Below are 65,908 nucleotides of genomic sequence, written 5' to 3' on the forward strand. Positions count from 1 at the left end.
ATATTAAGATCTTATGTTCTTTTTAAATGTATTTTATATTATTCTCAGTCAATTTATTCTTGCTTTTAAGCTCCAAGTATTTAGTTTTAAAATTTATATAACCTGAACTCTATTATTAAATATAAAAAAATTATAGTGATGTAAATTATTTTTTCATTTTTTAAATTTTTAACAATGGAATGATCAATTTATATATAAAAAATATATTTAAAAAATAAGTCTCTTAACTATTATTTAGAATGTAGTATTCAAATCAATTAAAAAAAGAAAAATTCTACATAACTCTACTTTTAGAATTTGTTCAGCTCTTTGATAGTCTTCTAGTGTTCATGTCCTTCATGCACATCTCACCATATTGTTTCTAAAATCGATAACATTAAATGATGCATGGGTATGTTAAGTTTAATAAAAATCAGTTAATATTAAATTATTGCTAGAATAACTAATTAAATATAGATTTTTTATTTTAAATTAAATCGTAAGAATAAAATGATTTAATTTTATTTTTAAGAAAATTATAAAAACATATAAATCAAGATTAAGATTATCGTTTAATTATAATAAATACATGATAGAAAAATTGTAAACTAAAGTGAATAAATATCCAAAAATAATTTCTACAAAAAAGTAACAAATTTATAGAAGAATATAAATATCTAAAATTATATATTAAATAAAATTTAAAATTATACATAACCAACTAAATTTATCTACAAACAACATTTATGATTGTATTTTTTGCCTTGAATTTTTTTTTTTTGGTGACATCTTTTGCCTTGAATGATTATTCTAAACTAATACCCTTAATCTTGATTTTGATTTTTACTTTTGAAAGAGCAACATAAAGTTGTCCTTGTAAAAATATACTTGGACAAATATAGACCCATATGTTTAACCCCTAAAGCTTGTTAATAGTCATTGTCTCATAGATAATAACACACACCGTCAGGAAGGAAGAGCCATTTTCTACTATTAAGATCACCTAATATTGTAATGGCACTGTCACCAACTTCATATACTACATAATACCACAAAAGTAATGTAAAATTATAAATATACACTAATAGAGCAGCAGTCAAAATAATAAGGATAATAAAAATAATATAATTATGGACATTTAAAAGAGCACAGAATATTATATATTATATAAGCAAGTTTTTTGAAAACTTCATAACTTAATCATTTAAGAAATATGAATAGCTATTTTTTTTAGAAAACAGGATGCACATTACACGCAATGTAAAATAGTTGATCTCTAAACTCTCATTATGGAGAATAATAGGTTCACATAAATGAAAGAGTCTAAGAAAGAACTATCTTAATTCAATAGGAACAGATGCTTTCAAAAGAAAAATTAAAAAAATGATTTAAATGCATATATTTGCCAAACATAAATTTTTTAAGATAAGAGACAATTCACTATCTCAACAAAAATTAGTTGGAAAAGATATAGCTTATGTAGTTAGAGCGTGAATATACAATAATAAAAGCTAAAGCAACAAAAAATAAAAAGCTTCATGATTTTTTTAAAAAAAAATTAAATAAATATGCACTCCAAACTATAAATATTTAAACTTTGCACCAGCCAGATCCACCTCATCCAACTAAAATATAACAATTGAAAGAAGAATATCAAATACTAATGTTGCGAAGCAATTGATACATACCATTAATATAAAAGGAAACCAATTGGAGAATAAAGTGTACAAAATCCATTATCAGGTGTCAGAAATTCACAATTATGATTTCAACTATAGAATAAATTGATAAATGACTTAGTGGATAAAAAAATATATGGGAGAGAGAGTTTAATTTTTCTGAATCTAAAGTCATTAGGAATTATGGTGCAGAATTTTCTGTAATAAATAAAGAACTCAATTAAACAATGGCAACCCAATATTTTAAAGCAAAATTATATCCCTCAAAAAAAAAAAATTAAGTCATAATATATAGGCAAATAAGTACCCAACTCTTTAAAAAGCAAGTAAGCAGGAGAAGGCACATCAATGAAAAAAAAAAGCATTGAACACTAAGTACAAAGAAAAAAAAAGAGCATAGAACATTAAGTACAACGAAGTATTGAATCTTCTTAATCACGTAATTGCTCAAGGAATTTTCTATCAAATTTATCAGTCACATAAGCAAGTTTTTTGAGTACTTCATAGCCTTAAATCATTTAAGAAATATAAATAGTTATTTTTCTAGAAAATAGGATGCACAATGCACGCAATACAAAATAGTTGATCTCTAAACTCTCATCATGTAGAATAATAGATTCTCATAAATGAAAGAGTCTAAGAAAGAACTATCTTAATTCTATAGAAACAGAGGCTTTCGAAAAAAAAATTGTAAAAATAGTTTAAATGCATATATTTGCCAAACATATAAATTTTTCAAGATAAAGAGACAAATTCACCATCTCAACAAATCATAAATATTCACTCCAAACCATAAATATTCAAACTTTGTGCCAGTCAAATCCACCTCATCGAACTAAAACATAACCACTGAAAGAAGAATATCAAATACTAATGTTGCGAAGCAATTAATACATACCATTAATCTAAAAAGGAAACAAACCAGAACAAACTCACCCACAAATAAAATAGTGGCCCCATTTGTGATTCTTCAAATTTTATTAATAAACTGAATGGTAATGGATCTGTTAATTTATTAATAAGTTCAAGTATGTCCTGTTTCATGCATCTGCTCTCAAGTGAGGAAAAAGAAACTAAAGACAGTCAAATTCTGTGTTTTATTTGTTCTTCGTTCTGTTTTCTTTTCCTCTTTAAAAAGTAGAATCTTACTTATATATGAATGAGATATCAAAAGATTTTCTTCATGCACACTAAAGAAAGCAAATTTTCTTCTTTTTTTTCCTTGATAATCTAGAATGATCTACGGTTCCTTCATGAGGACATTTAAAGTCTTGGTATCATGCTTACTAACCAAATCAGATATAAAATATTTAGACAGGCATAATTAAAATGAATAATTAATTATAACAATAGAACATACACAAAGTGACACTGATAAATCACTATTTCATGGTTTATCTTGTGCTCAATTGAGTGATTTTTATCAACTCTTTGCCCACTTATTCATACTATTCGCATGTTTTACGTTTTTCTTCCCGATTTTGTGCTATGATTGAGAACATGCTTCTTTGGCCTTTAAATTACTAACTTTAATCCTCTCTTATTATTATTCGATGCCGTGATATGTGTGTTAAGTGATTTCAGAGATTACAGGGCAGGAATGGCTCAGAGGATGGAAAGAAAGCATGCAAAAGTGGAAGGAATACAAGAAGTTGAAGAAATTGCTAAGCTGTCCAGCCTGACCTCTTCGCACTCAAACAGTCATAACTTGAGCTACAGAGATCCAAATGAGATGGTTCTAGTTGAGTTGGAAAGCTAATGTCCGGGGCTTCACAACGATATATAATTTGCCATAGCTACCTCGAAGTCAGGCGACACAAACGCGTGGATCACGCTGACGCATGACCTGGCAGAAACGCAATCCACGCAAACGCATGGACGACGCTTCCGCGTCACTTTCCCGCGACCTTTATGTACCAAAATACGCTGGGGGCGATTTTTGGGCTGTTTTTGACCCAGTTTTTTGTCCCATAAAACACAGATTAGAGGGTATAAAGTGAGGGAATGCATCCATTCATGAAGAGGTCTTCCATTATTCACTTTTCATAATTTAGATGTAGTTTTTAGAGAGAGAGGTTCTCTCCTCTCTCTTAGGTTTTAGGATTATGATTTCTCTTACTTTTAGGATTTCATCTTTCTCAATTTCCAGGTTTAATGTTCTTTTTATTTATTTTCTCAAATTGGTTTATGAACTCTTATTGTTTAGATTGGTTTTCTATTTAATATATTTTGAGGTATTTCAGATTTGACTTTGTTTTGCTTTATTTATATGGATACTTTTAATTTAATTTAGATATTTTCTTTCTTTTGGCTTTGGTTAAGTAATTGGTAACACTTGAGTTGTCAAACTCAGCAGTGATTGAAATTGGCAGATTACTAATTGATTTGGATCGCTCTAAAGCTAGTCTTCCCACAGGGATTGACTTGGACTTGAGGATCAAGCTAATTAGTCTACTTGACTTAACTAAGTGGGATTAAAACCCAATTCTTATCACATCTGATAAGGATAACTGGGATAGAAATTCTAATTCTCATACCTTGCCAAGAGTTTTATTATTATTAATTTATTTTTCCTGTCATTTAAATTACCTGTTCCTTATTTTAAAAAAACCTCCAATTTACAAAACTCATAACCAATAATAAGAACACCTCCCTGCAATTTCTTGAGAAGACGACCCGAGGTTTAAATACTTCGGTTATCAATTTATTTAGGGGTTTGTTACTTGTGACAACCAAAACGTTTATACGAAAGGGATTCCTTGCCGGTTTAGAAGCTATACTTGCAATGAGGATTTATTTTGTGAAAATTATAGACCGCGCAGGAATTTCGTTCGTCAAAATGGCGCCGTTGCCGGGGAATTGCAAACGTGTGCCTTATTATTGGTCATTGTAAATATTTTTCTTTTGCTTGTTTATTTGTTTCTTTTTATTTTTCTTTTTAATTTTTATTAGCTACTATGAGTTCTCACCCCTATCGCTTTGAGTTTGGTTCCAATATTGTTGCAAGGAATGGAAATTATAACAGGAACGTGCATCAAGGTCAAAACAATCAGAGATGGAAGGAGCCACGAGGATCTGATCAACCCTTTTGGCAACAACACCTTCCACAGTACCACAGACAAAGACCATCCCACAATGCATGCCAAGACAATAGTTATGGTGGACCTTTTCGTGACAACCAACCTCCACCAAATTACTATGGTCAAGAGCCATTCCAGGGAGCGTATCAAGATGATGGATATGGTGGATCCCCTTGTAGTTACCAACAAGGCCCACCACATGATTATGAACCGCCTCCTCAACATACCTTTGGACCACCATACTCACAAGCCCCCTCCTACCAAACACCATCACATGATTCTAACCCTTATCCACTATACCAACCACCCTATGAGCCATATGAGCCACACATAGATCCACCCAAATTCCAACCCAATTACTCCCCAGAACCACCACCTCAATATTCACCATCTCCATATCCTTATTAAAAAAAAACCACCTCCGTATTATGAGCCCTCTCTCCCAACCAATGAACCCTCATATCCACTCCAATCTCCAATGGATGACACCCTTCGTGTTCTTCTTCAAGGGTAAGCGAAGATGCAAAGGGATGTACTGGAACTCGCGACTGCCTTAACCAAGGTAGTAAATAAATTAGCTTCCCAATATCTGAGCACTCAAAGTACTCCCATGGCTACATGTGGAGAATCAAAAGAAGAGCGTAGCATAAAGGAGACACTAGAAACTTCAGTGGATAATGAGGAACATGGCTTTGTATTGAAACAAGTGGAGGGAGCCATAATAGTTGCAGAGGAAGAAGTGGTTGAAGATTTAGGAGATGCTGAACCTCCATGGGAATCTAAGATTGTAGAGTATCCCTCCAATAAGATTGAAATTAATGTCAAGAAGGCCAGTGCACAACCTCCATGGCATATTCCTTATGAAGACTTGGATGGGATAGATCAAGAAGTAAGATCCCTTGGTGATGAGAATCATGCATCAAGTCCTCCTGGTGATAAATCTACATCCGTAAACGAACCCCTTGAGTATGAAGACTCTTCTCTTATTGAGTCCACAATTGATGTGGAAGTAGAAGTCCTTCAAAAAGGATGGACGGGAGTTGAGTACGCTTTGTCAAGAACGTTGGAGAATTCTCCACCTATGTTGTCGTCTACTCCTTCACTTGAGTGGGTAAAACTTATCTCTGCTCGTTTTCATATCCCACTTGAGTACGGTATTCTTGAAACGGACGGCCAACTCAGGAAGCTTTTGTGGCATGAAGCATAAGAGGAGACTGTTTAGTGGTTGGAGTTGCAAATTCAGGCTCATCAAGGTTGATATTTCAAGAGTTAGATATAAGGACCCGACTGGTGATAATTTGGTTAGATCTAAAAGAAGAGTTTAGTACTCCGTAAAGAATTCAGATTACTTACCACCCGGATGGATTCATGATGATCAACTTGAAGACGGGTGTAGAAACAAGATTTGGGATCCCGGAATACATGAGGATCAAATTTGGGAGCTCAAAGCTTGTGAAAAACTCCATCAAAGCTTGGGAACTTTACTTGGAATAGATAGAGCTTTATGAAAATCCAAGCATTGGTGGAAGTTTCAGGATGCGTTCAAGCACAAGCCGCCATGACAAGGAGCTCACCAAATGTCCAACTTAAGGACTTTAACTAAAAGTGCTACATGGGAGACAACCCACCATGTTATGATCGCTCCTTTTCCAATTATAATTTTATTTAGTTTTGTTTGTTTTTGGATTTTATTTTATTTCATTGAACCTGAAATAATTCATAACATCTGCATACTGCATTCTGTATTTTGCATAAAAAAAAATCGCACGCGACGCGTAAGCGTCCCTGACGCGTCCGCGTCCCTGACGCGTCCGCGTCACAGGTGCATTAGGAAGAAAAGAAAAGTGAACATAGAGTCACGCGAAAGCATGGCTGGAGGCGTGCCTTAGGCACAAATATGATCACGCGACCGCATCGCTGACGCATCCGCGTCGTTTGCGAAATAGCCTCCCCACGCGTCCGCGTCACCCACGCTAACGCGTGGCCCTGTAAAATCGACGTAAAGAAGTGTATGGCAGAGAGTTATGATGGAGCTGGGCTGGAATGATGCTAGAAGCACCAGTTCTATCACGCGAACGCGTGCTCCACGCATCTGCGTCGTTTTTAAAATATGGCCATTCACGCGATCGCGTCAACCACGCTACCGTGTCACCCATATTTTTGGCAAAATGCATTTCAAACAGAGAGTTGCGCGACCGCGAGGCTGCCCTCGCGCTAATGGCACCAATCACTCCACGCGAACGCGTGACCCACGCGTCCGTCTCACTCATAGAAGTGCTATCCGCGCGAACGCGTGTTACACGCTTGCGTCGCCTGTGCCGCACAACTTATCCAGATCAGCGCCAATTATCTTATCTTTTCTTTTCTAATCCTAATTTCTTCTATCTTTTCTTCTTTCTTCTTCCTTTTCTTACTTTCTTCTTCTTCATCTCTTCAACTTCTCATCCCTTTTCACTTCCATTCTATTTCATTTAACTTATTTACATACTTTCATTCATTGCATTATTTTCCTTGGTGTTAGAAATTTATTTGGGTCATTATTTTCTATATTTTTGTGGATTATTAAAGAAATTGTTTGACAATTATATATTGCCTTTTAAAGGGTTGCTTGCATGTTCAATTTAATACTTTCAATAGCTTATTTACCATGCTTGCTATGTGTTTGTGAAAAAGCCCGTATGGCATTGTGCACTATTTTTCGATTTCTTTCTATCTACTACTCTAAATGTTTGTTTTTCACAAAACCCTTTTTATATTTTATTACTTAAATATAATTATTATTACAAACATGTTGTTAGTTTGAAAGACTTGATAATCTAACTTGGACATTGAATGTTTGATCTATGCTACTCATGCCTTTGCCAGCATGCCAATAAACATCTTGCATTTAATTGTCATTACATGCACTTGCTATATTTCCATTGATGAACTTTTCACATGTAGTTATGACCATGTGTTAACGTCATTCTTTTTTATTGTGCATTGATTACCACCTTTCCCGCTCTCTTCCTTGCTCTAACCCTTAGCTTTAAAAGTTACTTTCTTTTTCCCTTTTCAGGATGGCCACCAAGAAGGGTAAAGAGAAAGCTACTCCCAAATCCGGCAAGGAAAGGAACAAAAAGAGCCCCAACTGAGGAACCACAACCCCATCCACTTGCACATCTTAGCATGCACCGAGGACGGTGCAATCTTTAAGTGTGGGGAGGTCGATACCGACTTCCAGGGGTTAGTTACCTTCTTTTCAACACCAATACTCTATTTTCTTTATTTGTTCATTATTGCATTTGCATATATGATTGTATATTTGTTTGATTTTATGCATTTAGTTACTACTTGGTTGAAGTAATATTTTCTTTTTCAAGAAATTTTTATAGTATTTCACTAATTTAAATTGAAAAAAATTTGTGTTAAACTTGTTTGGAAGTTGTATTTGGAACATGAATTATAGCTAAGAACACACAACCTGTGAGATTTCGAGCTTATTTATATGGTTACATTATTTAACCATAAATATTTTATTCTTGTGTATTTCCTTCTCTATAATTGTAATCTTTACTTTGTTCCACTCTATATGTCCATTATTTAGTGTATTTACATGCTTGCATATGATTGAGGCCATTACTTATTTTCACTCACTTATCCCAAATAAGCCTACCCTTTTATGTCACCCTTGTTAGCCACTTTGAGCTTTTTAACCCCCATCTATTCCATAACCACATTACTAGCCTTAAGCAGAAAAACAAAATAAAAATTTCAAGTTGAATCCTTGGTTAGCTTAAGATAGATATTGTGTATAATTTAAGTATGGGGAATTTTATGGGAACATGGGATGATAGAAAAAAAAAGGGGGAATTAAATTGAATAAGTTATTTGAAAATTTAGGAAGCATGCTCATGTGAAATCAAAATAATTAAATTACCATGTGCACTGAAAAAAATTTATTAAGTAATTAAATAAGGAGATACAAAAAAATATATATATATATATATATATGAATTACCCCAAATACAAAATAAAAAGGATCAATGCACATGGGACAAAATTCAAAAATAAGTTTGATACATGAGCATGTAATACAAAAGTGGAAAAAATTTGGGTAGCTAGGTAAAGCATTTTAATTTATATATAGTATGTATATGTTAGGTGAGATTTTAGACTAATCAAGGATTCACTTTGTTAGCTCACTTAGCCTTATATATATATATATATATATATATATATATATATATATATCCTTACATTTACCTCAGCCCCATTACAACCCTGAAAAGACCTCATGATGTTTGTATTGGTATACTAAATATTTGTTGATTGGTTAGATGAAGAACAAGGTTGAGAGAGCATGACTAGGGAAGAGTAGAGTGATTGACCCTAGATACTTGAGAGTTAGAGTGATATACACTACCAGTAAGGGTTCAGTGCTTAATTCTATGTTCCCTGCTTTCATGAGCTATCTTCTTACAAGTTTACTTATCTTTTATGGTATAATTTGAATTAGTGGAATTTGATTCACATTTGTCTTGGAGGACTTATTTACTTTTAACCAAGTAGGTAGAAACATTTTGCATGTAGTTGCATTCACATAGATAGGTTGCATTGCATGCTCTCTATCATTCCTCTTCACTTCTTTCTAGCTTCTTTTGAACTTAGCATGAGAACATGCTAATGTTTAAGTCTGGGGAGGTTGATAAACCACTATTTCAGGTTTATCTTGTGCTCAATTGAGTAGTTTTTATCAACTCTTTATCCACTTATTCATACTGTTTGCATGTTTTACATTTTCCTTCCCGATTTTGTACTATGATTGAGAACATGCTTATTTGGCCTTTAAATTACTAACTTTAATCCTCTCTTATTATCATTCGATGTCGTGATATATGTGTTAAGTGATTTCAGAGATTACAGGGCAGGAATGGCTCAGAGGATGGAAAGAAAGCATGCAAAAGTGGAAGGAATACAAGAAGTTGAAGAAATTGCTAAGCTGTCCAGCCTGACCTCTTTGCACTCAAATGGTCATAACTTGAGCAACAGAGGTCCAAATGAGATGGTTTCAGTTGCGTTGGAAAGCTAACGTCTGGGGCTTCGCAATGATATATAATTTGCCATAACTGCCTCGAATCCAGGTGATGCAAACGCTTAGACGACGCTTCTGCATCACTTTTTCACGACCTGTATGTACCAGAATACGCTAGGGGCGATTTCTGGGCTATTTTTGACCCAGTTTTCGGCCCAGAAAATACAAATTAGAGGCTATAAAGTGAAAAAATATATCTATTCATGAAGAGGTCTTCCATTATTCACTTTTCATGATTTAGATGTAGTTTTTAGAGAGAGAGATTATCTCCTCTCTCTTAGGTTTTAGGATTAGGATTTTTCTTACTTTTAGGATTTCATTTTTCTCAATTTTCAGGTTTAATGTTCTTTTTATTTATTTTCTCAAATTGGTTTATGAACTCTTATTATTTAGATTAGTTTTCTATTTAATATATTTTGAGGTATTTCAGATTTGACTTTATTTTGCTTTATTTATATGGATACTTTTAATTTAATTTAGATATTTTCTTCCTTTTGGCTTTGGTTAAGTAATTGGTAACACTTGAGTTGTCAAACTCAGTACTCAGTAGTGATTGAAATTGGCAGATTACTAATTGATTTGGATCGCTCTAAAGCTAGTCTTCCCACAAGGATTGACTTGGACTTGAGGATCAAGCTAATTAGTCCACTTGACTTAACTAAGTGGGATTAAAACCCAATTCTCATCACATCTGATAAGGATAACTGGGATAGAAATTCTAATTCTCATACCTTGCCAAGAGTTTTATTATTATTAATTTATTTTTCCTGTCATTTAAATTACATGTTCCTTATTTTAAAAAAATCCCCAATTTACAAATTTAAAACTCATAACCAATAATAAGAACACCTCCCTGCAATTCCTTGAGAAGACGATCCGAGGTTTAAATACTTAGGTTATCAATTTATTTAGGGGTTTGTTACTTGTGACAACCAAAACATTTGTACGAAAGGGATTCCTTGCCGATTTAGAAGCTATACTTGCAACGAGAATTTATTTTGTGAAAATTCTAGACCGCACAGGAATTTCGTTCGTCAGACACCACTAAGAAATCTTATGAAAACTTACTTGTTTATTCAAATTAATGCAGATATAGGTTTAATGTTCATTCTCATCAATCCTTGTGAATGCAGAAAGGAACTTATCAACACCATTAAATTTACTATTAAGCGATGTGCTCAAAATACTTCACATCAAAATAGAACCCAATCTCATACTAATGCCTAAGAAAAAGATAACAAAAGAAAAATGGAGTTTCAAAATGAGGAGTGTTAAGAATCTTAGTCTATAATATATTGGAAAAATAAGATTATAGTGAAGTTATATGAAATGAAAATCAAGATTTTAAAATATGCTTAAAAAATATATTGAAAAATATAATAGTAATGTCACTCTCAAATTAAAACAACATAAAACTACTATTAAAAAAATAAAAATAGAAAATAAACGCAATAATCCATCAATCAAATGCCAACTCTAAAAAGAAAGGAAGAAGACCGAAACAAAAGGAATTGCAACAAAGAAAGCAATAGAGTAAGGGATGCATAAAACTGTATATATTCACCTGTTATTAATAAAGAAAGCAGTAGAATCAGGGATTGTAAGAAGTTAGAGTACTACAAATCTAAATGGGAGCTTGGAGATCCCATAAATTTGGCTGTTGCAAGAAAATGTGCCAGATCCTGGACTCCAAGAGTTCCACCTTCTTTTTTGCCTAGAAAAAAAATTAAAGAAAGAAGCTAAAAGTCTTAGCATGAAAAGCATGAAGATACATATTTATCACCTTGACCACCTTCTTTTAGAGAGGAACCAATAATGAGTGTTATTTATGTAAGAATATCAATGAAATAAGATTATTTATTATTTATTATAATTTTTTTATAATTAGTCGTCACTTAATAGTTAATAGTAAATTCTCAATATTTATGTATATGATAGTATAGTAAAACAGAACAACAGAACAACCATAAGCAATATTAGAAACAATAAATAATATAAAATCAATAGAAAGGTAGTTAAAGAACATATCTTTAAAAAATAAATAGATAAATGTCTGAATTATATGTATATTATAGCAGCAGCCATCCACAAAATGGAAAGATGATGGTTCCATTGCTCTTTAGCAATTTGAAAGAAGAAACTGGTGGTTTATTCTTGGTAACTTAAGGTAAAGCTTCTTGATCATAGCTTGAATCCTGCTGAAATACCTAAATGACAAAAGAACAAACCAAAAAAATACCGAATAAACCAACAAAAATCCCATAAGTAAATGACAACTATCAATAGATTAATTGGGAAAATGAATTACCACTTATTTGTGATTTCTTCTAATAGTTTTCTTAGTGAAATTCTTCACACACATGGATCTTGTCTTCATATTGCACTATCGAGAAGCCTTTGTAGCTTTGCTATCTGGTAACGTGCCCATTTCTATTGTTAGTAAGTTCTGGTTGTTAGAAATCAGATCTCAAATAATTTTAGTAAAATCAACATATCAAAAAGGAACTATAAATGAAACATTAAGCAAAAATATCTACCAAAATTCATAGAGAACCATGACCTCCACTATATGTGTGCTTGTACATCATGGGGTGAACCTGAAAAAAGAAAATAATACACAATAAGAACATTTAAAAGAGAAAAACTGCAGAATTCAAACCCACCAATAATCGCTATTGCTAACACATGACTCACACGACACTAAATGAGAAACCTCTTGTCTAGTAGATCCAATCATTTCAAAGGATTCTAAATCCCAAAATTTTAATGTACTGTCTACTGACCCTATAATACAATTTATGATATTCAAAAGCTTAAGAATAAACATTGAGCCTTTCAATCTTTTAGCCATCAAGTCACAATTAAGTTAACCAAAATTAGAGAAAAAAAATATATGTATAAATGCCAAGTCCACACAAATACATATTATGCTTAGTATGAAAAAGTTAATTTGCGAGTAGTCCATATATTTGCACTTTCTACGTTGGTGATATATTTTGGGGGCTGCATTGAAATAAAAAAATAAATTAGCTTCTTATTTAATTAGATCCTTATATAGAGAAGAGAATTTGCTATATCTAATAAAATATTTAGATAGTACATGTACTAAGATTGACATTAGTAAAATAATTAAAAAGTGAATTGAAATTTACACCTTGAATTATGTACTTTTGCTGGTAGTAGATTTAGATACTGAAGGCACCCAGAGAAAGTTTTCCTAAAAGAAAAAGAATGAACTAAAATAAGAAAACATACTCAAATGAATTTAAGTCTTCATCTCTATTATCATTAATACTACATAAATTGATGTTCAATGCTTGGTTAATATATAAGTTGACTACATGTATAGAGTGCATCCCATGTTTATCCTTAAACTCTAAGAAAACATAAAATTTGAATAAAAAATCTATGTAAATATAGACTGTCATCTTTTAAAATAAATAAAATTTAATTAGATGGTAAATGAAGAATACCATCATGTTTATACTTTGAAAACAACGGATCCAAGTTACTCCCCCACTTTGCACCCCAAACCAATTTATTTAAAAAAAATCATGATGGCTAAGATCACAAAATTTATTTCAATTGCAAGGAGTATAACAATGTAACGAAGAGATCAAAATGAAGAGATCCTTCTTACATATTTCCATTGCTCACTCCTAAATACCGAAGCAATCTCCGTATTTTTGCTGCATGCTCTACTGTTTCAATACCGGTTTTTATATAAGGCTTGAAAACTATCTCACGCAAAGGTGCCCTGCTCTATTTAGATCCACCATTCAACCTATTATGAAAACACCAGAAACTTCAACACTATTTTATCATAGATACAGGTAGTTGAGCATATTATGTGTGATCTAACAATGAAATAACTAAAGGTAGTTGAGTGATTGTCCAAATATAGATGTGTTTAAAAAATATGTAACTCAGTACAATAGATGCACAACAAATAAAAACAACATATTAATTATTAAGCACTAACGTTAGAAATAACTAAAGTTCCAAAAAGGAAGAAAAAAGGATTGCCTATAAGTAATTTTAACAGTGAGTAAAATCAAGACATTACCAAATTTCATGATCAAAACTCAAAAGGGAGATACCAAACCATGTTTCACAAACAATAGCCGATTTGATTTTGTTGTCGAATACTGTGCTCCCAGTATTAGAGAGCGAGAGCAAGAATGATGAGAAGAAAAAATTGGAAAACATAATTTGTGCGGATAATGAAAATGAACATATACAAATGATTTTTTTTTCAGACTAATTTTCAATTCAAAATTTAAATTTTCAAACAATAAAATTTGAAGATTAAGCAAATAATAATCATTTACATAATTTATCTAATTAATTAATTAAAACAAAAAATAACAACCATGCAAATCTATTCTGAACGCCGATTAGATCTCACAGCTCTGTTCTGGTCTTCACTGCTGTGCTCTCATTACATGTGCTCCTTATGGCCGCGACTCAATACTTTCCAGCTATATGATTTCTTCCGCCACTTCCTCCTTCGTATCCATCACCACACATCGATGATTACCACAAACTCCATCGCACCCACTGCGACCACCACGCCATACCATCGTCCACCACCATAGCAATCGGCTCCTCATCCACCGCCGTAACCCTACCACCACCGCTGGCGTTGCTCCACAGCGACGATTCCCCTGAAGGTTAGAGCCATCAGGTATAATGACATCCTCTTCCTTGGTGAGTACATAAACTTTATAACCTCCATCTCCAACTTAGATTAGGAATATGAAGAAGAAACGAATGGAAAAAGGGAAGAAAAAAAGAGGAGGAACGGATGATGAAGGAGAAGAATCGAAGAAGAAGAGGGGGAAGAGAGAAGAAAGGAAACAGAGGATGGAAAACGCAGATGATGGGAAATTGGGAATGAATCCCCTTTTTAATTGATTTTGAATTCGAAATTTAAAATTTCAGGGAGTGTGTACATATAAAAAAAGCTGTAAAGGATGATAAGAAAAGTAGGCACGATGTTCAGAAAAATAGTAAAATGAGGATGATTTGATCATGGGTGTTATTGTAATAATGACGATATATAAAAAATTTGAAAAAAGCTAGAGGATGCCAGGTAGAAATTCCACTACTGAATAAACCTTCTTTTTAAAGGATTGTTATAGGATTGGTTTGATTTTCAAATTATTCGATACTAAAAAGGTTGAGGAGAGTTTGATAAATGGTTTGGTCGGGTCCCGGAAAGGGTAAACATGATGAATTATAAGAGAATGATGTGAAAGCAAATGAATACATGTTGCTATGGCTATAAAGAACAAATGTAAGGAAATGATGATGATAAATGATGAGATTTGGGAATGACTGTGTGTGGCCAAAATGGTCAATATGGCAAGTTAAGGACGGAAGTTCCCTCTCTTGTCGTGATGCAGATGTGGGGAAGGTAGAAAGGCACTCTCCTTCGTATTGTTTCCCCCACATTCTTCTCTGGTTGCAAGGTAGAAAGGCACACTCATTCGATGTGGAAAGACACTCTCCTTCGTGAAACCTCTAGGAGAAGGTGAAAAGGCACTCTCCTTCGTTTATGATCCTCCTGGAGATGTGCAACCTAGATACCAGTGTCTGGGTTAGCTACTAGATGTGTTAGGTTCTGGCAAAATAACCGACACGTGAGCTCACGGCCAGTAGGATAGACATTCATCATATGTATTTTGTTTGTTTGTTTGTTTGCTTGCTATGCTTAATTGGGATTGCCTAACTGAATATAATTTGATAATTGTGATAATTGCTACTTGCACTACTTGTCTCCTACCTATGCTTGCAATTGCCTATTTGTCTGTGTTTGTAAATTCACTGGAGATGGAGGAACAGAGAAAAGGTGGACAGGTTGAGTGTTAAGTTAGAATTTAAGTTGAGTTTAGAATTCCCTAGACACCTATCCCCTATTACAGTTTCTGTTTAGTAATTTTAAGCTTTATAATCTGAGTGTTGGCATTCTAGGACTGCCTCTGGCAGTCCCAGGACCTTATATATTATGTGCGTGGCACCTTTACCATACTGAGAACCTCCGGTTCTCATCCTATACTGTGTTGCTGTTTTCAGATGCAGGACGAGCGGCACCTCGGTAGGCGTCTGAAGTTTCTGCGGCGAAGTGGTTTACTTTGGGGTCTCCTTTTGTTACTTTGATGTATATATATATGTATAGTTTCTCCACTTGTATGTAAGAACACTTGTTTATGTACCTCTTAGAGGTTTTATGGAGAACTAGGGTTTTGAACATGCTCTTTTGGGTTATTATTATGTATATATATGTACGTATATGTTCTCCGGCCAGCCTTGGCTTCACAGGCTGAGTTTGGAACTTGTTATTTTGTACTATTGGTCCTCTACTCGTATCATCTGTATATATATGTTGTTGAACTTTAGTTTTCTTCTCACGCAAGTAACCACGTTTTTTGAGGGTTGCACTTTTTGATTTTGCGATTTATTTTTTTGACCTTTCAAGGCTCCTAGTATATTATCTCTTTTTCATTATTATTATTATTATTATTATTATTATTATTATTATTATTATTATTATTATTATTATATATTTTATTTTTAGAGGTCGTAATACCTTGCCGCCTCAGCTTTATGACTTAAGCATAAGACTCTGTGCGGTAGGGGTATCAGAGCAGTTCGTTCCTATAGAGCCTGAGGATGGACTGATTGTGCTTTTGGGCATTCTCTGTGTATTTGTCTATGTGCTATTAGGATATCTAACTGATATATGTGGCATAAACGTTCATGAGAATGCATTTGGGACTTAAAGCACTGGACTTGCGATATTGAGACTGATCAACTTGATATCACTTGTTTGGTGTGTATAGGGACCAGATGTCGACTCGCGGACGCGGACGCGGGCGAGGTAGAGGCAGAATAGGCAATGCTATGCCTGAAGCGTCAGGGAATACTCCTAACCCTGTAGACTTCATGGCCGCTTTAGGTAATATGGCTGCAGCAATGCAAGCAACCGCCGAAGCCCTGGGAAACCAAATCAATAATGGGAATAATGGCAATAACGGCGATAATGGCCCTATGACGCTTTCTTCCTTCCTGAAGGTTCATCCTCCGACCTTCAGAGGAACTTTAAACCTTACCGATGCGGATAACTGGATACAAGCTATTGAGCGAGCATTACAGGCTCAGCAGGTTTCTGAAGAACAGTGGGTTGAGTTTGGAACCTACCAGCTGCATGGTGAGGCTCAGCATTGGTGGCAGGGCATGAGGCGTATTCTGCAGCCTAATGGGGTTGTAATTTCTTGGGAATTGTTCTGAACAGAGTTTTATAAGAAGTACTTTCCCAGTTCAGTCAGAAATGCTAAGGAACTTGAACAGCTTCACTGAAACAAGGTTAAATGACTGTTACTGAGTACACAAGCATATTTGAGGAATTGTGCCGCTTTTCACGGATTTGTCAGGGAGCTCCTGAGGATTTTATTGAGTGGAAGTGTATCAAGTATGAGGGAGGCCTTCAGAGCAATATTCTGAGCTTCGTTGCACCTATGGAGATCCGGGTATTTTCTGAACTTGTGAACAAGAGTCGAATAGTTGAGGAATGTGTGAGGAACGCAGCCGTGGCAAAGAATGATAATTGAGAGTCCCACCGAAGAGATTACCATCAGGACTTGGCACTAAGGAGTCAAGAATTCAAGAGGATTGAGAACTACCAACCCAATAGGCAGCATAAAAACAAGCAAGGTCTGTGTTACTGATGCAGATCACCCGAGCGTCTAGTTAAGGACTGTCCTAACCCACGTGGTGGAAACTCATGATACAGATCGATCACAATCACCAAGTTAAGGTAATTGCAATTATTGAATTTTAGGAGCAATGTAATATTCTAGGATACCATGATTACTCATAGCCTAAGATAGGGAAGAAAGACTTAACAGTGAAATGACAAACCTAGTATAGGACTTAGAACAAAACTAAATCATTTCAAGTAGGGTATTATCGTCAAAGCTTGCAGAGCTTAGTGAAGTTTTGGTTGGCGTTGGACGAATAATCAAGACACTTAGAGATAAGAATTCTCAGTGTGGAGTACCAATAATGTCAGAAGAAGAGGAATAGAGCGGATTCAACCTTTAGTTGTTAATTGATTGCACCACCAGTGAAAACATTATTATAACCGAGTTGAAAAGAGTACTGGAAAGGAGAATCTAAGTGTTTCTTTGCTAGGAGGTGCACCGTGTGAATGAAATATCAGGATACGATGGAAGCCTTCGAGCCATGGAAAGGAGATTGATCTTTTTGCCAATACTTGTATTGCTTAAGCCTAACGAACTATTTAGGGAATGGCTACGATGTATTATTGGAATACTTAAGATGCGTGCTGATGCTACACCCTAGGCAAGAAGTTCCTAAGGGATTCTTGGACGTTAATTTCAAAGGAGAAAATGTTAGATGAGTTAGAGTTCTAAGTTGGAGAATGAGAGTGTGGAGTGGAAGTGTCAGAGTAGATCCATTACCAGTTTACAACGTGGTATCGATGAGATACAGGACGCGTAACGAGACAATAAGGAGCCGCCAAAGATGTCAAATGTCCGGTAAACAAAGGCGAATTAAGAAGAGATTTATATACCCAATGCCGAAATAGAGATCGTAGAGTCAAGGACTTAGGGAGCATAACAATGCTGATAAGGAGCTGCTAAGAGTATCAAAGCCTGTCGAATTAAGTAGATACCAAGAGAGAGTTATGTGTTGAAATCGGAAGTTGAAACAAGAAACTAGTATCTGAAGCTTACAAGAGAGGATTTTTGAATTGGCCCTGAACTTAATAAAACGTATCGCGAATGCAAGAAGATATTTCGAGCAGCCAGAAGTGAAGAACGAAGTGACAAAGTCCATTTTGCCTATTGGAGCAAATTACTTAGTGGGGATATCAACGAGACAATACATTAGGGAGAAAGTGAGACGTCACAGCATGCTAAACACCTTTAAATTAATCGAAAACTAGAGCATCGAACATCTTAGTTCCTGAATTTGATAGCCAAGACAACGAAGAAAAAGTTACGTAAATCTGAGTTAGAATTCTTATTATGAAAGCCGACAAAAGAGTTAAGCAGATCTAAGAAGAAGACTTCTCAAGCGGGAAGGAAAAGGACACCCGTCTCTCAAGATTACTTTAACGACTAGAATCGGATGAACAATCAAAAACAAGAAAGATAAAACCCGCTAAGTTAGCCCATTTCAATTTCGGAGAGTATTGATGGTTAGAGGTGTGCCAGATAGATTCCTGCTGTAGCTTTCAAACCTATTCGACGTACTCCATATCTCGTAACTTCTGAAACACGCTTCTAAAACAAATTCATGTCTTACAACCTAAGCCGGTTTAAATGAAAGGAGATAGACGTTTCGAGTAACGAGGTCAACTTTAAGAAACACCGAGTATGCTGAAGGACTACCCACACCTCTTGTCAGATGACAGAATCTGAATTTTGAGGGCAAAATTCCTAATTATGTGGGTAGGATGTAAACCCCGCTAAAATGAGCAAATAATTAGTCAATAAATCGAATTTTAATTAGAAAAATTAAAAATGTAGATCTAATATTAAAATAAGATATAACTCTTCAAAACGAGAATTTTGATACTAATTTCGAAAAATTTGGCCCAAAATTAGACCGGATGGACCGAACCGGTTGAACCAGGGCCAAACCGGGCCTGTGGGTCCAACCGGACCCATTATTTAAAAAAAGCAGAAGCTCCTTCTCCCTCATTCAGCAACAACACCAACAAATAGATTGGGATGGGAGAGCTCACCTAAACCCTCATCAAACCCTTTGATCCACCATAACTTTTTCATTCGAGCTTCGATCGCCGCACCGTTTGCGGCAACGCGTCCAGCGCGTCGAGCTCTACATTTCTATCAGATCAGTTTCACTGGTAAGTCTCAATTTCGTCTCAGATTCTCTTCTCCCTTTCTCTTTGTGAAATTGAACCTTATAGTGGGATTTTGCCAATTCGGTGTTTTAGGTTCAATTTAGCTTACGGAGCTTATCGGGTTTGAGTTCCTATGCGTGTGGATACGGTAAGGATCACCTAAACCTTAATCCAATTTTGATTTTAGTATGTGAAATCTGAATTTGAGATACATGATGTGTGAGCATTTTTCCTATCTTTTGCTAGTGAATTTGTATTTAATTTGTTGAGTTTAATTAAGAATTAATTATCTTTTAGCCACTATGGATGCTACTTTGAGTCTTGTGCAATTCTGTTATTTTAGGTAGTATTTTTTGGATTTGATGGAGCTTCCGCAGAAACAGAGAAGAAGGCTATATAGGGCAGGAATGGCCTAGAGGATGGAGAGGAAGCTTGCACAAATGGAATCAGCACAAGAATTAAAGGAGATGACAGCGAGGAGCGACGCGTGCGCGTGCCTGACGCGTGCGCGTGATTTGGAGCTTTCCATGGCGATGCGTGCGCGTACCTGATGCGTACGCGTGAAAAGCGAAGTTGCTCAGTGACGCGTGCGCATACCTGACGCGTACGCGTGACACGCGAAGAAGACCATCGACGCGTACGCGTGACATGCGCCACATGTAGAAAACGCAGACAACGCTGATTTATTAATTCTAATTTAAAACTGTATTTTTAATTTAAAATAGGAAAAGATATTATTTTAGTTTTAGAGAATAGATTTGAAATTAATTAGGATTAGATATAAAAGAAAAAAGGTTGTGGAGAGTTTGATAAATGGTTTGGTCGGGACCCGGAAAGGGTAAACGTGATGAATTATAAGAGAATGATGTGAAAGCTAAATGAATACATGTTGCTATGGCTATAAAGAACGAATGTAAGGAAATGATGATGATAAATGATGAGATTTGGGAATGACTGTGTGTGGCCAAAATGGTCGATATGGCAAGTTGAGGACGGAAGTTCCCTCTCTTGTCGTGATGCAGATGTGGGGAAGGTGGAAAGGCACTCTCCTTCGTATTGTTTTTCCCACATTCTTCTCTGGTTTCAAGGTGAAAAGGCACACTCTTTCGATGTAGAAAGGTACTCTCCTTCGTAAAACCTCTAGGAGAAGGTGGAAAAGGCACTCTCCTTCGTTTATGATCCTCCTGGAGATGCGCAACCTAGAGACCAATGTCTGAGTTAGCTACTAGATGTGTTGGGTTCTGGCAAAGTAACCGACACGTGAGCTCACGGCCAGTAGGATAGACATTCATCATATGCATTTTATTTTTTTGTTTATTTGCTATGCTTAATTGGGATTGCCTAACTGAATATAATTTGATAATTGTGATAATTGCTACTTGCACTACTTGTCTCCTACCTGTGCTTGCAATTGCCTGTTTGTCTGTGTTTGTAAATTCACTGGAGATGGAGGAACGGAGGAAAGGTGGACAGGTTGAGTGTTAAGTTAGAATTTAAGTTGAGTTTAGAATTCCCTAGACACCTATCCCCTATTACGGTTTCTGTTTAGTAATTTTAAGCTTTATAATCTGAGTGTCGGCGTTCTAGGACTACCTCTGGCATTCCCAGGACCTTATATATTATGTGCATGGCACCTTTACCATGCTGAGAACCTCTGGTTCTCATCCCATACTGTGTTGCTGTTTTCAGATGCAGGACGAGCGGCACCTCGGTAGGCATCTGAAGTTTCTGCGGTGAAGTGGTTTACTTTGGGGTCTCCTTTTGTTACTTTAATGTATATATATGTATAGTTTCTCCACTTGTATGTAAGAACACTTTGTTTATGTACCTCTTAGAGGTTTTATGGAGAACTAGGGTTTTGAACATGCTCTTTTGGGTTATTATTATGTATATATATGTACGTATATGTTCTCCGGCCAGCCTTGGCTTCGCAGGCTGAGTTTGGAACTTGTTATTTTGTACTATTGGCCCTTTACTCGTGTCATCTGTATATATATGTTGTTGAACTTTAGTTTTCTTCTCACGCAAGTAACCACGTTTTCTGAGGGTTGCGCTTTTTGATTTTGCGATTTGTTTTTCCGACCTTTCAAGGCTCTTAGTATATTATCTCTTTTTCATTATTATTATTATTATTTTATTTTTAGAGGTCGTAATACCTTGCCGCCTCAACTTTATGACTTAATTATAAGACTCTATGCGGAGGGTGTTATAACTAAAATCATTTTTAGATGTGAAATTACCAAAAGAGTAAAGATTAGATTAAATTTTTAATATTATTATTTTAACAATTTTGATATTACATAATTTTAAATTATAATATGTTATTATATAAAATATTATCTTAAATATTGTATACATATTATAATAAATTACGCATGATATTATTAAATATATACACATAATTGACAATGTCTAATTATTATAAACTATAATAATAAAAGACAAACAAATTTATAAAATTTAAAAAAATAATAATAAGGTGCATAAAATACAAAAGTGCATTACAACATATAAATATAAATATAACATTAATTTAATTAAAGAAGTATTAATATTTGATATACTATTGATAAAATGTAATCAGTGTACTAAAATAAAGATAATAAAAGAAGAAGAAAATAAAAAAGATAGTTGAGAGAACAAATTTTGTAATTAATTTTTAACAGTAAAAATTAAAAACAAAAGCTATAAATATTACTTCAACTAAACGTACATCTAAGGTTAAAAATTATGTTAAAAAAAATCATATTAAAAAAAATCATTTAAACAAATTTGGTCGAACGTTTAATACTTTTAAATATACGTTTATGTTTCTAAACACTAAACCAAATATATACTAAAAGTCTAAAACTTCAAGAATTTTAGTTTATTAATGAAAAAAATTTTAATAACTAAAACTTTACTTGTTACTCTACAAAAACCGCCTGAATATTTATTTTCTTAAAACCTAAAACTCTTGATTTTTCAAAAAAGAACTTTTCATATTTATATATCTTTAATGAGTAGACTAAGACACTTTAACATAACTCTAAAGAAATTAATTGTTTCAAAATGGATTGGTACGGTCAAATGGTCAATACTACATTACATATATATAGACAAGACCACAAACCAAGTCCTGTGCTTGAATAGAGAAAAGAAAAAATTAAAAATAAATTGGAAGACATCTCAGCACTTAGCAGTATATTAGTACATTAGTATAATTATATTTAAGTTTTTATTACTATATTACCAGTATTACAGCAATATATATTATATAAGCTTAGCAATTTTTTTTTATCAAAATCATTAAATCATCAAATACATACTATATAATATACTCAATAATAATAAAATTCCAAATTATTTTTAATTGCAAACTCCTACATGTTTTCATGTTTATTTTATATTTGCTTTATTGTTTTTATATAATGTACAAATCTCTTCGCAATTATATATCCATAGTTTCACCAATTTTTTTTTTAACATTAATTCAATGGTTATTCATTCTTTTTTACAATTTCAATTAAGTGATCCATTACCACAACTTTTATCAGATTAAAAATAAAAAAAATAGTAAAATATCTTTATTATAACATGGTGACCCTGTGACAAGAAAGAACTATCGGACTACTATAAATTATAGTTTTCAGAATTAAATTGGTAATTAATCCGATCATACTACTAAATCATTATATTATTAATTCAATCAGTGAGTCACTGAAGACACCAAAAAAAAAAATCAGTGAGTCACTGATTTATCTGATTGACCCAGTCATAATTAAATAAAAATATAAAATTATAAAAATAATATTAAAATTAAAAATTAAGTACATGTTTTCAAAAATATATTAATAACAATTAAATATCAAATCTTAGATATAATTTATGGTGCAAAAAGAGATAATAAATTAGTCACTAGTACAAAATAATTTTTCAATTTAAATGAACAAAAAAAATAAAAATTAACACTATCAATATCAATATATCAATATATTTGTATATCATGTGTTCTTATTTGTTTAGTATCAGATCAATCCATGTTTAGAAGGATAAACTAATAAAAATTCATTCATCATTTATTATATTTTTTGTAACATATATTATTAACAAACAAGATGGTGCAGTCGAAATAGGAGGGTTGTATACACGTTGAACCGTGTTGGAACCAACTTACCAACATTTTTGGAGTTGTAGTGGACAGGAGCTCCTACGATCCTTCGGCGGCGCGCGAGTGCTTCGTAGACCCAAACCAGTTTAGTGTGGCTTGAAGCGCGAACCGTTTAGACCATCGGTTTTTCGATCGAATTAGTCAGTCCGATTCTGTTCTGATATTAAATGAAAAATGCTATTTGTATAACAAAATTTAGCTTTTAAATATAATATTTTATTATTTTAATTTTTTAATTAATCATATTTCCTATTTTTAAGGAACCACTCTTATTTTTAATCAGAAATTCTTTGCATATAAGCGATTAGGGCTTGTAAGCTTACAAGTCAATTAACCACTAACCCCCAAAACGCGCTCCTAGTGTTACGTAGCTTAAACGCGCTATATAACAGATCCCGTGAATATATAACTACCAATTTTAAAAGATTTGTTTCCTTCTTCGTTCTCCTTCTTTCCAAATTTCTTCGTTCTTCTTCTCGCGCGTCTTCCCCTGCCTTTTTTATCGTTCTTTTTCCCTCCTTTTTCACTGGTTTGTTCTTCGTCATTGACGTGAGTTCCTCTCTCTGTAACTCCAACTTCGTTTTTTTCGATTTTCTGGTTTCTGAAATCAAAGTTTGAACTCGCTTTGAAGATAATGGATGATTCAACCTCAGATTGTCAGCTGAATCAGGACGAAGTAGATTTTGAATTTGAATCTAACGAAGTTCCTGAGGTTTGATTTACATTCAGCTAATTACGATTACTCTGAATTTTGTTGCAGTTATTCGTATATCATTGTCTAGCTGAATAATTCGTGAACATTGACTGTGAAATTAACGCGTGAACATAAATCTGTGGATTGAATCTAATGTATTAGTTTTGATTAATTATCTGCAATTTATAGCAGACGCTCGGATGTAGATTAGAATTTTTTTGGGTGTATTTTAGGGGGAAGTGTGGGTGTATTTACAGTTTATGACTTTTTTTTGTTATTTTAGTTGAGTTGTTGTCATTCGGGTGTATTAGATCAGACATGATTGGGTGTATTTTTAGTTTTTGACATGGTGTATTCTGCAGCCTCTCTCTGTTGTTGATGACCAATTTGTTTCCAAGGTTGGAATGACCTTTACCACCCTTGAAGGTGCTGGAAAATTTTACAGGAACTACGCCAAGGCTACAGGTTTTTCTACAAGAGTTCGGAGTACAAATAGGAAGGGGAACGAGATTGAGAATCAATTGATTACATGTAGCAGAGAGGAAAAATGGAAATCTAAAATATCTCCGATCGAGAAGACAAATCTGACAGCCGGTTTAAACTGTCCTGCAAGAATTTATATACACACATTGAAGGATGTTGGTGCTTGGATCATTTCAAAGGTTGTGTTGGATCATTCACACCCTTGCTGTCCAAGTAAAGCAGAGATGCTCAAACAGCACAGGGAACTAAGCATGTCCATTTGTCGTACAATAGAGAATAACGAGGAGGCTGGTATTAGAGCAAGCAAAACTTACCAATCATTTGTTGCGGCTACCGGGGGTCATCGCGAGTTAAATTTTATTGAAAAAGATGTGAGAAATTACATTACGAGAGAAGTGCGGAATGTTTCTGAACAAGAAGATGCAAAGGAATTCGGGAAATATTTGTAAAGAATGAAAGAGAAGAATCAGAATTTCTTTTTTGAACTTGAACTCGAAGAGGATCAATCGATTAAGCTGGCTTTTTGGGCCGATGCAAGAAGTAGAGCTGCCTTTGAGTATTTCAGAGATGTTATTTCATTTGACACCACCTACAATACAAACAGGTAATAAACTGTCCTTGTTTATGATGCTAAATTAATGTTTTTTTATGAATCTACCGCAGAGGTGTATATTGGATGTTTTCAGGTGTATACAAAGCATTTGTTGGGTGTACGTAATGATTTTTCATTCTGCACTATGGTAATTTGTTTCAGGTATAATTTGGTTTGTGGTTCTTTTGTCGGAGTGAATTACCACGGTCAGTCAACACTTCTTGGATGCTCTTTGATGAAAAACGAAGAAATTGAATCATTCAAATGGTTATTTCAATGTTGGCTTCGTTGCATGGGAGGAAATACTCCGAAAGGATTTCTCACCGATCAATGTGCATCAATGAAAAGGGCTTTAGAGGCTTGTATGCCAACAACAATTCACCGTTGGTGTATTTGGCACATCATGAAGAAGATTCCAAGCAAATTAAATGGGTACAAGGGACATGCAGAAATTGAACAAGAAATTAGCCAACTTGTTTGGAACTCTCATAGTAAAGACTCATTTGATAGGAATTGGAATGATTTTCTGCTGAATTTTGGTCTTGTGGACAACAAGTGGCTTTCAGGTAATGTTTGTTTAAAATCTGCAGCAGAGGTGTAAATTGAATTTTTTTCGGGTGTATTTATAGTCTGTTTTTGGGTGTATTTTGTAGATCTCTATGAAGACCGTCATATATGGGTTCCAATCTATCTGGATCACCACTCCTGGGCAGAGATGAGAAGCACACAAAGGAGTGAGAGCATGCATTCATTTTTTAACAAGTTTATTACCCGGAACAGCTCACTTATTCAATTTGTCAAACAATACGATAATTGCCTCGGAAGCAGGGAGCACGCAGAGAGAGAATCAGATGCTGCAGATTTTCATACGGTCATACCGTGTGCAACCAAATCCTCCATTGAAGCTCAGTTTCAAGATGTGTACACTCATCAAAAGTTTAGGAAAGTCCAAGCACAATTTAGAGGAAAGGCATATTGCATCACTAGATTAACGAATTCTGCTCTAGGCTATTCAGTATACAAAGTTGGAGAACAAGTTTTCAGCTCAATATTCAACAAGTTTGTGGTTACTTACGACTCAGTAGCAGCCGAGGTAAAATGTCAATGCTTATTATTTGAGTCAAGAGGGATATTGTGCCATCACGCACTAAGCGTGTTAAGCTTTGAACGAGTAAGCCAAGTATCACCTAGATATATACTGGAACGATGGAGCAAGAAGGTAAAGAGACGACACACACACATCAAGAGCAGCCACGACGAGCCACTGTTGGAGCCAAGAAGCAAGAGGTTTGACCAATTGGTTTTTTGTTCGCAAAATATTTGCGAATTTGCATCAGAATCGGAGGAACTGACTGCAATTCTGCACCATGCGTACGATAACGTCATGGTTGAGATGGAATCATTGAAAGCCAAAAGGAAGGGGACATATTCTTTATCTCACGAAGACGCCAACTTGAAATCCGTTAACGAGCTTCAAAGCCCTCCAAGGATTCGAACAAGAGGATGTCCAAAAAATAGGCTAGGTTCAAAGTTGGACAAACAGATTGCAAATGCCACAAAGAAGAAGAAAACGAAAGCTTTAAACGAGATAAAAGTGATGTTCTTTAAATATGTGGTGATTGAGTTTAATTTTCTCGTTAATAGTTTAGCTAATATGTGAGTTTGTTATATTCAGTTAAACTTCTTTGATACTGCATCAATGGTGCATTCAAATTCCAGCCAATATCAAGGACGTGTTATGAATTATCAGTTCAGGGTACCAGCAGCAGCGGATAACTCTTTGGGTGTATAGTTACAGAATATGGGTGTAAAAGCACTGTTCTTTTGGGTGTATTTTTGTGAATTTTCTTGTGTTTCACATTTTGCATATATATACATATATATTTCACAATATGCTATTTATGTTATGAAATATTGTTTTTTTTACTACAGTTTAAGGGTTTAGGGTTTTAGGGTTTAGGGTTTAGGGTTTATGGTTTACGGTTTAGGTTTTAGTGTTTAGCGTTTAGTGTTTAGGGTTTAGGGTTTAGGATTTAGGGTTTTAGGGATAAAGCATTAGGGGGATAGATGTTTGGGTGTATATTCAACTTTCTTTGGGTGTAAAAAATGTTAGGTTATGGGTGTATATTTGGTTTGATGTTTTTCTTCATATTATAGTACCTGTAACTCAGACATTTTGAATACAACAGAGAGAGTTTAATTATTGAAATAAATTTTACAATAAACTGGATTATAATTGCCAAATTTTTACAGCATGTGTTCAATTTGTTACAAGACTATATAACATTTACATTATTCACTGTCAATATCCTTAGAATCTATCTGACAATATGGACTCAATAACAATGAGGATGGCTTGGATAGTCTTATTGCATTACTTCCCCTAATGGCTTCAGCTTTGTCTTGATTCATTTCATGGAATAGAATCCGGGAAGCATATTCTACTCTAAAGTGGTCCACCTCGTCCTACATTTGAAAAGAATATCCTGTTTAATCAACCATGTTAATTGAAAAATGTAATACAAAGTTATTTAGTTTTAAACACATTTACCTGGGTCTAATTGTCCCACTCATACTTCCGCCTTTTAATGTTTGCGGGCTGAAATATCTCAAGCCACTTCATTACGTAGATAGCACATTCATAGCTGAAAACCAAGAAAATAAATTACAAATTACATATAGAAAAGTTTAATTTTCAGAGTGAAAGATTTATACCTTGTCTTTTGGCCCGAGATGTTAAGGTATGGTGGTTCAATTTCCTTGTTCTTGTCCCTTGTCTTCAGAGGTGCCCCCACAGCATATACTTTAATTCGTGAAATTACATATCCCTTAAAACACAAAACAAATCAGTAATACATGAATAATTTCAATAAAGGAATACACCCAAAGGAGCACAAAGTTACACCTTATATTGAACAAAAATACACCCAACTATTAAAATACAGAACACAGAAACCAAGTTACAATGAATGTATTCAGGGCAGTTCTCTCATCGGACGGAAATTTCGTGTGATATGGGTCGACTATATAAAATTTTTGCTTTCTTGTATCAGCCAACCATAACCACCAATGTTGTGAATAGAAAACAGGTGCAAAAATCTGAAATATGTTCAGATTGAACACTGTTTTAGTTTATTTGGCACATAAGTAAAAAATGGTAATAAGAAGTTTTAGAAATGAAAACTTACATAACGATGCGATGCTAATTTTTTAAGGTCCAAGAAGGGTATAAACATTGGGTAGTCTTCCACCCTGAATGGCTTATTGTTTTTAGGCTGTAAGAATACCCCATTTGGATGATTTTCAAGGGCCATATTCTGTAAAAATTGCGAACTACAAAATGAATACAGAAAATACACCCAAACAAATCCAGAAAATACACCCAAATGAATAAACAACTTACACCTAATTTAACACAGAAAATACACCCAAATGAACACATAAAATACACCCGAAGGAATGCAAAAAATACACCCAAAATTCGTTGAAGCAACCCTTACCAGAATATCAGGGGGGAGACAGTATACTTCTTCTTGAAACCTTTTAATCTTTTACTGGTTTAGGATAAAGCACATGGCAGAGACAATCTAGAAAAAGATGTCGAGATCAATTTTACATCAATCAGCATTGCAGTTAATTTTGGTGATAAAAACATTAATGTTAATGTAATATTACCTCAGCTTCTATATGCGTTTCAGGTGCGAGTGATGCAAGGTGGAGTTTTGACAAAATGTATCTATCTTGGGCTTGGAGTGTGCAGACGGTGTCAAACTCATTAGTTAGTCCATCTGCGTATGTCTTCACTCGTATGGTCCAGAGGTAGCATTTCTCTTTCATGTCAGAAGTATCTTCATTCGTCCTCACAGGAGTTTCAAACTTCTCGAAACTCTCTCCGCCACTCTCCTTTAGAATCTGTGGACTTTTTTCTTTTGTTGTCATCCCACCACTTGCAATTTTTTGTACCAGATCCCCTAATTGTTCTAGCAGTTTTGGGGTTTTTGGAGTTTTTGCCCTCCCTCCATCTTGCGTTGACGCTCCCTCCTGCGTTGCTGCTTCTTCTTGGCTTGAATTAGTCAAGCCAAGGCTGAATGATGGCATTGGATCTGTTTTAGGAACATACGATGCTGTCCGTGCCATCATCATCAGTGCAGCAGCGTCTTCTGCGGCTGGATTACTGCGTGATCATGTATAACGTATTATAAGAATAAGAATATACGAATAATAACCAAACATTGATTTTGCTCTGATGAACTTACATTTTAGATGGAGTTGGGGAAAGCGTGGGTGTGCTTTCTTCAAGTTGTTGGGGGGTTCAGGAGTGCTGCAGGGTTACATAAAATTAATCATGTTATAAAAAAAACTAGTCAGGGATCAATCGTGAAAATATACACCCCAACAGGAGCAATATACACCCAAACTGTAACCAAATACACACCCAAGACTATTTCTTATCTTTTTGTAGTTCCTTCAATTTGTAGCACAGGGGTTGGTTCATTTTCTATCTCAAGTGTTTCTTCAATTTTCAGTATAGTGGTTGTTTGCGACAGTGGTAGACAAACCTAAATCGGAACTCTAAACAAGAAGAAAAATAAAAGGTTAACAAAGCCTCCGAAAATAAAAAGGTTATAAGGTTGAAATTTTCTTGAAAAACTCACATTGCAAGGGTTTCGGACTGTGTCTCTTCCCTCACAACCATCATATTCTCTTCAGCCGGCTCACTGGCTGACTCTTCAACCAGACTCAACCTAAAATACACCCTATAAAAGTAAAAAATACACCCGAAGCATTCAAAAGAAAGACAGGCTTTGTTTTTTGAGAACTTACATACTTGCAGTTTTTTCTTTTTTTCCTGCCTTTTTTTCTCAAATAAAACAATAAATGGCTTTTTTTCTAAAAAAAAATATATACAGAATTAGAAGTAGAAGGTAATAAAAGAACAAAAGCAACGATTATTTGAAAGAGAAATTACATGCTCTCTGCCGGGTTGTTTACGCTACTTTGGTCTGTGTGTCCTTGAGAGGAAGGATCATCACTTTCCAAGTTTACGTCTGGTATTCTAAACATAATAGAGTACATGTTATTCACAAAAAATACCATACTGTTAAATCAAGATAACAAGATTTTATCAAATAAAGCTTCTTACGTTTTAGATGAGACATAGTGACCTTCTGTCGATCACAGGTCAGCTTCCTTCTCCCTGCCAAACAAGAAACAATTATTAGCAAAGAAAACACCCTAAAATCTGAAATATACACCGCAACAAGACATACCTCTATGCAGCAGATTTTTCATTGTTTTCCCTTAAGAATTCATCTAGTTCTTCAGTTCCAATTTCAGATCTGACAGTACATGCATAAAAGAACATGTTAACAAATATAATTTTGATGATAGACAGTAATATAGCTTACAAAGTACTGTATCCATGATAGGATTAAGCTTGCTCAGGAGATGAATCCTCAACAATGACCTTTTTCTTTTTGGATTGTGTCCTGGGGGGAAAAAACAAGTATGAATCAGAAATACAAAATTAATTTGATCACAAAATACTATCCAAAGAAGTGCTTACTTTTTTGGTGTTCTCTGAGTCTTTTTCTTTGTTTTTTGCTTCTCCACTGGTGATGATTCTTCGCTTCTATAAGGTAATAAGAGACACTCTGTTAATACATGAAATCTTGATAATAAATCCAAAGGAAAGGAGTAATAATTTCAGAACATTACTCATCACTTGATTCAGATTCTGAATAAGAATCCTCCTGAATCTTCTTTCTTTTTTTGGACTCCATTCTGGAAGGCAAACAATCATTATTTAAAAACATACTAAAATGGATAAAATACACCCAAATGAATGCACAAAATACACCCAAATGAGTGCACAAAATACACCAAACTTGATAAACAAAATACACCCAACTGGATAAACAAAATATATCCAAGTATGTTACTTACTTTTTGACTTTTCGGGTGGGTTGTTTTCTTGTTGAATCCTCTGAGTCTTCTTCAGTCTCAGACTCAGAGGTAGAATGGTCACTTTTAGTTGTTTCAGTCTCAGATGATGATGTTGAACTTGCCTTCCTTTTTTTTTGTTTTTTTAGTTTCTTCTTTTTTTTCTTTTTCCTTTATTTCTTTCATTTTTTCCTTTGTTTCGGCCATCTTTACAATCCCTTGAAACATTAGAAATTTTAGTTAGCAGCATTCAGGTAAATAAAATACACCCAAGATATTTTGTTCACTTACCATATGTTCCTCCATTTCTGCCCTCATTCTTTCGACCAACTGCTCCCTAGTCCAGTTGGCAATCCAGGGTTCTTGAGGTCTTTCTGCCCTCTTCTTGTCTTTATTTTTTTATAGATGAAAGTAAACTATCATCAGGGCAAATAGGCAACCGTTAATTGCCTTTTTCTTTTTCAGATTATAATCTGTTATGCCCTTGATGATAAAATTCAAAACATGTGCTCCCCAGTTCCGCTCTGTTATTGTGTCCATCTCGAAAATTGGTGCCAGGTGCACAGGTGAGATTTTGTTTATTGTTGTTAGTAACAGGAACGCCATATGTATATAGAGGATGAAAATCCTCTTGAACATGAGGCGATCCTGTTCATTATCAATGCCAATAGCCATCATCTCATATGTCAGATTTTTGAGGGTCTTACCCTGGAATCTTCTAAAAATTTGTTTGTCATCTTCAGAAAGATCCTTATAATTGACTTTCTGAGGAAATAGATCTTCTACAAAAAGAAAAATAACATAGTATAAAAATCAGTTCAAATACACCCAAGCATCAATTGAAATACACCTGAATATGGCTCATATACACCTATGTTTGTAGCGAGTTACCTGACGCGTTGATGCCAAGCGCAGCCCCTATTATTTTTGGTCTTACTTTAAAGAACCGTAGCCGGTTTCGAGTCTGTTTTCCCTAATTTAAAGGAGTTAGCCAACTCCCTTAATATTTGGTGATGCACCCTTAGCGGCAGGATGTGCATCAGGCCACCAAATCCCAAATCCCTAACAATTGTTTTCTTCTCCTCGCTCATATTTCTGAATTTCTCACTCAACAAATGGGTTGCACACTTAAGGTCTTTGGTTTGCTGTAAACAAAGCAAAATTATAGTCAGATATATTTTCTATTATATAAAACTGATTTCATCTAAGACATATATTTGTTCTTACATTTTTTCCAGCTTGGTTTCTGCCTGCCATTTTTTCTGAAATAGAAAATACACCCATAGATATCAGTCAGATACACCCATAGATATCAGTCACATATCACTCAAACATGCATAAATATACAAGGTCAAGCAATATACACCCATGGACAAGCAAATATTAGAACAGTTGCAACTGTTGACTATATTACAGTATATCAGTTTAGAAATATACACCCAACAAATTACTCCATATACACCTACCAAATTACGCAATATACTCCCAAAAATCAGTTACGAAAAGAACTAGAACAAGAAGAACAGTAACACCTAGAACAACTAAGAAGAACAGTAAAACCTAGAACCAAGAAGAACAGTAAAACCTAGAACAAGTAGAATATTAAAAACAGTAAAATGAGACCTAGAACAAGAAGAACAGTAAAACCTAGAAGAATGTAGAAGAACAGTAAAAGCTAGTTCTTCGATTTTGAAATGTGGAAAATATACAAGATGAGTAAAATAGTAACGTACCTTTAGTAATATATCTTCGTTTTTTCTGGAGATTGTTGATGGAGAATTCTATCTTGTGTTGATGGAGAGTTCTAATCTTCCCGATGAGTTCTATCTCTGCAGTTTGCAATGTTGCTCGAAAATGGACGGTTTTTATTTTCTTCGAAGAAGGAGAAGTGGAAGAGTGCGCCATAACGAGCGCTTTTTGCGAAGCGCAACTGTTGAGTTGCGCGCGTGTAAATGACGCTCCATCAAAGTGAGTGAGTGCGCGTGTATTTTTGATGGGCTGGGCCAACTTGTAACACTTGTAGGCCGTTTTTGCTTGTATGTGTAGCAGGCCCGATTTTTAATACTTATCACCGTAAAATTTGTAACCACTTTTATTTTTTGCAAACCAAACCATAAATTTTGTAACAACTTTTTGTGTACTAATTTTTAAAAAATCAGTGAAGTTTTTAAAATCAATTAAACTCATTTCAATTATTTTTTTTATTCAAAATATTTAAAACTCATGTCAAAAACACATCTAAAATTAAATAAACAACATAAACACATTTAAAATTATATATTAGCACATCCAAAACTCATGTAAACAAACTTCTATATGTACATAAGAACATAATAAATAACATAAACACATCTAATATTATAAGAATGCACTCTAAATATTTTATCAACACATCCAAAATTCATGTAAAAAACTTATATATATACATAAGATCATAATGAACAACATAAACACATCCAAAATTAAGTATTGACACATCTAAATTAAGTTAACATTACAGCTCCCAAATCAAATATATGAGTGCAAAAAAAATTATAATCACAAACACATTTAAAAAAATAAAACATAGACATATTCAATATTATACATAAACTGAAAAAAATAGAACCTTTTATTAAACAAAAAAAAGGATAACATATCTTCATGAATGAATTCAACCAAATTTTTTTAGAATTTTGCAAGCAGAACTACCAGAGATAGAGAAAAAGTGCGACGTGGAGGAGACCAGGGACGGGGAGGAGACCAGGGATGGAGGAGGTGCGCGTCGAGGAAGAGCGCGTTGCTGAAGGAGGAGATCTCACAAATGAGAAGGGGAAAGCGCCGCAGTTCTGGATCTTTACAGAAGGAAGATTTTACTAGTGATGAAAATCTGATTTGGAATATTTAGGATCTTATTTGGGATTTGTTAAGATTTATAAGATTTAAATCTAAAATTTGATTTTGAATTTTAGTTAATCTGTTTTTGTAGACTTGTATTTAAATTAAAAAAAATAATAAATCTATTTTGATGTGTTTGTTTTAATTTTTTTAAATTAATATAATAAAAAGGTTAATGAAGGACGGGAAAGATTTGGATTCTCTAAAATTTGAATTTCACTTTAAAGAGTAAAGTGTGATCTCTCACCATTTATTTCATAGGTGGGACCAAAAAAAAATATGAGAGAGAAATCATTTAAGTGTGAGAGATCACACTTTATCCTCTAAAGTAAAAATTTAAAATTTAGAGTATCCAAATTCAATTTAAAGGATACCTAGTTGAAACGATATTAAATTGATGTTGGAGGACGTTGTTGTTGTAGTAGTAGTTTTTCTCAATGTTCTGAAAACCAGACTGAACCGACCAGTTTGACCAAGTTAATCGAGTCTGACCAGTCCGATTGATCCCTAAGACCGTTCTACAAAAATTGGTGGTTAATCGGTAATCTGACCGAACCGACCAGGTTCTCTAAAAATCCGGTTTTGCCATTTTCATCAGAAACGGCGTCGTTTTTTACGCTAAAAGGAAGGATTCGGCTTCACTAACCGAAAAAGTACCCATTCGAGAGATAACAGATGTGATATAACCACTGTAATCTTCAGCCAATCCATCCATGATTGCTTGAATATGATCATCTTCTTGTAACTCATAACCAATTGCAAACGGTGAATCAACCAGATATCTAATTTTTGCCAAATAATCAGTAATAGTACCTGTCTTCTTTACTGATTTTAGCTGTGATTTGAGACTTTGAACCTTTGTTTTTGATGTTGTATTGAAATGATTGATGATTATATTCCAGGCTTCATAAAATCTTTGACAATTAAGAATCTTGTTCTTGAATGTAGTTCCAATGGAGGCAAGGAGCCAAGTGGCTAAAGCCAAATCATTTTGGCGCCATTCCTTGTATTCGGTAGTTTCTTGAGGTTGATCTTGCAAAGAGGATGAATCTGTAGGTGCCTCAGTTGATTTTGCAGCAGCATCGGGCTTCGATTTGGGAGATTCATACCGCGTAGGGATTTTTGAAGGGTCAAGGTGATGCTCCATTCCCAGAGTCTGAATCGTTAGCCACACCATGTGACGCGATGTGCTGAAGGTGTTATGTTCAAGTTTCTCAGAAATAGGAACAAGAGCTGGTTTGGTAGATTGATTCCCAGCAACAATCAGTGCCATGATTGAGAGAAAGGAAGAACGAAGAAGCCCGAACAAAAGAAGCAAGAATGGATAAATGGGAGGGGGGGGGGGGGCAAGAGGATTCAAGATCTGGCTCTTGATACCATGTGATGAGCAAAGCAAGAGGGGAAGAAGACTAAACTGAAGTTTATTCCTTTGTGTTAGTTAACTTTACAGAGATACAAACTACTCCTATTTATACATAAAGCTAACACTCTTATCTTAACTAATTAACCCTTATCATTGGTTCATACCCTTAATACTCACACTGCAGTTTTTGAGCAAATATCGGATACCACACCCAGGAAGAGTTGGAGGAAGGTTTTTCATTCAGAAGATGATGCCTATGATGTTGAGTTGGGTCTTAGGTGGCAATAGGTAATAACGAAAGCATACATTTCTTTGCGTAATTTGTCATTAGTTTCTTTTCCATCGTTGTTATACCTGGAGTTGTTCTTTCTCCAATCCAGTCCACTCATTCAAGATAAAATATGAGACAAAGGATTACTTGGAAAAGGGTAAGTTGAAGAAATTGATAATACTGAAAAGCAATTTTCAGGTTTTGTTTGGAGACAATAAGAATTGAAACATGTCTTGCAATTTTTCTTTTATCATTTATTTGCAACATGAAGATGATGCTACTTTTGCAGCTCCAAGCTTGAAGGTAGACCAGTATGTTGCAGGCAGGCTCTCAGACAAAGTATGCCACTCAAATACAGTTTCCTTTATACTTTGTTACTAAGAAGAAATTAATGACACACCTGGACTATTCTATTGATTATGTCTATCAGAGTGTGGTATGGATTCTAATAGGCATTTGATTTGGTTATGTATGAAGGCAAATGACCAGTTACACACATGGTTCGTAGAGGATGATGCTCTTGAGCGTACTATTAATGGAGAGTTAGGGATGGCAACGGGTCCCCATGGGGGCGGGGACATGCCCCCCGCCCCCCGCCCCCGCCTCCACAATCTGTCCCCGTCCCTGCCCCGTCCCTGCAGCGGTAACGGGGACCCCGTATCCGCCGGGGACTTAGGTCCCACGGATATCCGCGGATATTTAAAAGAAATTAAAAAAATAAAGAAAAAATAGGAAAAACTTGAAGAAAAAAAGACAATCATCAATGAAAAATTCAAACCTTCAGTTATCTATTATCGCATATCCTCAATCAAATTAACCAAATTTCTTTTAGCCACTACAAAATTGATTGACTAACAAATACTATAGATTCAATTAAACAAACTCATATGAGGCATAATGACAGACAAAAAATTCCATCATTAACACAGAGGCAGCAACTAATGCAAAATCACAGAGGCTAACTTAGAAAATCACAGAAAATCTCAACAATGCCATAGTAATTAATAAATGTTTAAGGTAAATAAAAATTACAGAAATCAAAGAGGCTGAGTTAGTGGAAGGAATGGCGGCCATGGCGACCAACAGCGGCGACGAAGACTGAACTGCAACAAACACGATTTTGCCTCCAACGATCTTTCTGAACGGCGACGAAGATAACCTCTTCTAACGCGACGAAAACGGTGACGATTCTGCTTCTCACTCGACGAAGACGGCAACGCGCCAACGCTTCTGCCTTTGACGATTCTCCTCGGGCTGGGTTAGGCACGCGATGGGCACAACGGCGATGTTCTCGGCCAGATTTCTCAGATGCAGGACGATGGTTCTGCGGTGATTTTGAGAATGAGAGGAGAGAAGCGGTGAGAAAGGGAAACACGGCAGTGAGGGGGACGAAGGTGGCAAACCACGGTGAGAGGAGAGGTGGAGACTGGAGAGGATTTACGAATTTGAGAAGAGAGGCTTAGAGAAAGTGACGGCACTGAGGGAATGAAATTGGGATTTACGGTTTCACTTTCATACATTCATGTGAAACTAATATATATATAAGGGTATTTTTGTCATTTTGTATATACGGGTATTACACGGATATTTCCGGGGCGGGGACTTCAATCCCTGCCCCCGCCCCGTTTATTTAACGGGTCCCCGCCCCCGTTTCCGCGGGGTAAAATTCCTCCCCAAATTCATTTCCCGGCAGGTAAATCCCCGCGGATACCCGCCCCGCCGGGGAAAATTGCCATGCCTATGGAGAGTAAGTCTATGACCCCATATGAATTTATTTACTAATATCATGCTTAGCACATTGGTCTCATAACTAAGAACCTGATTCCAGTTATGGTAAATAGATAAAGTAGAAGTCTGTGAAGAATGGAGGATAGGAACAGAGGAGTTAGCTCCCTTTTCATCATTTAGGCAGTTAACAACAACTGTTACTGATTTATCGGTGGTTTTTATTACCATGCGGAGATGAAGGAGGTTATTTGAATCCCATAAGTTTAATTCAAGATGAGATGAAACCCTGCATAATCGGGTATGCTTTCAATTCCATCTTCTCTATAATTTAGAGGCTAATAATTATGAAATGTACTTTCTATGCATTGGATTCTGGACAAAAGAGGAAACAATTAATTAGGATGTGACTATGTATGTACCTAACACATTTTGCATGTGGTTTCAAAGATCGAACTAATTCTTTATAATATGTTTTCATGATTTTAGGAACACGCAAAAAGATTACCCGGGCATTTCAATTACAATACCCTTACCTGAGGTAACAGAATTTTTCATGAACTGAATTAAAACAATGATCTTGAAAATGACCAACCAAGCTTCTGTCTATAAGGTCTCTGAGATGCATGCTCAATTTCACTATAAGGATGGTGCATTTTTCTTGACCGATCTGCGTAGTGTTCATGGCACCTGGATCACTAAGTAAGTAAAACAAACTTGAGGTTATTAAGTTTCAAGTTCTTGAAAATCTAAATCCAATTCAATTTGTATAAATGCCAAAATAATTTCAGCAATGAAGGAAGGCGATACCGGATACCTCCAAATGATCAAGCTCGTGTGCGCCCATCAGATGTGATTGATTTTGGTTCACAAAAGGTGATCAATAATGATACCTACGTTCTGTTGTAGATTATACTATAGACTATAGTACACTACACACTATAAATAAATGCCTTAAGAAGTAGTTGCATTATTTACACTGAACTATAGAGCTAATAATACTCATACACACTTGATTTTGGTTACATTGTTCATGCTTCAAATTTTGCAGGCTTCATTTCGAGTTAAGGTGATAAGATCTACTCCAAGAGCGTCCCAAAACGAAGGGGCGCCAATATACCAACAAGTATGATTCTGTTTATATACAAATACATATCTATGTTTATAACATGTTCATGTTAATTAATTAGGATATGAACATGAAAATGCTACAAACAACTCTTTTGATTTTCATTTACAGAAATAAATTATACAAAATTACTTGATACGAGGAAAGAAAAATTAAATTGTGATAGATATCTTTTTACTCTTGTGGATTGATTTCTTCTTGTGTTTCAAGTATGCATGGTTCCTCAACTTACTTTTGTCGGCAATATAATTGTTTCTTATATCATGAGCAAATCTTGCAAGTAAGGTTCACATACCATAATTGAATAGAGACACATGTAGTACCATGCATGAGATGAGATGTCGTTGTTTATTATTAATTTTTTTATCGTACTTATTGTATAAAATTAAAGCAGGATTATATTTCACTTGAATAAACGGGTTGGGTACTAATAATTAGGTTTTTTTACCTAAATGCGCATGTAAAATACATTAATTCCCAAAATGCGCATGGTTTAAAATTTTTCTGAAAATACGCACGGCCAACTCGCAGGGATCACACACGAAATAGAAATAGAAGGCATATCATGGAGGGGGCCCGCGAAATGGGTTCATGCGACATGACACAAGCCATTTCAATTGTATCATCCACGAAATGAGTCACCTCAACTATGGCATACACGAGATGTACCATTTCACTCATGACACCCACGAATTGCATCACTTCACGTATGATACACACACGAAATGGAAATGGAGTAGTTCTTTCTTTGATAATAAATCGTTTTAAATTAAATTAATTTACTCTTACTATATAAATCGTTTTATCTTAAATTGGTTTAATAGAAAACCGACATTTCATTATAAATCAATTTATACAAAATCGATTTATTAGGAGTTCCTACTTCTATAAGCACTTTTATAAAATTTAAAATTTTTATTATACAAATAAAATTACGTGATTTTTACATATGTTCTTAATGCCGCTCACCATAGTAAAAAATATGAACTTATACAAATTTAATAATATTTTTATTTACAAATTTCAACAAATACTTAATTATATATTATAATTATGCATGAACTAGTTTAAGATGACTGTAAAAGAATGGGAGAAAGGGAGCAAGATTGATTTAAATAATTAAGAGAGAATTTTATCATCAAAATTGTTCTTATCTAGATCACTTCTTAATATTATTAATATGGAAATTTATTTTTAAAAACTAACCTATTTAAGTTAATTATTCTTAACCTTAAGCCAAGATTAAACCACCAAAAATAATTTAGTGGCGAGAAATTTAGGTAATATATACGAGTTCTTAGATAATATTGTTCTAAGTAGGAAATATTATTTTCCTCAAATTAAAATATATATGAGGTCTTAAATCTTAAATTAAATTATTGTTATAAGCAATAAATATTATTTCCCTAGTCTTGAATATAATTAATAAGAATAACTTTGTACATTTGACCACTTAAAAATGTTTTCTAGAAAATATGTGTTCTTAATTAAATTATACAATTAGTCTTTTCTCTATTTTTATTTTCTTAATTTTATGATTTTCTAATAAAACTTCAAAATTTTATAATTTTTATATAAACTTTTATTTAAAAATAATTTTATAATTCTGAACTCAGCCGTACATCCATTTTGCTTATGCCAGCCGTGAGTTCCTCCCTCCATTTCGCTGCTGCCCTCATGGAAATGGGATATCCATTTCGTGTGTGGTTAGCATGACATGGCATGCCCATTTCGTGGGCACCATAAATGAAATGGAGTTTCATTTCCATTTCACGGGCAGAGGCCACAAAATGGCGATGCGCATTTACAGAAAGATTTCCAGCCATGCGCATTTTGGGAATTAATGTTTTTCAGGTGCGCATTTAGATAAAAAAGCCTAATAATTACCATGCTTAAATTTATGTTTGAAAATACGGAATCATGATTGTATACATATTACTTATTACTAATAAACGAATAAATATAACATTATTGTATACTTATTACTTAAATTTATGTTTGAAAATACAGAATCATAAGGTTTTTTAAGTTTTCTAACAACAATCATTCTCTTATGCTCACAGTCAGAGTGTGGGTGTATGTCAGGTCTCAGGTGAATGTTGAGCCTCACAAACTCTTCTCTTTTCGGTAAATTTAAAGATCTGCAAACCAATTATAACATGTCCATACCACTTATAATTTCTACTTAGACCACTCCCAACATATGAAGTAAATGTAAACAAAAATAAATAAACAAATTAAGAACAATGTTAACTTAACATATAGTAGTATTGGTGCTTATTTAATGGAATCTCAAATTATTGGGGGTGCCTATGTGGCTATGAAGTGATATCTTGTGTTGCTATAGGAATGGACGAAGCCGAATGTTTTGGGAAAGCTATCTAGCGTAGACGCTGTTAATTAATTAATCAATGGCAATGGAATTGGCCCCTCGATGGTTACACATCAAAAGTACTTAAAATTCAATAATGTTGCTCTTAAGTTGATCTATTATGCGCTGACATTGACCAGCATATACCCAAGGCTGCTCCTTCAATTTAAAATTAACATAGAAACAAAACTATAATATGAAAAATGTAATTAGTAACTACAATTACATACTATTACACTAATTAAGATAGTCTAAGTAGGTGACAAATTAAACAAAATAACAGCATTGATATATCATAAGAAAAGAAGAATGGTGGAAGATTTCACAAAGAATTTATGGTCAATGTAAAGAAAATGTATAGTCACAATCCAATGTGCACACACACTTGACATTTTTGGCGTTTATCTAGTTTGCCGCCCTTAGCTTTCTCAAACACCATGTACAACATAATAATTTGAAATTTTGGTTAACATAAATTTAGAATTTACGCAAAAAAATTAGGTGAATTCTCCAGGACTCAGTTATTTTGAGGGTAAGGTATCCAATCTTAAGTGGCATTAATTTATTGGTACAAATAGTAAAAATGGACCCATTTATATTAACAGGTCTGCTACACATACAAATCTTTTTGGCATATAAGATCATACAAGTTGACTCAAACCCAATAGAAACAACCCTCACGTTAGATTGCGTTCCCCAACTCTTGAGTAGCCGAAAACCTTTATGACAAACGGTTTTTCTCCCTCAATCAAAATCGCAACGCTCAAAATTCAAACAAGGATCAAAATCGTCGCGAAAAGTGAAAGAAGTTTTAAAGTTGAATTAAAAAAAATTATAACAACATGAAATAAGATGAAGAAGAAGTAGCAAAAGATGAGGAAGCGGAAGAGTTTTAAATTATACAGAAATTATCAGTACAAATACCCAAAAATTTCTTAACAATATATATAAATGTGTTAGTTTTACAACGAAGTTTGATACAAATACACAAGTATTTTTTTCAATGCTACATTTTTTTCTTTTTTTTTCTTATTTCTTTCTTTTAGTTGAATAAATATAAGTTCACCCTCTTCCAAGTAATTTTGTAGTATTATATGTTTTTTTGTCTTTGTTTGATTTTTTTATGTTTTTATTCTTGTTGAGAGAGTAAAATAAAAAAAAATTGAAAAGGTAAAACGAAAAAAAAGATGGTGATAATGATGAAAAAAAGAAGCATCAGAAGATAAGGAGGAAGAAGATGAAGAATTTTAAATTATGCAAAACTTTATCAGTATAAACACACTAAAAATTCTTAATACACATAGATGTCCTAATTTTACATCAAAATTAGCTGCAAATACACATATTTTCTTTATGCAGAACTCCTACGTTATATCCAATTCAATTGAAATGCTAGTAAAATAATTGCAATTTGTACATCCATTAAATCCTACATTACATAAAAAAGTGATTTTAAGTCGCATTAATTTTATGGTCGAAACTATTTCATTTTATAAATTTAATTTTGATACATTATTAGTGTAAAATAATTTTATACGTACATTTAAATACGTAACATCACATTAATAAAAATAACTATTTTTTACAATAATAACTTAAATAATCATATAAAAAAACAGATGTAATTACACGACTTTACACTGTGAATCCATTAGAATTAAATTCTTATTTTATTCGAAAACAATCTACCAATGGACAAATATGGGTGAGTGGGCGCAACCCATGTGGAATAATCTCATTTGTCTGTCTGACTAGATCTCATGCCGAAAGCAAAGCACCATGGTCTAAGGGCCTCATACTAAACCACATAACAGGAACTTGAGGGAAAAAGACAATTCGGCAGAACGAGAACGGATTAATAGTTTAATGCATCGGATAAATAAACAAAAATAAATGTACATGAGAAAAGAAAATGATTATTTCTAACGTCATTTAAAAATAGGTATCAACAAAACACTAGGTTCTCTGTTGAGAAAATTACAATACAATAAAATAGTCCGTAAATATATTTTAAATTAAATATTAACTTTAATTAATAACCGAATCTAATTCGTAAGACAATGACGTAAACTTTTCTGGATATTGAAAACGTTGCGTATGTTATTAGGTAATGATTACAGTTTTCCAATGACGTGGCTTAATTATATAAAAAACATGAACTAAGAAAATGAGTATAGCAGATGTGACGCACTTGATCATACAATTCCCAGGGCACATCTATGATTGCCGAGGAAATCTATAGTCTTATTAAGTTCATTTTATTTATTTATTTAGTATATGAATCATATTATAGTATGCGTTTCTTTCAACGCGATCTATGTATGGAGTAGCTAGTTTTGTTTCTCGTTATACATGTTTAAAAAATCAGTGTATAAACTCTATAGAGATATGCAGTGAAAGGAATATCACTCACTTAAAGGTGGGTGGCCTTCAACGTTCAAGTTTAGTGATTTTCCATATGCAATACTAGTTCGTTATATCAGATACCAATCTACATAATTAATTATAGTTTCACTTCGCAAAAGCAAAATTCTCAATGCGAGCGAGCATTACCTCTTTTTCCATCTGCTATATATATACTTCACTTGTTGCATTGTTCAACGAACAAGTCATTGAAAAAGGGATCAAGAAGAGCTTCCTTGGCTGAGTTATACCTTTCTAGACGTTTCTTCAAGGAGCGTAGCTCTCTTTCATCCCTTGGGGTACGTTCCTACAATAAACATAACGCATTATACTGCTTTTCCAAACGTTTAGTCTTTCTCATTTGACAATTTTTAACAAATTTAGGACCAAAATGTTTGTGAATTGTGACCACCTAAAAGAGCCAAATTAGTATGTGAAAAACAGTGAATCGTGTGTTTATAAAAAAGAGGACTTTCTCATTATTAGATGGAGCTATTGAACTACACTTTGAACGAATAGAACACAATGGAAGAACAACAAGTAGAGTAAGAATTAAAATGTTCGATATAAAACTGAAAAAGACAATTCCACGAGAATCATAACCACAGAAAATATTCAAAGGAGGCACTATCTTAAAAAAGCAGAGAGAAGGCTTACAAATGATTTCTTCAGGAGGAGTATGTCCACTAAGTAGAGCACCCACAACACATTCGTTCTAGGGAAACTGCGAAATTGCAAAAACAAAGATTCAAGGGTATGCAAAATAAAAAGCAATGCAAAACATTGGAACTTCCATGTCAATATTAACATCAAGAGTACGCCAAATTAACATCTGATCCAATAATTAAAACATAAAGGCAGACTTAAATGGATTGAATTGCACGTAATAATTTTTACATGCATATTACACAGTCAAATCTCCTCACTGGTGGAGTGCCAAAGAAGGGTTAATAATAAACTTTTGGTTTAAAAGGAATGATCGTAGAACTAAAAATGCATCACATTTGTACAATGATCACTTTTGGCCGAAGTTCTACAAACATGTATTTTACACACAAGCACCTTTTTAAAACCTACTTTTGCATGAAGCATCATAACAAGCTTTAACTCTCGTCCATCAGTGATTATTCACATCACACATGTAATGTAACCAAACTAAACACTCCTCCTTTCGTCTCGGTCTCTTTTGGTACTACTGGAACAGTTCACATGCTTCATTGTTCACTCATTCTACAATCACATGGACACAATAAACCATACCTACCCCCCCCCCCAACCAACAAAAAAAAAAACGAAATAATAATAAATGCTATCACAGATTTTGAACCTATAATAAACTTATCTCAGCATTCCTTCAAAAGCAAGTTCAAATAGAGTTGAAAATCTTTTAGCTAAATATAAAGAAAAAATAAGTATGTGAATATTACCTTCCTTCCCAACAATCTTCTGTTACCTCCCTCATCCTCCGATACGTTTCTGACTGCATATGATACTTAGCATCATTGTGCAATTACATGGGACTAATGGAAACATGACTTGAATAAAAAATTACTTATTACCTGCTTGTCTCCTTTTGGACCTTTAAACAGGTCAGGATCTGAGGAAAGGTCTAAATACAGTATTCGATCACCTGTGTGTAAAGGATATAGTAAATAAAAGTGAGCAACGAATTTAAGGTCCACAGAACATGTTAAAGGCAAGATTTCCGATATTCACCTGTGTTTATTCTTGACAGAGTAAAGTCAATAATTGATATCAACAACCCAAAAGTTTTAACAAACATATCCTTGCCATCAAGAGTGAACTGCAACGTTACAGAATCACTTCGGCTAACAAGTATATTTCCCCTGAGCAGAAATGATATTCATAAATTAGTACATAATACTACATATACTAACGAAATTATTGCAGAAACAATGTCAGTATATGAAGATCCCACCAGTGAAGATCTCGATGTTCAAACTCGTATGCAGACTCGGCCACAGCAAGCCCAGCTATAGCCTGTATTTGATTATGAGAATTAGCAATCTAAGAATTAATAATCCTTCAACAAGCTGGAAGCACTGAATATATATTACCAGCAACAATTGAAGTGTACCTGAACCAGTAAAGTCCTTGCCTCCTCATAATTAAGAAGTACAAAACTTTCAAGATCCTTGCCACCATGTTCTTGAACAAAGACCACGTAACACTATATGAAAGAATATGTTAGTGTATTGACTATTGAGCATATACATAGTCATTCAATAAAATGTAACTACTCTTGTTTGTGACATAATACTGATAGACGCACTTAATCTGTCAATTGAATGCATGGAGAAAAACTAGTTAATTATCAACCAAAGATCATGGTATCTCCTATTAGCTACTCTTTGTTTCGCCGAAGAGACTGATAGCTTCTAAAACTCGTCATTCTACGTATGCAGAAATATATCAATATAAATAAATTAGAAATTAACATAAGTCCATCACCAACAAAGTCAAAACATGTACCTGTTTCTCTGGGAAATCTTTTGGATGATCATTCTCTGAACCACGTTTATCATCCCAAGCTTCCCATGCTTGAATTAGTGTCGCATCATAAGGGCCTTGGCATACTTTAAATCTACACAGAAGAGAGAGCATAGATTGCTGAGATACAAGTACTTATCGCACGAGTAGAAATTTGTCTGATGTGGATGTTGGACATTATTTAAGTTAGGCCTAACAGCCTGATCCCACCAACCATTGGTGATTCTACTTTTTAAGATGACAAGATGACCAAAAAAGTTCTAATCCAAAATTAGAAAACTCGAAACAATAGGGTTCAGTGGGTAAGATTGATAGATAAGAAGACAAATAAATCTATGTTATTAATCATAACTAAGTTTTCCTATGCTTTTAAGCAGTACGTAAAAGTTATTAAAGTCAGACACTCACTCTAGTGATTGAATGAATGTCCTGCATAAATTATCAGAGTCACCTTCATTTCCTCTCAATTGATTGAGAGTTTTGCAGAGAAGCACCTCCTCAAGCAGTTCTTCGGATCTCTGTAGCACGAAAAAGCCAGTACATTATCATATTATTATTAATCTATCTATGAACAAAGTATCCACATCAGTTCAATTTAAATAAGGTAACACGCAAACATGATCACATAAGACAAATAGCACCGGGAAAGGAAAAAGAGAAGAAAAATGCTTTGGTTACCTTTTGGATTTCCCCATTTACCCTGAAGTCCCCATCAAAAGGAACTATTTTGCAGACATAACCGCCAACCTTAAAAGCCTCTCCATATGTTCCTTCGCCAATTTTTACGATAGTTTCTGAGTAACTGGGGCAAAAAGAGAAAAAAAAAGCTATGGCCTTATTAATGTGAGGACATAGAAGCATAAAATCATACTAAACAACTCCGATGGGATTGAAGTCACGGACTTATGATCATGAAAATGTAAAACAAGCTCAGATTCGTTCCATGTGACCATGAAACCAAAAATAAACCAGTTTAACAGGCAATGTGCAACTAAAAACTCTAGTCTAATGCTACGAAGTAACAGAAATAGTTCAAACCAATCACATACACTTCACAGTATAAGTAAAGAAGAAACAAAATTATTACCAAGATAACACATCGCCCAACAAGGAAGGTGCAGACTGTCCGCAAATTGATAATAAAGCAGAAAATGGACTGATATGGCCATCATCTAATGAAGATGAAGTTGAAGTCAGAGAGAGTTTCTTAACAGCAAGATCAATGTCTTCGCATCCTCCATCACTCTGATCTATCATCATCTTATGATCAATTTGCAAATCGCGGGTTCCCTCAAGAGGAATCCCATCAAGCAAACCTCTTTTGCCACCAGCTTGAATGGTATCCAGATGTGAATTCTTCGCCACCGTTCTTTCCAATGTTTCCAAGATCGCAGAATTGATGCCGACATCATGGGTGATTTGAGAACCAGTGGCCGGAGTATCCATTATCTTAGAGAGTGTGCTAGAGGGGCCGCAGCTTGGCTTTAACCTTCTGGAGTGCAACCATCTCTCTAACCTGGCGCACACAGCAGGTAATGGAGCCTCTTCAGGTATTGTCCATGTGCCAACCTTCTTTGGAGAGGGACTCTCTTCTAATAACTCAAAAGCATCAACCTCTTGAAAGTACTGTTTCTCCTTTTCAAAATTCAGAGGTTTCACATGTTTTCCCTATCCACACATCACTTTGCATGTCATCATCTAATTCTACTAACTTATTGTTCCAAATTACAGTAAATTTATAAAGTAATGGGGAACAAAGTTTAAGAGTGAGATACTTTTGGAAGAGCGGGTCTGCCTTTGTTTTTGTCTTGCTTCAACTGAGGCTGATAAACCATGCAAGCACCAACTGCGATACTCGTCCTTCCCCTGTTAACGAACGAATTAGATAATGAAACCGAAACAGAAAAAGAAATCTGAAAGAAATGAAGGTGAAATTTGAGAATGAACCTGGTGGAGAGGGAACGGTTCCAACTAACTCGTTTGTTGGGATCAGCCAGACTCACCCGGCTTGGCGGCGGCCATGCGGGATCGGAATGCTTTCTGTGGAAATGGAAAGTCATAACAGTTTCCCGCAAAAAAAGAAGTAAAAAAAATGAGAGAGAAATGGTAGATAGAGAGAGAGGGGAGAGTCGCATACGAGTTGTTACGGGGAGGGTTTCTTTTGCGATAAACGACATTGATTTGTTGGTGTTGGTGAGGGCTTAGGGTTTCAGTGGCAAGGATTTCAGACCATATATCAATGGAAGCTGAAGAGCAGTGAGAGTGAGAACCTGCAGCTTTGGAATTGGAACCCATCATGCTCATGCTTAGCGTTCCACAAGCACTTCAATTTTGCAGACCACATACCCAGTTTAAAATCTCTACCCTGGCGGGAACCTCTTTTTTGTTTTTCTTCACCCGTTATTGGGCCTGTGATAATTTAGATTGGGCTACTGGATACTGGGAATGCGTGCCAATAAGGCCCAATTAAAGGGCTAATATATGATACTAGATAACGCTATACCTCTTAGAGAAGGAACAAAGTTGTTTGCTTTCTAAAATGCCACACCAGGCTGGAGCTTAGGATGGAGGAGCCAAATATCCCGGACCAAAAAAAAAAAGCGCCATATATTGAGAGTGTGTGTGAGCGGATGAGTTTGTAAGAGACTAAGAGGGTAGGGTGCACATGGGTTGGGTGAAGCCGGGTTTGATGTGACCTAGACCCGACCTGAAATATACACCGAGTCTATTTATTAGACCCGAACCCGACCCTAGACCCGATGAAACCAATACACTTTCGGGCCACAATTATATCGAGTGAAAACCGGGTCGTTAACATTACATTACGTTGATACCTTCTTGTAAGCTACCATGTAAAAATATCCAAATTTCCAAGACTCCAACCATTATTTAACATAGTAAAATTCACTTAGAAAAATATAACAAGAACCAACCCTTCTTTAAAATTAAAGCATAACCACAATCAATACTAAAGCAAAACCACAATCAATACTAATATTGTCTAATAATACAAAATATTTAAATCAATACAAATAACACAATATTATGCATTAGTCTAAAGTCTTATGCATTCTAAACATAAAACATTAATTTATAGTCTTATAATGACTAATAAAACAAAATATTAAGGTTTACAATACTTAAATTCCACATAAGAATATTCATGATCCATCAATAATAACACAAAATATTAATTGTGTATGATGACCGGGCCATCGGGCCAACTTCGAGTGACCCGAACTATGGCCTGGACTCGACCCGAAATAATGACTGGGTCTATTTTTGAGACCTTTACCCGGCCGTAAACCCGATAAAATTACACCAAATTAGTCCCTAAAGTATTCAGAACCGGACCAAACCTTCGAGCCGAGCCGGGTCTATGCACCCCTATCAGAGAGAGTGTGTGTCTTTGTGAACAGATAAAAACGAAACACACGCACACACTCTACCATACCCAATGGCCCGAATCCGGATTAAACTAATTATATGCTCACGTCCCAAAAAAAAAGTTATTTCCTAAATCTTATTTAATAAAATTCTTATAATATAAAATAGAGTTGTCAAAATAGGTTATTGCCTTATTCCATGGATTTGTCTGTTTAACCACATTAAACGGACAATATTTTAGCTTAAAAGATAAGTTAGTAAAAAATTAGACGTTTAAAATATCTCAAGTTTTAATAATTCAACTCAAATATCTCAAGTTTTAATTAAAATATCTCAAATTCTAACTTAATAATTTATTAAAAAAGCGGAAAAATAGTCAAAAATTAATATTTTAGTCCAAAAATCAACTTTTATTTTTAATTAAAAATCTACTTAGACCAAAAATAATAAAATAAAATAAATAAACGTGCTTCCCTAAAACATTTAGCCAGAAGAACTTCCCTGTAACAGGTTTGACTTCCATTTTTGATATTTCTAATATACTTGATATATAATTGAAACACTCATAATCTAGAACAACTTCCTCGGGGAGGGTAAACAAAAAGAAAAATTTCTTATTATAACAATGATGATTGTATTGAAAACAAACATTAAAATTATATATTCCCAAATCATTTTATACATATAAATAAGCATAAGATATTGTAAAACAATTGTATACTATAAAATGATAAATCAGGTAGTTACAGTTACATATTATGATTTCAACGCTTTCTCGGACTTACATTGACTAAAATATAAAAGTTTAATTATTCTGTTAGCCTCTATAATTTTATCGAATTTTTAATTAAATTTTTATATTTTTTTAATTAGATTTCTATATCATATCAAATATTATAATTAAGTGTTTGTTTGGGTGCTATTATCTTGATAAAAAAATATTTTTTTTATTTTTAGTGTATTTGACAAATTTTTAGTAGTAAAAATAAAAACATTAGAAAAATTAAAAAAAACATCTTTTTTAAAAAGCTATAATTTACATCTTTTAAAAAAAGATCTTTTTTACTTAAAAAAAAATATTTTTCATGTAATAAATAAATAAAAAATATTTTTATATTATTATACCCAAATATAATTAATAGATAAAAAAATCTTTTTGCATAACATACCCAAACATAAAATTATTTTTAATTTTTCATAAGATCTTTAAAAAAAATATAACTCAAAAGAAAATATTTTCTCAGAAGCTCATCCAAACAAACTTTAAGATCTTATTAATAGTAAACCTTAAAAAAACGTTTATAACTCTCTTCCACTCTCACCCCCCCCCCCCAAATCCACCATATCGACATATCTTCACCCTCTTCCTCTTCTTCTTCTGTCACCACCCTCCCTCTACCAACAAGCTCTTTCTTCCAAGAAAAAGAATTTTTGTCATAATAAACTTTTAGCATAATCAGAAGCAGAATTGTTGTCATAACATAATAAGTTAATTACAAACAAAACACATCATCAGAATTTTTTAGCACAATCAATGTTTTTAACATAATCAGTAAGCAAAAGTAAAACCAATTCAAAGGCAGAAGTAGAAGCAGAATGAACAAAAGCAGAAGCAGAATGAAGCAAAAGTAGAATAAAGTAGAAGAAAAGGCAAAAGCAAAACAAAACAGAACGAAGATCGATTTTGCGACCCACCCACAAGCCCACACTTCACATACACATTCATCAAAGCATGCAGACTCCAACACACCTAGAAACCCCAAACCTCACCACAAGTGCATGAAACTACGAGCTATAAACTCGTCATTCTACGTATGCAGAAATATATCACTATAAATAAATTAGAAATTAACATAAGTCCATCACCAACAAAGTCAAAACATGTACCTGTTTCTCTGCGAAATCTTTTGGATGATCATTCTCTGAACCATGTTTATCATCCCATGCTTGAATTAGTGTCGCGTCATAAGGACCTTGGCATACTTTTAAATCTACACAGAAGAGAGAGGATGGATAACTGAGATACAAGTACTTATCGCATGAGTAGAAATTTGTCTGATGTAGATGTCAGACATTATTTAAGCTAGGCCTAACAGCCTGATCCCACCAACCATTGGTGATTCTACTTTTTAAGATGACCAAAAAAGTTCTAATCCAAAATTAGCAAACTCAAAACAATAGGCTTCAGTGGGTAAGATTGGTAGATAAGAAGACAAATAAAACTATGTTATTAATTATAACTAAGTTTTCCTATGTTTTTAAGCAGTACGTAAAAGTTATTAAAGTCAGACACTCACTCTAGTGATTGAGAGTTTTGCAGAGAAACACCTCCTCAAGCAATTCTTCGGATTTCTGTAGCACGAAAAAGCCAGTACATTATCATATTACTATTAATCAATCCATGAAGAAAGTATCCACATCAGTTCTGTTCCGTCCGAGATACCCAGGCCGACCTCCTAGCGATCCGAGCTTTTAGTAATTTCAGATTGGTAGTGCTGCTATTCGTCGGGGCGAGGTATAGGTCGACTCTCTTTCAAAACAACGCGGGTGGAACACCTGCAAAAGAATCTCCAACGCTCAAGTCAGAAGAGGTATTCAAGTAAACCGCAAATAAAGTAAAAGAAAGAAGAAGTAGTGATATTATGTTGTGCTTATGTGTTCTTTACTCTGTTGCTTCGGTGTTGTTTATATAGATAGAGAGGCCGTTGTGCTCAACATCTGATATCTTGTACTTTTCTGCAGATCTCTCCGTGATTAGTTTTTAGAATCTTTTCTGTTATTGGATGATCTGTTTCCTGATTCCTAGCTATTGTGGTAGCCGTTGTGTTTGTTTGGGCCGAGGTTTATGGTCCACATCACAGCCCCTAAGCTTGACCTGTTAAAGAAAAAAAGGGGGAGGAAGGAAACGGGTCGAGCTTCGGAACTATCTCGGCCCTAAAACTTTGTTGGACTATATTGGGTGGTTCCTCAGCCCCCAAGCTGGGCCTGTTTCCTTTTAGTGTTTGTTTTTGTTTGATATGTTATTTTATTTATGTTTCATTTGTTTATTTATTTGTTTATTATTATTATTATCATGTTTCCTAGTTTTTCGCGCCTGTAACACTTAATGGACATGACCGTGGCACTTTCCTTTATGTATCCCTGACCGTTTGATCTAGCTCCTTTGATTTTGAAATTAAATGTTGAATGGTTATTATTTTTCAAGGCTATTTCTTGTCAATGAACCGTTTTTGTCATATTAAATTTTTGTGGTGGTTTAGTGGACTCCTTACCAAAAACTGAAGTTCCTTTGTGTTAAGAAGAAAATGAGCAGAAAAGGTTAGTCTATTTGACTAATGTCTAGTTTTTTTTGCTGTATCTATTCTTTGCATGCGTTACTGTAAATGGAGAAAACTCAAGTCATTGTTAGCGAGAGCGATCCGTATAGTTGGGTGCATGAAAATGTTAGGTGTCACTCTTCTTACTTTAATGATGTGGAGTCAGTAGGGGTTCTTGGTTCTAACGTGTGTGGTTGATGATCGTGTTTGTGAAAAAATTTGTGACTGGTCCTATTTCTATGTTTATAGTTGTGTTCTTACAGAGCTTGGAGTTAGGTTTCCTTTTACCGATTTTCAATGTGGTGTATTGCGTTGGTTGAACTATGCTCCATCACAATTACACCCTAATTCCTGGGGTTTTGTTAGAGCGTTCGAGGTGTTAATGGATTTTCTGGGGCAGGCTCCTTCTCTGAGGGTATTTTTTTCTCTATTTCAAGCTAAGGGTGTTCGTAGGGGTTTGTGGGTTAACCTAAGTAGCCATCCTGATAGGTCCCTTTTCGCGTTGTACAAATCTTCTTTCAAAGATTTTAAGAAAATGTTCGTTAAGATTAGGAGTATTCCTGAACAATTTCCTTTTTTTATTAATGAGACATTGGAGGAGAGGTTTCCTATTTCGTGGTGTTCGAAAACGGTACAGGTTTTAGATGTGGAAGATCGGTGTCCTAGTGATAATGACATTTTGGAGTTTTTAGTTAGTGAAATGGAATCTAAAGAATTGTTATCTGTTTCTGAACTTCTGAAATGGGATTCTGATGAGCAATCAGTATTGGATTACCTAGGTAAAGCTTTTTCAAAAAATGGAAAATGGCTACTTGTTCTATTATGTTTTTAATAGCATGTTCTGTTTTTTTGTTTTGTTAGGTGAGAAGGTTCCTACTATTACTTCGGCTGGTTTGAAAACATTTTTTAATCAAAGAAAAAAGGCTGAAAAAGAAAGTTCGACTACTAATGTTGATAAAGAGGTCGGAGGTGGAGTTATTCAATCAGAACTTCAACCTAGAGTGAAAAGGAAAAGAGTAGGGCCAACCAAAGGGACTAACCTGGGTACCTTAAAGAGTGATGACAGGGTTAATTTTGAGTTGATAGAATCTTCGTATAAGTCTCAAGAAGAGCTTCATGGGTATTGTGTTGATGATCACGCCAAGTCTTTGTGGAGCAAACTGTTTCCGTTTGTCACTCTCTCTGAACAGTTTGGTCAATTTCCTGTTGATGTTGAGATGATCAACAGGATTGGTTCGGTTGGTGTTAGTCGCTTTTTACAGGTAAATTGAATTATTTTACCTTTTTGTTTATTTCTTTCTGTCATCTTTTTTGTGCATGTTTCACTTGCAGGTGATCGGGGCTCGGCTTGTGTCTATTGGGCGGACACAGGAGGTTGCTTTAGAAACAGAAAAGAAGAATGTTGTCGTTGTTAATGAACTAACAAGAACTATATAGGAAAAGGAAAAGTTGGTGGAGGAACTTTCCTCTTCTTTGAAATTAAAAGGGTCTGAGGTTGAGAATCTTCAAAGCCGGCAAGAATCCCTTGAAGAGGAAATAAAGGATCTGAAGACTCGTAATGACCAGTTGGCTGCTCGTGTGGGAGAATTGGAGACGGATGTGTATGAGTCGTTTGCTCAAGGTTTTGAAAGATCGGTGGCCCAGGTTAAAGTATTGTTTCCTGAAGTTGATGTAGAGAAACTGGATGCTACCAAGATTGTTGTTGGTGGGAAGTTAGTTGATGATGAGACTCCAGTCGAAGAGTTAATAGAGGATTCCAGTATCGGAGAAAAAGATGATTGAATATGTTATTTTTTGTTTTGTATTTTGTTTTTGTACTTGTGAATGTTTGATTCCGAGATTTACTATCATCGGTTATTTTGGTTTAATGACTGTGTACCGAGTAAGAAGCTCGGCTTTGTTTGACTGCATATTGTAGAATGGTAGGATTTGAATTATGTTTTCCTTATGACTTTATTTCTTTATTGTAAAAGATGTACAAAGTCTGATGTTGGCGTCCGGCCTCGTTAAAACCTTCTCTTGAGCAAAAACCCAATGTGGGAAAAAAAATTCATGAGTAGGAAAAAGAGTACCATCATGCGCCTATGTGATTATGATATGTACAATTTTAAAGATGAAACATTTCAGGTTCCAGGGATTGTGCTTCCCTTTAGTGTTTGTAGTGTATAAGCCCCCATGCCGAGTACTTTGTCGATTCGATATGGTCCGTCCCAAGTAGCCGCGAGCTTCCCATGTCCTTGAGTTCGTCGTGCTTCTTCTGTTTTCCGCAAGACTAGATCTCCTGCTTGGAAAGCTCGGGGGATCACCTTTCTGTTATATTGTTTTTGTGTCAATTGTTGTAGAGCTCTTTGCTTCAGCAACGCACTGTTTCTTACTTCTTCTATTGTATCAAGTTCAGTTGCTCGAGCTTGATCGTTTGAGGTCTGTGTGTGGTGTTCGGCTCTGATTGTGGGAGTGGCGATCTCTACTGGAATCATTGCTTCTGCCCTATATACTAGTTTGAAAGGGGTTTCTCCCGTGGCCGAATGGATAGTGGTGTTGTAACTCCATAGCACCTCAGACACTAGATCTGCCCATTGGCCCTTTGCCTCTCCGAGCTTTTTCTTTAATGCCATCAAAATAATTCGGTTAGCTACTTCTGCTTGCCCGTTTGTTTGAGGGTGTTCTACGGAGCTAAAATGGTGTTTAACATGAAAATTCTGTAGAAAAGAAGCAAGTTTTGAATCAGTGAATTGCCTTCCATTGTCAGTAATGAGCTCACCTGGAATTCCATATCTACAAATGATGTTTTTCCAAAGGAAAGATTGTACCTTTTCTGCAGTGATTCGTGCCAGTGGTTGTGCTTCAATCCATTTGGAAAAGTAATCTATACATACTAAGAGAAATTTTACCTGACCTGGTGCTGTTGGAAATGGTCCTAAGATGTCCATTCCCCATCTAAAAAATGGCCAACTTACCTCCGTGTTATGCAACACCTCGGCAGGGCTGTGCATTATTGTTGCGTGTTTTTGACAGTGGTCACACCTTTTTACTTTGTCTATGCAATCTCTTCGTATGGTCGGCCAGTAGTAACCTGCTCTGAGTAGCTTTGCCGTTAGGCTTCTCCCCCCTATGTGATTTCCGCAGACTCCTTCATGGACTTCATCCATGGCTTCTGCTGATTCCTTTTTGCTTAGGCATTTGAGGAGTGGTTGTGAAAATCCTCTCCTGTATAGCTCGGCGCCGACCAACACATAAAAGCTTGCTTGTCTTCGGAATAGTTTTGGGTTTGTCTCACTGGTAGGTATTGTTCCGTGGAGGATGTAATCTGTAATGGATGCTCTCCAATCTGGTTCCTGTGACATGCTTAAAATATATGTTAGGTTCACGCTAGGTTTTTCTAGCGTTAATTGTGATAGTTTGGGCGAAGTGCCCGTTCTGCTTGTTGCCAACTTAGATAGTATGTCTGCTCTTTGGTTATTTCCTCTTGGGACATGAATAATTTTGAAATTATCGAAAGTCGAGATAAGATTTCTTACCATATTCCAATATCGCTCCAGTAAGGGGTCTTTTACCTGAAAAGAGCCATTCACCTGTTGTACTATTAACAGCGAATCACAATGTACGACGATCCTTGGTATCTGTAGTTTGATGGCGAGGTTCAATCCAACTAGTAGAGCTTCGTATTCCGCTTGATTGTTGCTAGCTTCAAAAGAGAATCTTACGGACTGTTCTATGATTGTGTTCTCATATTCAAGTATAATTCCTGCTCCACTTCCTTTATTGTTTGATGCTCCGTCAACATACATCATCCCTGTGCTCGGCCTGGTGATGTTGTGTAGACAGGTGAACTCAGCAATGAAGTCGGCCAAGATTTGTGACTTCAAAGCTGGCCTGGGTTGATACTGGATATTGAATTCTGATAATTCAATAGACCACTTGATCAACCTTCCTGCTACTTCCGGTTTTGCTAATATTTGCCGAAGTGGTTGATCTGTCCGCACGATAATGGTGTGGCTTTGAAAATAATGTCTGAGCCTTCTAGCTGTGGTGATCAGTGCCAGGGCCAATTGCTCTACCATTGGGTATCTTTGCTTGGTGGGCTGCAGGACCTTGCTGACGAAATATACTGGTTTTTGTGTTTTTCCTGTTTCAAGCACAAGAGCCGAACTTATAGCGTGACTAGATACAGATAAATACAAATATAATGGTTTACCAGCCTCCGGACTCTGTAGTATCTGGGGAGACGTCAGCATTGCTTTTAGCTTCCTGAAAGATTCTTCACAAGCATTTGTCCAAGTGAACTGTTTATGCTTCGATATTGCTTGGAAAAAATGATAAGATCTGTCTGATATTGCTGGCAGGAACCGCGACAAGGCCGCTATTCTTCCCGTGAGCTTCTGTACCTCCTTCACAGTCTTCGGCGAGGTCATGTTAAGGATTGCGGCACATTTCTCAGGATTTGCTTCGATTCCCCTGGATGTCAACATGAATCCCAGAAATTTTCCACCTTGTATACCGAAAGTACATTTTTCCGGGTTTAACCTCATGTTATATGATCGGATCTGACCAAAGATCTCGGTTAAGTCATCGCAATGTGAGTTCCCTTGTGACGTCTTGGCCACCATGTCGTCGACATAGACCTCCATGTTTCTCCCAATTTGTTTTCTAAACATTTTATCCATCAGTCGTTGGTATGTTGCGCCTGCATTCTTAAGGCCAAAAGGCATTACTGTGTAACAATAATTTCCAAATTCTGTTATAAATGCAGTCTTATGTTGGTCTTCAGGATGCATTAGAATCTGGTTGTATCCAAAATAGGCATCCATGAAGCTTAGACAATTAAAACTGGATGCGCTGTCTACCAGCTTGTCAATACAAGGTAGTGGATATGCATCTTTGGGACATGCCTTGTTAAGGTTTGTGAAGTCGACGCACATGCGCCATTTACCTGTGTTCTTTCTTACCATTACGACGTTAGATAGCCATGTTGTGAACCTTACTTCTTTGATAAATCCTGCTGACAACAGTTTTTTGGTTTCCTCTAAAGATGCTTGTCGTCTTTCCTCTCCCAGGTTGCGCTTCTTTTGAGCCATGGGTTTGACTGTTGGGTCCACAGCTAGCTTATGGTATATAATGCTGGGGTTGATGCCTGGCATATCTGTTGGTGTCCATGCAAAGAGGTCAGCGTTGTCTCTGAGGAGATTTATTAGCCGAGCTTTTTCCTTACCTGAAAGTGCATTACCTATGTATGTAAACTTGTTAGCGTTTCCATAAAATGTTACCTTCTCAAGCTCGTCCAGTGCTTGGGGTCTTTCTCGGAATTCCTCCCTTGGGTCGAGCTCATTAAGGAGAGGGGGGTTGTCCGAGCTGTACACGGCTTGTACCCGTGCTGGAATTGATTTGTTCAGTTCTTGTTGTTTTAAGCTAGTATGGTAGCATTGCCGTGCTTCTTTGTGGTCGGCGTGTACTGTAGCGATGAGCTCGTCCTGTACTGGAAACTTAACGCACAGATGTAAAGTAGATACAATTGCACCAAAAATATTTAAAGCTGGTCTACCTAAGATGATGTTGTATGGGCTTATGCAATCTACTATGATGTATCTAATATCAACCGTTTTTGTGAGGGGGGTTTCTCCCAAAACAGTTCTTAACCAAATAGTTCCCATTGCCTGTACCCTTTCTCCTGAGAATCCAACCAGATCTCCGGAGTAAGGTTGAATGGCCTTGTCGGATAAGTTCATTTTTTGAAAAGTGGAGTAAAAGAGAACATCGGCACTACTACCTGGGTCTAGTAAGACCTTTCTTACCAATAGGTCTCCCACTTGCACTGAGATGACAACAGGGTCGTCGAGGTTTGGGCTTGCTGATTTGCAATCCGAGGCTGTGAAAGTGATTTCTCCAGTGGGTGCATCCTTGGGTATAAAGGTCGTCCCCTCAACTGCCAACATTGCTCTGTAGCTTCGCTTTCGAGCCGAGCTTGTTGTACCTCCACTGGCGAAGCCACCTGAGATGCAATTTATGACTCCTCGTGGCTGGCTTTGGTTTGTCCACTGTTTTTTGTCATTTTCCTCCTTCCCTTGGTTTAATCGTTTCTGGTGTCTTGATTCCTCCTCTATTCTTCCTCCCATCAACATATTTGTCTAAGAGTCCTTGCCTTGCCAACTGTTCTAGTAGGTCTTTTGCTGCTACACAGTCATCTGTTGTGTGGCCGAATTTTTGATGGAAGGCGCAATGCTTTGTTCTGTCCACGAACCTCTGATCTTGATAATTACCTGCCCTGTTTGGAGGTTTGACCATCTTGGCGTGTAGAATTTCTTTTATAATATCTTCCCTCTTTGTGTTGAACCGGGTATAGTTGTCAAACTTTGGGTTAAGTTTGAAAGGCTTCTTCAACTCTTTGCTACTTTGTGATCTAAAGGTCTTTTCTTCTTCCCTTCTAGGTTATTTGTCTGTCTTCCTAGCTTCTCGAAGCTCTTCAATCTCCATTTGGCCAGCGGCTTTTTCTCGGAATTCGTCTAATGTTTTCGGCTTTGATACTGCGATCGTCTCTTGGAACTTGCCAGGTCTGAGGCCGCTTTTGAGGGCGTGTAGGTGGACCTCTGGGCTCAAATCTGGAATCTCCATGGTTGCCTCAGCAAACCGTGTCATGTAATCTTTTAGGCTCTCGTGCTGCCCTTGCTTGATGGTGCTCAGATAGTCTGTCCCATGCACATATATTCTTGACGCAGCGAAATAATCGATGAAAGATCTCGCCAGTTCTTCAAAAGAGGAGATTAAACCTGCAGACAACTTAGAGAACCAGAGTAATGCAGAACCATCTAAATAGGTAGGAAAAGCTCGACAAAGTATGGGCTCAGAAGCACCATTAAAAAACATCATAGATTGAAATTTTCTGATATGAACGCGAGGATCACCGAACCCCTTGTATGGTTCAAGGGCAGTAGGCAGCACAAAATTTTTTGGCATTTGAAATTTCATGATGTCTTCTGAGAAGGGGTTGTCTATGGTTAGCTTCTCTTTTGGTGGGGTGAGCTTTTGAGATTCCGTGTCATTCTGGTTTGAGCTCTTGGGGTCTCCCTCGCCATGTTTTACTGTCCGGTTGTTGGAGGACAACTCGGCTATCCTTCGGACTTCCGCTTGGAGCTCAGAAATCTGGGCTAAGAGCTCAGCCTGCGTGGGTTGCTGCATTCCGTTGTCAGCCATTCTCTGAGATTCGAGGAATCTGAAAAAAAAAAAAGAGAAAAGAGAGAGAGAGGGGGGGAGAGAGAGAGCACAAAGCTAAAAAAAAGAAACTTAGGTTTAGTGGGATTGTTATTTCTTCGGCCCCACGGTGGGCACCAAATGTTCCGTCCGAGATACCCAGGCCGACCTCCTAGCGATCCGAGCTTTTAGTAATTTCAGATTGGTAGTGCTGCTATTCGTCGGGGCGAGGTATAGGTTGGCTCTCTTTCAAAACAACGCGGGTGGAACATCTGCAAAAGAATCTCCGATGCTCAAGTCAGAAGAGGTATTCAAGTAAACCGCAAATAAAGTAAAAGAAAGAAGAAGTAGTGATATTATGTTGTACTTATGTGTTCTTTACTCTGTTGCTTCGGTGTTGTTTATATAGATAGAGAGGCCGTTGTGCTCAGCATCTGATATCTTGTACTTTTCCGCAGATCTCTCCGTGGTTAGTTTTTAGAATCTTTTCTGTTATTGGATGATCTGTTTCCTGATTCCTAGCTATTGTGGTAGCCGTTGTGTTTGTTTGGGCCGAGGTTTATGGTCCACATCAAGTTCAATTTAAATAAGGTAACACCAAATATCCTAATCGAAGCAGCGCAAACATGATTACATAAGAAAAATGAGAAACTCTAGGGGCCGATATTTTTATTAAAATCTGATCGGCACTTAACTAGCAAAAGAAAAGTGACTAATCCTACACCATTAGATATAATCTCACACTATTAAAAATATTAATGATAGCTAATTAAAGAGAAAAAAAAATGTTTTGGTTATCTTTTGTATTTCCCCATTTACCCTGAAGTCCCCATTAAAAGGAACTATTTTGCAGACATAACCGCCAACCTTAAAAGCCTCTCCATATGTTTAGGGTTGGCAACTCATACCCTACCGGCGTACCCAACCCGTTTGGGTAGAGTAGGCTACCCGACGCGTTGCGGGTAGGGTAGGATACGGTCCGGGTATTCCTGCGGGTAGGGTACGGATACTTCATATATAATACATATTTTTTAAAAATTAGGTATATAGTGAAGGAAGTGAAAGTTGAACCTACAATCTTATTTATGTAATGACTTACAACAAGTGAACAACCACTAAACTAACTAGTTAATTTAGTAATTTAGAACATTAGGTTTTTATTTTTTATATTATTAACATGTACAAAATTCGAAATGATTAAATTTTATATTTACTTTGAAAAAATTTGATATTTCTGCGGGTAAGGTAGCGTAGGGTTTAGAATTTTTAGGGTTAGGGTTGAGAGGTTTCTCAACTTGCAAGGAGAGTAGAATAAAATTTTAATAAAATTTTCAACGTGCGGGTAGGGTAGGGTAGGATAGGTCCACCCATTGCCAGCCCTACATATGTTCCTTCGCCAATTTTTACGATAGTTTCTGATTATCTGGGGGCAAAAAGAGAAAAAAAAGGCTATGGCCTTATTAATGTGAGGACATAGAAACATAAAATCATACTAAGCAATTCCAATGGGATTGAAGTCACGGACTTATGATCATGAAAATGTAAAACAAACTCAGATTCATACCACAGGTTCCATGTGACCATGAGACAAATAATAACACAGTTTAACAGGCAATGTGCAACTAAAAACTCTAGTCTAATGCATACAAAGTAACAGAAATAGTTCAAACCAATGACATACACTTCAGTGGCAAGGATTTCAGACCAGATATCCACGGAAGCTGAAGAGCAGTGAGAGTGAGAACTTGCAGCTTTGGAATTGGAACCCATCATACTCATGCTTAGCTTCCACACACTTGAATTTTGCAGACAACATACCCATTGTTTTTTTGTCATGGGCTAAGCCCATCAACCCTACCCGGATCCCACAGCCCCACCCCACCCATTCCAATTCCCCATTCCTTCCCCAGTTTAAAATCTCTACTAGTTCTCTACCCTGGCGGGAACCTGTTTATCGTTTTTCTTCACTTGTTATTGAGCCTGTAATAATTTAAATTGGGCTACTGGCCACTGGGAATGGATGCCAATAAGGCCCAATTAAAGGATCTTTTTTATTTTTAACTTCTTTTTTTAATAATTCAACTCAAATATCTCAAGTTCTAATTTAAATATCTCAAATTCTAACATAATAATTTATTAAAAAAATATTAAAAAAATTGGTTCAAAATTAATATTTTAGTCCAAAAATCAGTTTTATTTTTAATTAAAAAAATCTACCTAGACCAAAATATAAAATAAAATAAAAAAAAACGTGCTTCCCTAAAACATTTAGCCAGAAGAACTTCCGTATAACAGGTTTGACTTCCATTTTTGATATTTCTATATATTTGATATATAATTGAAACACTCCTAATCTAGAACAACTTCCTGAAGAAGGGAGGAAAAAAAAGAGAAAATTCTTATTATAACAATGATGATTGTATTGAAAACAAACATTAAAATTATATATTCCCAAATTATTTTATACATATAAATAAGCATAAGATAGTGTAAAATAATTTTATACTATAAAATGATAAATCAGGCAGTTACATATTATGATTTCAACGCTTTCGGGGACTTACATTGCCTAAAATATAAATTGAATGAACTTTTTCTATCTAATAATTGTATGTTTGATCAAAAATTTAAGAAGAAATAATTATTTGGAAAATAAACGTTAACAGAACACTAGCATTAATTACTCTATATTTCTACTACTCTCACCTACCGTCGGCGTCAATAAATTGCAAGTCACTAATTTGTACTCTCAAGTCCGAATTAGTGGATTGTTAGTTACATGAATCATGACAAATATGCATCATTTCATGGGGAAAATTAGACACGATATATAAGTCAAATACCTACCATATATATGGCTGGTACCTTGGACAATGCTGCATTAACCCCATAATATGCCTTGGATTAATACACATGCCAACATAAAGTATACATCATCTTCACATCAATCCAAGCCTAGAAGCTTCCTAAGCCAAGCAATTTCGACCATTCAAGTCCAATCCATTTCGAACGCCATGAAGCACGCACAATTTTTGGAACCTCATATACATAATCCGTTAATCATCAGTTAGTTGCTAGTCACTATTATACTAATTAAATTATTTGGCATATGACTAATTGCAAGAAATGTATTGTCTTAATTTTTTCTCGAATAATATTGTTAAATGTAAATTTTTTTATCGTATAATATCTTTTTGCAAATGTTTTAATTTTTCTATGTAAAAAAATGTACGATAAGAATTCATACCTTATAATATCATTTGAAAGAAAAATTGAATTTAGAATATTTATATTTTGATTGCATTCATAACCTGCTTTATATTTGAACATTATATTTCAAATCAAACTTGTTAGGGTTTCCTTTTCAATTGAAAGGAATACTAGACCACCCACTCTACATTATTTCCGTCTTTAGTTGATCACATAGTGCTTGTTATTATGACCAGCCATTAACTTTCTGGTTGATGCTCTCAAAGCGTTCTTGGTCCATGATTGTCATATATAACTTTCATCACCAATTTAATTCATTTATCGTGAAGGAACTAAAATTTGGTTTGGTCAAATTTGATGAAGAGGTATTTATATTTTTGAAAAATATTAATTTTTTATTTTGTGTTTGATAAATTAAAAAAATTATGTATTTATGTTTGCAATTTTAAAAGATAAAGATATTTTTAAAAATATCCAATGTAATGAAGTTTTTTAAAATTAACTTGTACTTATTAAAATTAAAAAATATAATATAATTTTATTCATTAATTAATTTTTAAATTTAATTTTTATATGTAATATTTTTTAATTTTAAAAGTTATTTGATCAAATATAATTGCTATTGCTTGTAGTTTTTAAAAGTTACTTTTTAATTTTATTTATCAAATATAAATATTATAATTTTTAAAAAATTATATTTTAAAAGTTAATTTTTATAAATTACTTTTATTAAAATAAATATTTTACTAGACCAAGCTTAATTAAATTAGCTAGGTTTATCTTCTTCCCACCCTAATTGAGATTGAGAAAAACCATTTGGCCAATTTGTAACATTGTGTTGCTTGATATTTTTGGCTTATTGATTAACCAATTAGGGTCATGTTACTCGCATAAAAATATATCAAAATCAGTTTTAATGTGTTTATATATATTTTTATATATTAAATTATTGCATTTTATATAATTTTATATATTAATTTATATATTTTTAATTAAATAATCATGCACCAAAAATAATAAAATTTGCCATAACTGAATAATAAATTTTACAATAGATTAATAATTGAATTTATTCACAGTAATATAATTAATTTTTTTTTATAAAATGTCAAAAACGCATTTTTATACACGATGACTAATTGGTGGTAGGAGTGTTCATGGTCGGGTGAAATCAGGTTTGATGTGATCTAGATTCGACTCGAAATATATACCGGACCTATTTGTTAGACCCGAACTCGACCTTAGATCCGATGAAACCTACACATTTTCGGGTCACGATTATACGGGGTAAAAACCGAGTGAAAATCGGGCCGTTAACATTACCTTCTTGTAAGCTAGCATGTGAAAATATCCAAATTTTCAAGACTCCAACCATTATTTGACATGGTAAAATTCACTTAGAAAAATATAACAAGAACCAACCATTCTCTAAAATTAAAGCATAACCACAATCAATACTAATATTGTCTAATAACACTAAATATTTACATCAATACAAATAACACAATATTATGCATTAGTCTAGTTAGTTGTATGCATTTAAAACATCAAACATTAACTTATAGTCTTATAATGACTAATAACACAAAATATTAAGGTTTACAATACTTAATTTCACATAAGAAGAGTCATCATCCATCACTAATAACACAAAATATTAATTGTGTATGATGATCGGGCCACCGGGCCGAATTCGGGTGATCCGAGCTATGGTCCAGATCCGGCTCGAAATAATGACTGGGTCTATTTTTAAGACCCTTATCCAGCTCTAAACCCGATAAAATCACACCAAATTAGCCCCTAAAATATTCGAGGCCGGACTGGATCTTCAAGTCGGACCGGACCATGTACAACCCTAATTGGTGGTTAAAATTTTGTATGTAGATAATAGTAATATCCTACCCATTTATAAAGGAAAGAAAGAAATTGTGATTTTTTGGCAATAAAAAATGAGTTCTACTAAGTGGACAACGAAGAATACGAACAAGGGGAATAATGAATTGCATTCTAAGTCTACTAAAACAAAAAATATTCCATCTCATTTATTCATCACAATTTTAGTCTCTCACCTTTCACCCTTTCTCTTATTTTACCGCAGTCGTTTCACTCCCATTCCTTGTCGCGCCGTTACTAACATAGCTGACTGCTGCCGCCACCGTCTGAAGAAGCAACGTGCCGCATCGCTGTTACACCTTCTTCTCCCATGCGTCGCTCCACTTCTATGCTCCCTGCAACCGCCGTCGCTGCTGCATCTTCTTCTTTCTTGTGTCATGTCCCCTGCTCTTGATATCGCCACTACACCTTCTTCTCCTATGTGTCGTGTCGCCTCTGTTCTCTCTGCAAGCTGCATGCCTTCTTTTCCCTTCCGTGATGTCGCATTATTGCCGAGCCAAAGGCCTTGTTTCACCGCTACTCCAACGCTGCACCTCTACCCTTGCACTATTCCGCTGCGTCGTGTGTTCGCCACTTCCATCATGTGTCGCTTTGCTTCGTTCACCCAAGTGGTATGACCTAAATAAACATCCACATCTTAGTGAAAAGAACCATCCACATACATAGTAAAATGAAGGATTAAGTATAATTTTAGTTC

At 35.1% G+C, this 65,908-nt stretch overlaps 5 protein-coding genes, 1 long non-coding RNA gene and 1 pseudogene across 7 annotated transcripts; 4 read left to right on the top strand and 3 right to left on the bottom strand.

The window, feature by feature from the left end:
- The first annotated feature begins 16,664 nt into the window (after positions 1–16,664).
- Positions 16,665–17,425, top strand: LOC148554634 (uncharacterized; annotated as a pseudogene).
- Positions 17,426–25,489: 8,064 nt separating this feature from the next.
- On the top strand, positions 25,490–27,421 carry LOC148554635 (protein FAR-RED IMPAIRED RESPONSE 1-like). The gene is made up of 4 exons (XM_088492101.1): positions 25,490–25,641; positions 25,792–26,195; positions 26,283–27,223; positions 27,305–27,421. The coding sequence occupies exons 1-4, from the start codon at positions 25,490–25,492 to the stop codon at positions 27,419–27,421; spliced, it is 1,614 nt and encodes a 537-aa protein (XP_088348227.1).
- A 521-nt stretch (positions 27,422–27,942) lies between these two features.
- On the bottom strand, positions 27,943–28,499 carry LOC110263895 (uncharacterized). The gene is made up of 3 exons (XR_015885778.1): positions 28,345–28,499; positions 28,181–28,274; positions 27,943–28,095 (listed from the first exon to the last, which is right to left on the bottom strand). It is a non-coding gene; the product is annotated as an uncharacterized LOC110263895 (long non-coding RNA).
- A 6,548-nt stretch (positions 28,500–35,047) lies between these two features.
- On the bottom strand, positions 35,048–36,534 carry LOC148554636 (uncharacterized). Its single transcript, XM_088491562.1, has one exon. It carries the CDS (start codon positions 35,720–35,722, stop codon positions 35,063–35,065), a length of 660 nt encoding a protein of 219 aa, XP_088347688.1. The 5' UTR covers positions 35,723–36,534; the 3' UTR covers positions 35,048–35,062.
- A 1,540-nt stretch (positions 36,535–38,074) lies between these two features.
- LOC107646537 (zeaxanthin epoxidase, chloroplastic-like) lies at positions 38,075–38,940 on the top strand. Its single transcript, XM_016350718.3, has 5 exons — positions 38,075–38,109; positions 38,298–38,349; positions 38,422–38,510; positions 38,600–38,684; positions 38,860–38,940. Exons 1-5 carry the CDS (start codon positions 38,090–38,092, stop codon positions 38,938–38,940), a joined length of 327 nt encoding a protein of 108 aa, XP_016206204.2. The 5' UTR covers positions 38,075–38,089.
- A 4,053-nt stretch (positions 38,941–42,993) lies between these two features.
- Positions 42,994–51,970, bottom strand: HASPIN (Protein kinase superfamily protein). 2 transcript variants are annotated; one of them, XM_088491355.1, is made up of 16 exons: positions 51,879–51,970; positions 51,497–51,626; positions 48,360–48,631; positions 48,170–48,262; positions 47,998–48,088; positions 47,310–47,890; positions 46,901–47,024; positions 46,631–46,740; positions 46,205–46,316; positions 45,810–45,902; positions 45,651–45,712; positions 45,428–45,558; positions 45,271–45,341; positions 45,139–45,191; positions 44,369–44,435; positions 43,698–44,018 (listed from the first exon to the last, which is right to left on the bottom strand). In XM_088491355.1, the coding sequence occupies exons 3-16, from the start codon at positions 48,524–48,526 to the stop codon at positions 43,890–43,892; spliced, it is 1,884 nt and encodes a 627-aa protein (XP_088347481.1). In that variant the 5' UTR covers positions 48,527–48,631; positions 51,497–51,626; positions 51,879–51,970; the 3' UTR covers positions 43,698–43,889. The 2 variants fall into 2 exon arrangements, with proteins under 2 accessions (XP_088347480.1, XP_088347481.1); XM_088491354.1 differs by lacking the exons at positions 51,497–51,626; positions 51,879–51,970 and adding an exon at positions 42,994–43,125 and having other exon boundaries at positions 43,862–44,018; positions 48,360–48,551.
- On the top strand, positions 48,888–54,708 carry LOC148554637 (uncharacterized). The gene is made up of 5 exons (XM_088490419.1): positions 48,888–48,906; positions 51,099–51,161; positions 53,788–54,188; positions 54,259–54,300; positions 54,364–54,708. The coding sequence occupies exons 1-5, from the start codon at positions 48,888–48,890 to the stop codon at positions 54,706–54,708; spliced, it is 870 nt and encodes a 289-aa protein (XP_088346545.1).
- The last annotated feature ends 11,200 nt before the right edge of the window (positions 54,709–65,908 follow it).

This window comes from Arachis ipaensis, chromosome B6, assembly GCF_059453495.1.
Source record: "Arachis ipaensis isolate K30076 ecotype BB chromosome B6, ASM5945349v1, whole genome shotgun sequence".
NCBI classification, from domain to species: domain Eukaryota; kingdom Viridiplantae; phylum Streptophyta; class Magnoliopsida; order Fabales; family Fabaceae; genus Arachis; species Arachis ipaensis.

Excerpts from the sequence above, each read along its gene's own strand:
- LOC148554635 (XM_088492101.1), top strand. The coding sequence starts at position 25,490 with ATGAAAGAGAAGAATCAGAATTTCTTTTTTGAACTTGAACTCGAAGAG. Across the intron at positions 25,642-25,791 it reads ACCACCTACAATACAAACAG|GTATAATTTGGTTTGTGGTT; the intron begins GTAATAAACTGT and ends AATTTGTTTCAG. Across the intron at positions 26,196-26,282 it reads GGACAACAAGTGGCTTTCAG|ATCTCTATGAAGACCGTCAT; the intron begins GTAATGTTTGTT and ends TGTATTTTGTAG.
- LOC148554636 (XM_088491562.1), bottom strand. The coding sequence starts at position 35,722 with ATGGCACTGATTGTTGCTGGGAATCAATCTACCAAACCAGCTCTTGTT.
- LOC107646537 (XM_016350718.3), top strand. The coding sequence starts at position 38,090 with ATGAAACCCTGCATAATCGG. Across the intron at positions 38,511-38,599 it reads CATGGCACCTGGATCACTAA|CAATGAAGGAAGGCGATACC; the intron begins GTAAGTAAAACA and ends AAATAATTTCAG. Across the intron at positions 38,685-38,859 it reads TTGATTTTGGTTCACAAAAG|GCTTCATTTCGAGTTAAGGT; the intron begins GTGATCAATAAT and ends CAAATTTTGCAG.
- HASPIN (XM_088491354.1), bottom strand. The coding sequence starts at position 48,526 with ATGAGCATGATGGGTTCCAATTCCAAAGCTGCAGGTTCTCACTCTCAC. Across the intron at positions 48,263-48,359 it reads AACCCTCCCCGTAACAACTC|AAAGCATTCCGATCCCGCAT; the intron begins GTATGCGACTCT and ends CCATTTCCACAG. Across the intron at positions 47,891-47,997 it reads GCAGACCCGCTCTTCCAAAA|GGAAAACATGTGAAACCTCT; the intron begins GTATCTCACTCT and ends ATGTGTGGATAG.
- LOC148554637 (XM_088490419.1), top strand. Across the intron at positions 51,162-53,787 it reads CAATGTTTTTAACATAATCA|GTGAGAAGGTTCCTACTATT; the intron begins GTAAGCAAAAGT and ends TTGTTTTGTTAG. Across the intron at positions 54,301-54,363 it reads CTATTGGGCGGACACAGGAG|GAAAAGGAAAAGTTGGTGGA; the intron begins GTTGCTTTAGAA and ends AGAACTATATAG.